The sequence below is a fragment of the Lemur catta genome, chromosome 18 (assembly GCF_020740605.2).
Source record: "Lemur catta isolate mLemCat1 chromosome 18, mLemCat1.pri, whole genome shotgun sequence".
Taxonomy (NCBI): domain Eukaryota; kingdom Metazoa; phylum Chordata; class Mammalia; order Primates; family Lemuridae; genus Lemur; species Lemur catta.
The window spans coordinates 20,559,287-20,631,375 of NC_059145.1; the positions used below are offsets into that span (position 1 = coordinate 20,559,287).

General features: G+C 42.3%; 1 protein-coding gene and 1 non-coding gene across 2 annotated transcripts; one reads left to right on the top strand and one right to left on the bottom strand.

Annotated features, from left to right (window-relative positions):
• The first annotated feature begins 11,394 nt into the window (after positions 1-11,394).
• EIF4E3 (eukaryotic translation initiation factor 4E family member 3) lies at positions 11,395-49,984 on the top strand. The gene is made up of 7 exons (XM_045529897.1): positions 11,395-11,559; positions 25,828-25,900; positions 35,922-36,016; positions 37,225-37,285; positions 39,936-40,002; positions 43,519-43,674; positions 47,966-49,984. Exons 1-7 carry the CDS (start codon positions 11,396-11,398, stop codon positions 48,010-48,012), a joined length of 663 nt encoding a protein of 220 aa, XP_045385853.1. The 5' UTR covers position 11,395; the 3' UTR covers positions 48,013-49,984.
• Positions 49,985-57,054: 7,070 nt separating this feature from the next.
• On the bottom strand, positions 57,055-57,117 carry LOC123623677. The gene has a single exon (XR_006729967.1). It is a non-coding gene; the product is annotated as a U7 small nuclear RNA (small nuclear RNA).
• Between the last annotated feature and the right edge of the window lie 14,972 nt (positions 57,118-72,089).

Genomic DNA, 72,089 nt, shown 5'->3' on the forward strand with positions numbered 1-72,089 from the left:
ATTTGGGTAAATAACAAGGAATATGATTGCTGGGTCGTATGGTAAGAGTATGTTTAGTTTTGTAAGAAACTGCCAAACTATCTTTCAAAGTCACCGTACCATTTTCCATTCTTACCAACAATGAATGAAAGTTCCTGTTGTTTCACATCCTCACCAGCATTTAGTGTTGTGAACATTCTGGGTTTTAGACATTCTAATAGGTATAGAGTTGTATCTCATTGTTCTTTTAATTTGCAGTTCCCCAATGACATATGATATTGAACATCTTTTCATATGCGTATTTACCATCTATACATCTTTGGTGAGATGTCTGTTCAGGTCTTTTGCCTATTTTTAAAATCAGGTTGTTTGTTTTCTTATTGTTGAATTTAAAGAATTCTTTGCATATATTGGAATTATTGGTCTTTTTATTTGAATTAATATTATCTTAAGTTCTTGGGCAAGGGCTTTGTTGAAACCTCAGCATTTTAGGCTACAAAACACAAAAAATCTTTCTTCTTTTTATTTGGAGAGAGGTGAAGAAATGATCTTCACCTGAAAAAAAAAAAACCATGAAAAGATGTTCCCCTACATTACTTGGATCCAGAAAAAACTCAGGCTGCTTCTTAAGCAGAGCTGACTTCATGGGCATGCCATGCTGTAAATACTCTCCCCACAAAATGAGCTAGTGACATGTGTTTCTCAGTGATTGCCTTATTAAGGACTAAGAAATCAACACAGCATTGCCTTTCTTTTGCATCTTTGTTAGGAATCTCTGGACTAATAAGGTCTCTGCTGTTATCATCAGTGTGGTGACATTACACCAGTTAGCAAGTCTCCTCAACTTCCAGAGAATTGTGGCCTGGATCATTCTGTAAATATAGCTGCTAGTGCTGTTGAAGAAAAATATGTCCCAGTGCAGGTGAAGGAGGTATTATATTATCTGTTTCCATTCCCCTACCTTTCACTATGCATCAATAGATTTATATCATGGGATTCATTTTCATTTTATGTCTTTTTATTTACGCACCAATTCTTTTGCAAGTAATTTTAATTCTTCTTTTTATGAGAGTGAGGCTCTGTGTCTGTGTATTCCTATATAAAATAAAGTGGATGATTGTTTTTAATGAAGATTTGAAAGAAATATAATGGATTTCAGCTACAATTTCTCCCCATTTAGAGAAGATGAACACCTAGTTAGATGAAGAACGTCATTCCTTGGATAATTTGAATACATCCTGTTTCCATGACAACTTGTACTTACCAGCTTCCCTGGTAAAAGTGTTTGAATTCTTTCTTTGATAAAAGATGTTCACCAAACACTGGGTCCCGGTTTTTTAATTCCAGTTTGGGGCTGTTTTTCTTTTAACATGGGATGCTTTTGAGGATTGGAAACCTAAAGACCATTTTAGAGATAAATTCACCATCAGAATAAAAGGAGAGGACTCATAGGCCACATGCTAATGAGCATAGGAAATGAAGATACTTTTGCAGGTCATAATCATATTCTGATGTCTTCCAGTTAAATTAAATCAACAGAGATGATGCAACAACTTATTAAGATGCTATTTGATTTGACAAAGAATGATTCTGTTATTCATTTCCATCTGGACATTATAATCAGTAGGCTTGTGTTTTCACCGCTAATTTATATCTTGCCTTTATGGGTGGCTTGTGCCCTTTTACTGCTGAATTTCGACTCTTGCAAGGAGTATATTTTTATTAATGATTTTCCCTCAGAATGAAAAATAGGAAATTATTTGCATCATTAACTGTGCTTTTGCAAAATATGAAAAATATGGTACTGCATTTTATTGTCAAGATTATATTTAATGTAATATAAGATACTTTAGTCCAATAAGACAAGAAAACATGACCCTTGGGCATTTTAGGAATGGTAGGGAATTAACCCAAATTTAGGATAATTCGAAGTATACTTTGAGGCATCTGGTAGGTTTTGAAAGGAGAAAAGTGATTCTTAGCTATCTCTAAGTTCTTTGTCAAAGACAGCAAATATTTGTGACATGAAATACTCAGTACAAAGTCATCAGAGAGGTACTGTGTTAATTCTAACCCCTATTTGAGCTCACATTTTATAATAAGCCTAGAATGATCAATATGTATATATTTTTAGCCTCTGGGAATAAGATACTCCTGTACCACAGACACTAAGAACTTTTAAAGAAATGCCATAAGTGCAACTTAATATTATGTGGATACTATGTAACAAATGAACAGGAAAGGAGTATCTTTCAGTATTGGGAATATGAAATTCCTGCTGATGGTAAAGTAACTGAAGAGGTTTCAGTGGCCTATACATTGTTTGAAAGCATCTTCATGATTCCTAGAGTAGCATTTTGAAAAGTAGTTATAGTTCTAAAAATTTTATGCAATTACAATTATTTTAGAAAACAAATAATGTGGCTTCATTTCAAAAATTGCTTTATTTTCCTTTACTAATTGCTCATCAGTTGATAATGGCTTCTCAAATTTTAGTGTACTCAGCTCTTAAGAAGTAAATGACTTATAAAACGTCTCAATCTACATGTTAATGATTGCTTTTTTAATCATAGAAGGATTCATTATTCAGATATTTATTGAGTATGTACTACATGAACAATACTTTGTAATTTTTGGAGGACTACAAAAGGTGAACTCCCCACCTTCAAGGAGCTTACTGTAGTACAGGTGGTCATTTTGTAGCATGACTCATCACCTCCTAATATTTTGCCAAGTAAGTTTATATTTTCTGTATCAGGATTTCTTACGTCATAATATGATTATTTCAGCTTAAACATAAAGCTTTGGAAGGCACAATGCATTTCCTCAGAGAACTGGCTTGCAAAATATTCCCCTAAATGATCTCTGAGCCATAACTGAAAGCCCAAAACAAAATCTTATCCCTTAAGCAGCTTCTTAGTTGTAAAGAAGTGACTTGCTTGCTGCTGACTTATCCCACTGTGCAAGCAGTTGTCAGCTTGCAGGGGAGATTAGAGGCCTTCAGGTTGGATGCTGAAAATCAAGCGGAACAGACAGTGCTTTACAGACCTGCTTCTAGCTGACCAAGCATTCATGTTTGCCCAGGACTAAGGGGTTTTCCGGGACTCGGGACTTTCAGTGCTCAAATTGGGACAGTCCTCGGGAAACTGGGACAGTTGTTCACTCTACATTTCTGTAAATCCCCAAAGAGTGCAAAGGAGGACACCCTTGTTCAAAGAGCAGAGGAGATGTAGGGTTATCCCCTCCAGGAATTGTGATAAGGGAACAACAACCAACACTGTGTGACGTTTTGTGCCTTATGCAGGGCCTGGCCGAATGTTCCTGATTTGATTCTTCAGACAGCAGGAATTATTTAGCACGCTCATTTTCCCATTGAGAATAAAGGAGACTCACAGAAGTTTATTGGTTTGTCCCAAATCACACGGCTGTTAAACATGGGCGTAAGCACACATTTTTGGACTTTCTTCTGATCACATTGCCTCCATACTCTCCATCTTTTCTGGTCTTTTAAAAATTGCTAAAGATGAAGTTGAGGCCTGCCGGCCTTCCCTGTCAGTCCAGTTTCTGATGTGAGCCATCTCCATGTCTCTGATTGGCTGGTTGGCCTGGGGACAGGAATGGCTCCTCTTTGTTAAGAAGGCAGTGACTGGCAGAGCATATTTATTGCAGGATTGCACATGATGGTCACAAACATTAGTAACAATCTAAATGCCCAACAGTGGGAGCTGGTTATATGAAGCATTGCACCTCCAAGCAGTGGAATACTGTACGGCCACAACCAAGGTCCTTCAGAGTTCTTAGACTGGGTACAAAACCAATATTTTTGAAATCATTGGGACCTAGTTTTAATCAGGTAAAAGCTTGGTTACTTTCTAGTGTTCCTTTTGCCAGGGTAAGGGGGTTCCTGGGGAAATTAGTTTGGGTACTGCCTAGCTATGGCTCCGGGACTGTTTGGATCTCCTGTCCCTTTCTGGAGTTTGTTTAGTGACTAATCTGCAGTGGAACTTGCCTGGCCCTTGAAGAATGGTTGGAGAATTTGGGTGATGAGAAAAGAAAGGTTTTGGGCAAAAGTGTGGAGATAGGAGTACACACAGTGTGTTTACCCAGTAGGGAGGAGACCCATCATTGATTCAGCAAAGCTGAATCTCTAATGTTGGGTTAGACCCTGTGCTAGGAACTGGGGACACAATAGTATAGGAGGAGGTCCCAGACCTGTCTTCCAGAGCTCATGTCATGGCAGAGCTGAAGACGCACTGAGGGAATAGGGATGAATTTTTGGGGAATATATATATTTCCATATAAAGGTATATTCCCAAATGTATATATTTATATATTTTCAAGTAAGTGTGTGTGTATATACATACACACACATGCATATATACGCCAAATATATTTGCAGATGCATTTGGAAAGGTAGGTTGAGGTGTGGAGGATTTCAAATGCTAGACTGGAGATTTCAGACCTCAGCCTGGAAGGTAGCCATTTAGAGCTTTCAAGCATAAGGAGTAATAGGACAAAAGTGCTTTTTAGGAAGACCAATATGCCATTCATGCAAAGATAAGTTGGCCCAAGAGAAAGACTAGAAAATGGGAGATGAAGTTAGACTCTTCCTTTCAGTCAGTATCTGCTGTGTACCCCGTTCATTAACAAATCTTGGTTGTGTGCTGTCCCTGCCACAGGCCCTGCACTGGGCACTGGGAATACAGGGGTGGACGAGAGGCCTGGCCCTGCCCTGCCCACTTGGCCTGGATATCATGGTGTGGGAGATGGGTAGTAGATCCGTGCAGCTTGTGACATGTGCCCTGAAGGAAATAGTTAGGGAGGGGAGAGGACCTGCGTTAGCGTGGAGGCCTACGGGGTGAGGAGTCAGCCGTACCGAGCAGAGGGACTGGCCATTCAGGAGAAGGAACAGCATGTGCACATGTCTCATGGCCACAGAGAAGCTTTGAGGAAGGGGGAGAGCCCAGCTGGGAGTCTGGAAAGGAATGAAGGGTCCAGAAGATGCCGAGGCCCCTTGGCCACCAGGAAGAGCTTGAGCTTTATTCTGAGAGCAGGCGGAAGCAAACCGGTGTTTGGGGACTGTTCAGGCCACGGTCTGGCAGCAGGTGGGAGAAGCAGGTGTTTGAGAGCAGGGAGACTAGTTAGAGGGGTGTTGCAGCCCCCGTGCCATGCTTGGCTGGAACTCAGGAGGTGGGGACAGGGAGTGGCTTGGACCAATAAGAATGAAGCAGGAAGACCGACACAAGGGGTATGGGCAGAACAGGACGAGGACTCTGTGGCTGATACTTGGATTGACGTAGAGGGTGGGACAACCAAACCTAATGTCACATTTTGCAGGCTCTGTGACAGCATAGACCTCAGTGTCTTCATTGCAGATGCTTAGCAAATGCTTTTCCCTTACCCCTTTCCCTTACATTTGCATCTCTGAACCAGACCTTCAGGGGCCTTTCGGAAACCAGGTAAATAATACCGGATGAGCTTTTTCTATGTGCAGCTTGCAAGGTGCATTAGAAAGTGTTTTCTTACACATACCTCAAAGTATCCCCTTGAAGGAGGTCTTTTTACCATCTTCATGTGCCAGAGCACAGCAAGGTTAATGGCTTCCCAGGGTCACACAGCTTACCCATGGCAGGATCGTGGTTAAAGTAGGGCTTAGTCTCACTCCAAAGCAATCACTCTTAAACCACACTGCAGCCTCCCCTGACACCTCCGAGTGTTCCAGAATAATTTCAAGTCTCCTCCACCTCTCCAAGCTATTGCCCTAGGACTGACCGGCTGCAACACTTGCCTTTGCTGGAGGGTTCAGTCAGGGCCTGTGCCCCAGGCCTGCGCCTTCCGTGCCCTATGTCTGCGGGGACTGAAGTCTGCCATCTAGTGGCCACTGCCTTCGTTTTTCTTTTGAGCTTTTAAAGGCAAGGAAAACGAAGTTCCCACATAGACGACAGGCCTGCATATTTATAGCATCACACCCTGTAAACAGGAAACTTCTCAGTCTTAGAGAAGGAGCCCAGCAACATAAACAGCATATTGCCAATGAGTTCCTCCGCCCATTCAACAAACACTTAAATAAATAGATATATAAATATAAATATATAAACACACATATGTATATATATATATATTTTTTCTATATTCTACTGGAATGTAAGGTCCCTGAGACAGAAATTTCTCTTTCTTTCTTTCTTTCTCCTTCTTTCTTTTCTTTCTTTCTTAGACAGGGTTTCACTCTGTCAGCTGGGCTGGGGTACAGTGGCATGATCATAGCTCACTGCTGCCTTGAACTCCTGGGCTCAAGCAATCCTTCTGCCTCAGCCTCCCGAGTAGCTGGGACTACAGACACGTTCCACCATGCCCAGCTAATGTTTTGTGGAGACAAGGTTTCTCTATGTTGCCCAGGCTGGCCTCGCACTCCTGGCCTCAAGTTAATCCTCCTGCCTCTGCCTTCCAAAGCGTTGGGATTACACTGTGCCTGGCCCAAGAATTTCTTTTGTCTGTATTGTCTGCATTGCTTACTAATAAATCTCAAGAACCTAGAACAGTAGCATTTGCATAGCAGACATGTAACAAGTATTTATTGAATGTAGAATAAATGAATGCTTAGTATTTACTGCATCTTTACTCTATACCAGGTACTTTACATGTCCATTTTCTCATTTAATCCTAATGATGACTCAAGAGGTAGAGACAGTCAGGATGTCCATTCTTTGGATGTGGAAACTGAGGCATACAGAGAATAGGACATTTGTGAGGTTTAAGGAGAACTGGCTTTTGACTCAGGTTTTCTGACTTTAGAGACCCTGTGTTTAACTACTGTGCATAGCATAGCACCTCCTGTGTGCATCCAGTATATGCCAAGTTTCGTGGGTGGCATTGCCACCATTTAGACAAGTGGTAGAAGCATCTCCTTTCAAGGGGAACATTCCCCTCCCTTGTTCTGACTTTACTGAGTGGAACGCTCCCTTTCTGCAGTGCTGTGACAGAGGCCATCAATGGAAGGAATGTCACTAGCTAGCTCTGTGGCTGTGTGACTTGCAGTATCCCTGAACCTCAGGTTCCTTGTTGGTTAAAGGAGAAGACTGAGTTAAGACCCCTGCCTTCCCTTCCAGCTCCAACATTCTACTGTTCCTGTGACTCCCAGGGAGCCGGATGTGAGTGGAAAAGAGAGGACCACTTGTTACTAGGCAACCAGCACCCACCTCACCCATGTTGCCATGGTGATGATGAAAGTTGGGCTGATGGGATTACCAGCTCCTGCTAATTGCATGTGAGAGCTCAAGGTCTCTGTCTCTTTCTTGCCTGCTCGTTCGCTCTGACTTTCTCATTCTTCTAGGAACTGTGGAGAGCTCTCCCCCTCTCCTCCATCTGTAGCCTCTCAGAGGCAGCCCTGGTGCAATGGAAAGCAACTGAGAATGGAGCCTGGCTGTGCCTCTGAGTAGCTGTGTGACCTTGGGCAGGTTACCCAGCTTCTCTGGGCCTCTATTTTCTCATTTGGAAAATGAAGGTGTTGGAATAGCAATCCCTGTCTAAGGTTCTTCCCAGCTCTCAAATCCTTTGATGCCTAGGGAGCATGTCAGGGGAGCAGACCACACTGTTACTAGGCAACCAGCAGGCACCCTGCCCAAGTTGCCTTGGTGACTGGATGCTGGAGGGGAGGGGAGTAGCTGCTGCAGCTAATTGCTTAATTATTTATGAGTGCCTCAAGTCCTTTTTGTTGTTTTTGTTGCTAGGGGCTGTGGGGTCACCTTCTCTTCCTCTCTCCTTCCTCCCCAAATCTTCTGCGTTGTGTGTGACGCAGTGGGAGAGCACGTTGGCCTGGACCTCAAGCTACCCACGTTCTAGTCCCGCCTCTGTCATTTCCTAGAGCTGTGGCCTCCGGTAAGTCACCTCACCTCTCTGGGCCTCAGTTTCCTCATTTGTAAAGTGATGGGTTTGCTTAGATGATCTCCAAGTTCCCTTTCTACATAGAATTTCTTAATTCCTGCTGACCAGTTCCCAGATAAGGGGAAATTTTCCTAATTTGTTGTCTTCTAAGAATGATTGTGAAGAGCAATAAGAATAATTGTCTCTTACTCATTTCAAACAGGAAGGGAATGAAAGTTGTTCCCATTGTTCCTTCCTTGCCTCGCACCTTAGCCATTTTGCCTGAACTCTTTTATTAATCTTAAGATCATTTAAATTTTATTTATTCATATACCACCTACTTCCAAAATAGATTTGAGGTATTCAAAGTATATATAAGGTCATTAAAATAGAAACAGGAATATATATATATAAATAATGATGCTTCCTTATTGGTTAATATCGATGTTGTGATTGAGCACCAAATGTAATATTGAGCATCCTGCAAGCCAAAGCAAAAAGAGAGAGAGGTATGTAATTGCTATTCAATACAGAAAAACTGCCAGAATATTCCTAGTTCTAAATTCTGAAAGGAATTTTTCACATGGTACACATTCTCTTTTACAGAAATTTCAGATAAAAATTTTAAAATAGCCCTTTCTTGCAGAGGGTATTTGTTAAAGGACATAAGGAAGGAGCTAAACTGGATAGTTTGACTCGTTCTAATCATTAGAAAGCAAAACTTGCTCTCTACGAATGCCTTGGAATTTTATACAGATAAATGTCACTTAGTAAATATAAATGTTCAGAATCAACCATTATTTATAAATCAGTTATATATAAATTCCTGTAACTGCTTTGCACAGCAATTTGGCAATATGTATCAGATTTTAAATGCAGCCAACAATTCTTCTTCTCCAAACTTAAGCTTGTGCAGATGAGGAAAGACATAAATATAAAAATGCTTATGGTAGCATTATTTATATAAGGAAATATCTAGAAATCACATAAATATTGAGGGCTAGTGAATTAAATTGTATTACTACTTTACAATGCATTACTTTGCAGCCCATAAGATGAAGTAAATCTCCGTGTTTTGATATAGAAAAATCTTCAAAGATATAATGTTAAGTGAAATAAGAAGGTGCAGCATTGGCATTAAATGCTTCTATTTCTGTTAAAACATATAGATATACAATTTATAAATCTAGATATATACTTATATGTGCATATTTGCATTTTTCTGGAAGGAAACTCTTACCAATGGTTTCCTCTTGGCAGGAAGATTGACAGTGTGGGGAGAGAGGGAGACCTACTATTCGTGGCTGATTTTTACTATGTGAACCTGCTAGTTTTCCATTTAGAGAGACAGTAGAGCCTGGCAGTTGAAAGCTTAGACTCTGAAGTCTGAATGCCTATGTTCAAATCCCAGCTTTACCACTTATTAGCTGTATGACTTTGGGGTTGACTTAGTTTCTCTGTTCCTCATCTGTAAAATGGGTTAATAGTACCTTCAATGTTGGCCTGTTGTAAGGATTAAATGAGTTAATAAGGGTAAAGTGCTCAAAACAGCCTAAAGTATGCCTAAATTTTCAGAATCAACCATTATTTATAAATCAGTTACATATAAATTCATGTAACTACTTTGCACAGCAATTTGCCAGTATGTATCAGATTTTTAACTGCAGCCAACAATTCTCCAAACTTAAGCTTGTGCTTAAGTGTTTTCTTGAAAACATAAAAGGAGAAATTAAGGGACCAAATAAATGCATCTAACCAAAGGACCCCCAGTTATCTCAGTGTTGCATGGACTTTATAAAATATGTCATTCCTTCCAGAATTATATGTTGTATAGAAGTTGTGTTTGAAGCAGAGATCACAAAGCAGTGGTCTTGTTTTAATTGTTGCCATTTTATCTGATCTTGATGACTTTTTTTTTTTTTTTTTTTGAGACAGAGTCTCACTCTGTTGCCTGGCTAGAGGGGCAGTGGAATCATCCTAGCTCACTGCAACCTCAAAATCCTGGCCTCAAGCCATCCTCCTGCCTCAGCCTCCTGAGTAGCTGGGACTATAGGCTCGCGCCACCATGCCTGGTGAATTTTTCTATTTTTGGTAGAGATGAGGTCTCACTCTTGCTCAGGCTGGTCTCAAACTCCTGACCTCAAGCAATCCTCCCGCCTCGGCCTCCCAGAGTGCTAGGATTACAGGCATGAGCCACCGTGCCTGCCTTAACCTTGGTTACCTTTTAAGGAGGGCATCTACCCTGGGTTTCATGATAGCCTATTATGATAGGCTTGTTTGCAGCGCCTCTTCTAGTCCCTCCCTTCTAGTATCCCAGAGACTGCTCAAGAGCAAAACGTGCTGAGCCGGGTAGGAAATCTATGAGGAGATGGAATTCTGCACATCCTTAGCTGTTAAAGGCCAGAGAGGAACTATCCGGAAATTCAAATTCAAAGTTTAAAGAGGGTGCCCATGCCCATGCTGGTTGTGACATGTGTGTTCACATGCCTCATAACTTTGCTTTTCTTTTGAAAAAAAAAAAAAAGTGAGAGAGACTTGGGGAAGGGCTATGCTAGGAAGGTCCCTCTTGCTTTAAGCTCAGGAATCTCATGGCCATAGGGACTTCCTGTGTGTTCAGAGGTGCAGGGGGCAGAGGGCTCTGTGTTCAAAACTGCCCTCTTTCCTTCACCTTCCTTACCTCTTCTCTGGGGGAGGCTTGGAGAACTTTGGCTGACTCTGGGAAGCCTCCTTTGAAGTTGGCCACACTTTAGGCCAGGCTCCAGCCCCTCACTGTGGGCACAGGTGGCTCCAGAGAGGGTGAAATGGGGGATCTGGGCCCTTCAAATCAACTGAGTTAGGAAGCATGCTCTGACCCTGGGGAATGCAAAGCTGGACTGCCACAAGCTCATGCCCCAAGTCAGTGGTTCCCCTTTCTTCCTTCTGTCTGGCCTTTTGTTTTTGCACTGTCGGGCATGGGAGTCTCTTTATCCATTTGGCCATCGGTTCCCCTCTCCGTCTATCTGTCACATCCAACTGTGCTTCCATCTGCCCTTCATCCCTCTATCTCCTTCCCTCCTCCAACCATCTGCCAGCTTTCCCGTCCATCCTTCAGACTGCTGGTATGTCTATCCATCCCTCCTTCCCTGGCACCGCGAGTCTGAGACTCCAGCCACTGGTCCGTCCATCCCTCCATCTGTCCCTAGCCTGCCTTTCCATCCCGCCGACCTCCTGCCTGGCCGAAGAGCCAGCTCCCAGACCTTTCCTCTGTCTCTCTCACCCCGTGGCCCGCTGGTCTGTCCCCGGCCGCCGCCCCCAGCCCGTCCGTCGGTCCTCCCCACGCTGGGTCCGTGCCTGTGCCGAATCGGCCCCCGACCCGGCCGGGGGCTGGGGGCAGCCTGTCCTTGCCGGGCGGCCGCGGCCCGGCAGTGCCGGGGCAGCTCCCTGCGCGGCTCCCGGGCCGGACGGGCGGCCGGCGGCGGGCCCGGGGCGGGGCGGGGCGGGCAGGGACCGGGGTGACTCAGCCGCCGCTCGCCCCGCGGTCCGCGCGTCCGCCGGCCTGGCAGGCGGGGCGGAGAAAATGGCGCTGCCCCCGGCCGCCGCGCCCCCCGCCGGGGCCCGGGAGCCGCCGGGGCCCCGCGTCGCCGCCACCGAGCCGCCGCTCGGCCTGCAGCAGCTGTCGGCGCTGCGGCCGGAGCCGGGCGGGGTCCCGCTGCACTCGCCCTGGACCTTCTGGCTCGACAGGTGAGGGGGCGCGGGGCCCGCCGCCACCGCTTTGTCTCGGCCCGGCCCCGCGCCCCGCGCCCCGCGCCGCCGTCCCGGGCCCGCTCCGCGGTGGCGCAGACCCCGGGCCCGCCGCGCGTCCGCCGGCGCGCGCTCGGGGACCCGTGCAGAGCCGGGTCGGAAGCCCAGGTTTGGGCCGCGCCGAGCGGCTGTTGGGCGGCCTCGCCTCCCGGGCCGGGAGAAGACAGCGCAGCCCCAAAAGTTTCGGCAGCACTTTCCCCCTTTACTCCCTTCGGAAGCGAACGCCCGCGCGGGCGTCCTGGCTGGGCCGGGGGAGACGGTGGGCGAGTCGGGGGGTAATCGCGTCCTCGCTGTAGAGCGACAGCTGTCCTGGTTATCCCACGGGGCTCTTAGCAAGCTCGGGACAAGACCTTAGCCGTGACAGCACTCGGGAAAGTTGACTATCCCTTGGGAGGGTGCGGTGGCGGTATTATTACTGCACAGCGTGCGCCTGCACCCCACGCCCGGCCCAAGCTGCCGAGGATACCTCTTCAAATTCTCTCTCATCCACCGGGCAGGCATTTCTGGAGCACCTGCAGCGGAGCCACACACCTGCTGTGCGCTGGGAATTCAACCTTGAGCATCCGCTCACCTTGTCAGTAAAGGGCGACAATTATAACGTTCTCAGGGGACAGCTCAGCTGCCGTCTCCTAAGAAGGGCCTTTCTGACTACCGAATCTCAAATAGATACCCTTCTCCATCATTTTGCATCCTCTCCCCCTGCCTTCTTTTCTTTATAATGCCTAACACCACCACATTCTATTATATATGACTTTGTTTATTTTCAATCCTTGAGTATTTTCAAGCCTCTGTTGAGGAATCAAAGAGCAGAGACTTTTTTTTGTTGTTGACACTTGCTAAATCCCAGTACCTAGAACTGTGCCTGGAACATAGTAGGAACACACAAACATTTTTCAGAAATGAATAGATGGAAGAAAGCAAAGCCCCTTCTTAGTGTCTACTACACTGGGTGCCCAGTGATGATACCCCAAGCTTGTCCCAGGAGCTTTTGCAAATTTTGATAAAACCAGCGCCTACTGTGGTTAAATGTTAGGAGGAAATGTATGTGAGAAATTTACTTAGTAGAAATTTAGTGAGAAATTTACTTAGTAGACACAAATCTGGTTTTACAAGGCCTTCCTTGAAATGCCTGCAAGATTTTTAAAAAGTGATACTCGTCTTTTTCAATGAAGACAAACTCATTCCTTTTTTTTCCTGTTGGAATTAGATCTATGAGAATTGTCACTTGGAACCATTTTCTTTTCCGGGGACCCAAAGAAGTTGAGGGTGGGGGAAATGGAGTGAGTCGTTTTTCAAAACATTTTCACTTTCGTTATGAGATGTTAAGAGACTCTTTTATTGTCATAACATGAGTGGTTTTGGCAAACTTTAACGGAATGAAATCATGTGTCTTTGTTTTCAAAGGTGTGCTGTAACTATGCTGTTGTTACCTGGTATCTGTTGCTAAACACGGACCTGTAGTCTGTCTAAATTGTGCATACTGTTGACCGGTGGAAACAGCATCAAGAGAGTTTCTTTTTAGAAAGGTCAAAAATTAGTCTATACATAGGAACAACACTTTTTCGGAATGGCCTAAGATTATTAATACTACAGACAACACAACCTTTTAGTAATACTTTGTATCTTTTAAGATAACAATTGTAACTTCAGTGAAGACACAAACCATATCTTACTATTGATTTCCACATTTTTGTTTTCTGAAAGTCAATAATCACATGAAATGCAGTTTTGCCACAGTGTCTAAATCTTTAATAGCTATGGCTGTATTAATTTAAAAATTATAATTAGTTCCAACATTGTATATATGAATTCATTTTGCCTGATCAATCATCTCATAATATGTATTGAACTTTTGCTACTTCCCTGGGAATCCATTACATTTATATAGGCTTCCCCCACCCACTCCAGGCTATGAACACATTGTGTTCTAGAAGTTCATTTGTAACTTTTTTCACCAGAGAAATGACATTCTAGAAACTGAGGTTCTCAGGAGAGCTCTCCAAGGCAACCTTCCTTGCACCGTAGCTAATGTCTGCCACCGATGACATCAGTTTTGAGTTCCACAGCATCCAAAGGCCTCCTGCTACTTAAAACTCCCCTTTGCCACCTATCTCCTGGCGTGTCCTTCCTTCCAGCCTACTGTCTGGTGATGAGCGAGCAACCTAGCCTCCCCAAGCCTCACTTTCATTGTCTGTAAAGTGGGGACAGTCATAGGGTATATCTTATAGGGCTGTTCTGAGGATTAACTGAGAGCCATAGATGTACAACACCTAACAGGTGCCTGGCATAAAGTGCTTAATAAATGTTAACGATTAACACTGTTATTACCATGCTCCCAAATTACCAACCCCTCCCCACACCCACACCCACACCTCCCGTCTCTGGAGCAGCTTGTCTGAATTCAGCATTAGGAAGCCAGCAACCTAAATTCATTACCCCCACTGGAGGAATTGGAGAACCCCCCTCAGTGGAGTTATTTGCATTTTTATTAATCAACTCCTATAAATCTCTATTTGGTTAAAAAAATTAGACTGGATGGTTAAAAGTTTAAGCATTGGAAGGGGCAATTTTAGTTTGGGGGTATAGGATGAAGAGTTTTCCTCCCCTTTTCTGGATATTTAAAACCCTGTCCTGCCTTGATTCTTGGAGGCCACCCTTGGGTGTCTCTGACTACTTCATTTTCATCTCCTGGTGACCCCCTTCCCTCTGAGTTTTTCCCTCAGGTCTCAGTCGTCAGGCCTCATCTCTGCTCCTCCTATCCCAGTGATCTTATCCAGTCACAGGGCTTTCAATGCCATCTGAATGCAGGTGATTCCCAGAATTTTACACTTGTACACCCAGCTCCTCCTCTCTGTCTCCACGTGGATGCCTAATGTAATATACATCCAAACTCAGCTTGTGCCAAACCACCTCCCCAGCTGCCCCCCTAAGCTTGCCTCCTTCTATCTGGTAGTTAACAGCACCTCCATCCTTCCCGTTGCCCAGCCCCAAAATCTTGTGTCATCTCCCTTACAGTAGCCCATAGGACTCTCCTGCCCTGCCCAGGACCCCTTCCTCCCCTGTCACTCTTCCTCCTGCCACCCTTCAGCTCATTGGTCCCCTTGTTCTTTCTCCGTCAACCCAAACATGGGCCTTTGCCACTAAAGTTCCCACTGCCTGGCATGCCCTTCCTCCATCAGCTGCTTGGCCTGCTCTTTCCTGTCCTTCCAGGGCTCACAGGTCGCCTTCTCAGTGAGACCTTCCCTGACCACTGATATAAAATGGCACAAACATTCTGACACACACCCAGGCTCCTGACCTTGTTTTATTTTCTCCATAGCATTCCCACCATTTGCTTGTCTTCTCTCACTAGAAGGTGAGCTTCATGGGGGCAGGGTTCTTTCCCCAGTGCTCTGTCCTCAGCTCCTAGATAAGAGCCTACCACGAGTCAACCTGCACTAAATATTTAAAATGTTGTTGTATTCTTCCCAACACTCTACCTTCTCCCGTGCTGGCTGACATTACTCTGATTATTACTTGCAAATCTCCGTCTCTAACCCTCAGTTCTGGACAAGTATTTCTGAGAGCCAGGGAAGTCTATGGGCACTTTAAGATTTCTCTCCACTCTCTTCCTTTTCTGCCTACCATGTATTGATCAACTGTCCTGCAATATCACCAGTTCTTCAAAGTTAGAATTTCCATTTGATCCTTGAACCTTTGTCTACCCCAAGTACCCTACTCCATCCAGTTCAGTACTTCATATTCTCGATCACCCTGGAAAGCTCGCTGCAAGTCTAAGCCATTCCGTCATCTCATGCCCTCTGTCTGCAGGCCCTGGCCACCTTGAGTCCCAGTTACATACTAGCCTGCTTGGCTACCTGCCTGCTCCCAGGCACTTCCCTTCTCCAGGCATCCCCACCTGCTCTTGTCATTCCAAAACTCCCTCATCCCTCTCCTCTGCTACAGCAGCAGATTTTTACTTATGTCTCTCACCATCTAAGGGTGCCTCTGTCATGACGTTGTGTGACCCACACTGGGGCCATTCTGGATCGCCACCCTTCCCTCTGCCAGAGCAGCCCTGAGTGATGGTTTTAGAAATGAGCTGCTTCGATTTGAAGAAAGGATTTCCCAGCCCTTTTTTTAAAGAAGGAAAACCATGGACTTACAGATTGTGGTACAAATTTATATATTGCTATTTTAAAAATGAAACCCACCTCCTTTTTAGCCTTATTACCTACCACTCCAAAATCCAAAATACCACTCAGTATGCCCATTCTTTCTGGTAAAGTCAGACTACCAGCCCTTTTCTTGGGTAAGCCATGACTTGCCAGCTTGTGAAATTTGTTTCCTGATGTTACTTCTATTTGGGATGCCTTTCTTCCTTTTGTCTACCTGGAAGACTGCCTTGCATCCTTTATGGCCCTATTAGGATGCCAATTCTCTGTAATTGTCCTTAAACCACCTATGCTCCAGGCAGGATTAAACCCACTGCCTTTGTGTTCCCACAGCATTTTCTATAGGCCAACATTTGTATTATGGTTAATTGATTCCTCCTCTGTCCCTCCCTCTTGCCTGTGAGCCTCTATCTGCCTCGCATCTGTGATTCCAGGGAGTGCTCATTATAGCCTGGCACACAATAGGTGCTCAGGGGGTATTTGCAGACTTCTGTCTGTGATCACAAAGAAGAGCCATCGCATGTATCTGTCACCAACCCTACCCCATCCGGGTTTAGCTCCACCAAGCCCATGTTTCTCAAAGTGTAGTCCCTCCTCCATGCACTCATCAGAACCACCTGGCTATGCTTGTTAAACTACAGGCTCCCTACCCTACCCCAGACCTACTCAATCGGACCTCTGGGTGTGGAAGACGGGTTTGTACCAAGTGCCTTAGCTATCCAAACTTGAGAATTACTGCTCTATTTATTGATCATATTATAATAATTGAGCATATTAGTTACTAGTCACTGTGGTAGGTTATGTATTGCAAAGATGTCCTCAAAGGAGGGATGTGTCACATGCCGTATGCTTCAGTGGCATCAGTGAAGAGTTCAGAGAGCTGTTGCGTTCCATAGGGTCCTGCCTTCTTACAGGGTGTGATGCTGCCAAATACATTCCCATGGTGTAGTCCATAATAACAAACCTGACACAGGGAGGTGGGGCCAGGCTTGACAAGGGGCATCCTAGGGGAGGAGGCTGTGTGGAAGGGCCACAGGTGGCAGGGAGAGAGACTGGCTAGCAGCTTGGCTTTTCCTGTGTTTTCCTCCCACTCTTGTCCTTCTGACCCCACAGACTCTAAATGGCCCAGGATTTTATATTTTGTAAGGGGCAAAGATCCTCTGGGTAGATGTGACAGGGCAAGGTCCTGAGCTCGGGAACTCTCAGCCTTTCCAGCTATGCGTTAGTGGTGACTTCTCCCAGAAAGGTCTGAGGGCCCTAAATATCCTCATTCAGAAAATTTACTAGTCCTTACCCAGGACTGGCTGCTCAAAAAATATTTTTCCTGCTTTTAGTATTACAGATGCTATTTACTTACGTCCAAACCTAAGGCAGCTGGCAAGACTTTTGTGATCTGACATGAGGACAATTCAAAACTTGGCCTTACTTAGTTCTGTTGTAAACTCTAACACTGTTATACTTCTTGTCCACCCATCCTTCATGTGCGGAAGGATTAATTATATATCAAGATGAAGAGAGCCTCGGTTACTACTGCCAAGGAGCTATGTAATAAACTAGGAGTGATTATAGAGGGAAGCAGAGAGAAATCAAAATCAAATAAACATGCAGAAATAAAACATTTAGATCATGTAGATCTTTTCAGTAGATGCATTATTAACTGTAAATAATAGGGCTTGGACCATTTTTGTATGTGACTCTTTCTTTCTCAGACAGGAAGCTGGTGTAGCCGCAAGCCACAGATCTATCTAAAAGTGATTAAAATGAAATCAGCTTTAATGGAGTGAAGGATATACGCAGGGTATACTTAATCATGTGGCTGGCCCTGTGCAGATTTTTCCTGTGACAGCTGAGCCTGATGTTGATGTAAATTCAATAGGAACACTGGCTTTTAGGAGACAAATCCCTGCTTTAAAGTCTTCCTCCTTCCAAGGTTGGTTCTCCTGGCTGAAATGAAGTTCTGTCTCCCATAAGGTGGAATATTGTCATCATTCATTGTTTTGCCCAACATTTATTGTGTGCATGTGTACTGGGCATGTGTATCTGGTAATTGGATATACTGTACTACGTAGCGTTTTTTTCTACTTTAATCTGGTAATACGGACTACAGTTTACTCTTTTGTGTTAGGTACTGGGCCAAATGCTGCACATAATTGTCCACAAAGTTTCACAATATTGAAGTAGGATGTATCAGCAACATTTTACAGATGACAAAACTGAGGCCCAGAGAAGTAACTTGCTTGAGGTCACACAGTGATATATTAATAGAATAGAAGCAGGAAGTGAATTGGGACTGTATGACTCCCAGCACTGGTGTCCCTAACCCCGCTTAATGCTGCTTTCCTATGAATATGAACAATGGAGGGGACATAATTCTCTCAAATCTCATATCCTAAAATATGGGAGCTGGACAGGATATAAGCAGTACTCTGGGCCTACCACTTAATCTCACAAACAAGGAAACTGGGGGCCAGTTCATGGGAGATAATTAATCCAAGAATCCCCTGCTTCAAAATATGCAGAGAAAAGAAGAGAGCCCTGCCTGAAAACCCATATTTAAGCAGCTTTACAGAATTATCCTTCACATTTAATGATAACCCCGTCTTGATAGTGTCTTTGGGTGATGACAAATGCCTCTGTGAGAATAGTGATTTTTTACATTTTTCTTGTGATATTGCAGTTCATTAGGTTTTCCTTTCCAAATTGTTAGCATTTCTGGTGGTGACTTGATTTAGATGACATAAGTCTGCATGCCTCAAACTTGAATGTAGGTGCCAATCACCTGGGATTTAGCAGGTGTCAAGTGGGGCCTGGAGACTGCATCTCTAACAAGCACCCAGGTGATGCTGCCCATTGACTGGTGGCACTTTGAGTGGCAAAGATGCAGGCAGGGTTTGAGGAAACCATTTCAGTGTCTTTGCTTCGTAAGAAGCATCTCCAGGTATGCAGGTGGCTGGCAGGTAGTGCTATGGCCCACTAAGAGATACCCAAGTAATGGTTATGATAATTTCCTTAGGTGTTTACAAAGCCTCTGTCCTTATGAGCTTTCTTAGTGAGCTCAGACTTCAGCAATTATGTCTTTAAAAGTGGGGGTCAGGCTGGGTACAGTGGCTCACACCTGTAATCCTAGCACTCTGGGAGGCCAAGGCGGGTGGATTGTTTGAGCTCAAGAGTTCTAGACCAGCCTGAACAAGAGTGAGACACCCCATCTCTACTAAAAATAGAAAGAAATTAGCTGGACAACTAAAAATGTATACAAAAAAATTAGTCGGGCATGGTGGTGCACACCTGTAGTCCCAGCTACTCGGGAGGCTGAGGCAGAAGGATTGCTTGAGGCCAGGAGTTTCAGGTTGCTGTGAGCTAGGCTGACGCCACAGCACTCTAGCCCAGGCAACAGAGTGAGACTCTGTCTCAAAATAAAATAAAATAAAAAGCACTGTTAATGATGCTTTAAAAAAAAAGAAAGAAAAATGGGGTTCAATGGGGAAGGCACATTTGGAAAGTCTGAATTGAGGATTGTAAGTTGCAGGACAGCTGGGACCATGTTTGGTGCAGAGTATGTTCATGGTGCCAAGCTGACTATCAGTCCTACAGGAACTATCCAGTGTAGGCTGGTGACTAAGGGCAAATCAAATAACCCTTGATTCAAGTCCCAGCTCTGCCACTAACCAACTGTGTATATGGGCAAGTTACCACCCTCAGACTTAGTTTGCCTATCTTTTTTTTTTTTTTTGAGACCCAGTCTTGCTCTGTTCCCTGGGCTAGAGTGCTGTGGCATTAGCCTAGCTCACAGCAACCTCAAACTCCTGGGCTCAAGCGATCCTCCTCCCTCAGCTTCCCAAGTACCTGGGACTACAGGCGCTCGAGACCATGCTTAGCTAATTTTTGGTTTCTATTTTTAGTTGCCTGGCTAACTTTTTCTATTTTTAGTAGAGACAGGGTCTCGCTCTTGCTCAGGCTGATCTGGAACTCCTGACCTCAAGCGATTCTCCTGCCTCGGCCTTCCAGAGTGCTAGGATTACAGGCATGACCCACTGAGCCTGGCCTACTTTGCCTATCTTTAAAGTGGGGTTACAACGTTTGCTTACCACAGGATGTTTTAATGAGAATGAAATGAGATCATGTATGCATGGATAACATGATATGCAGTCTTTTCAATTATTGGGGCTCAGTATTTCTTGAATAAGAGAGGATGAAATGCTTTCAGGCATTTTAGAATTAAGCTAAAAGAGTTTTATCTTGTGGAGATTCTCAGCAACGTACTTTAATGAGTAGGTAAGCATGATTTGTAAATAACATATTAAATTTTTGCATGTAAATAGTGCTTAGGTGCCTGGCAACCATTTAAGTAGAACAGTTGGTCCAACCTTATTGGATTTCAAATGGAAGAGAATTCTCACCAGTTTCATAAGTGAATCTTGAGATTAATTTCCTGTACAGGAGTAGAAGACTGAAGTTGGTAGTTTGGGTCTTAAGCAACATAAACAGCTCCCCTGACATCTGTGCATTCATCATCTACTTGGCAGACTTCAAAGGGTCACTTTCTACTTCTGCCTTAACCATCACAGCTTCTGAATTAGCCAAACTCAAGTGGAAACAGCCTTCACCATAGCTGTGGCCTGAAGCCTTGAGAGCCTGGTGCCTAATGGGCTTTCTTTTCTGAAGGTGGATATAGGAGGTTCTCGGCTATATATGCAACTCTCTTACTCTCTAATCCACAGATTAGGAAATGGACTTGGTGTCTCTTAGTTCTAATGGCTTTGTCATCTGTGTCCTACTCTTCTGTCCATCTCAATGATGTTAATAAAGTTTGCAGTAATTGCTTATTAGATGCAATTAGATGCACTATGTGAATGCTTTATATAGCATCAGCTCATGTAGTCTAAGTAGCAAAGCCATGGAATAGAGATCATGTTTCTAGAGAGGAAGGTGAGGGTCAGAGAGCTAAAGCAGAGGGTCAGAAAGGGTCAGGCCTGTCACACAGCTGGCAGGTGGCAAAGCTGAGACTTGAACTGAGTGAGATCCACTCATTCCAAAGACCATCCTCCTAACCCCTGTGCTTTCCTGCCTTCCTACGACAGCCCATCTGTGGCCTTTGTCTGGTATATTATCTTCCTCCCATGTCCAACCCCCCAAAATGATGACCTGTAGATGTGCTCTACCTGATTTGTGTTTTCTATATCACATTTTGGGATGTTTTTATTGCCAGGGATTCTAGTGGAATCCAGCCATCTCCTGCATGTCTGCTTTTGCCCCCTGCCAACGGTGTGGCGAGGTGCATTGTGATGGGGGAAGGGATGACAGGCAGGAGCAGTGGGTGGGCCCAAGAAGGGAATAGATAATCTAAGAGGGAGTGAGAAAGGGATTTGCCATATGATGTGCTATATGTGACCACCCACGCTGACAATGACTGTTCAGTTTTTACTGGGAGGCAACCTAGTTTAAGGGGAAGGCCATGGGCATCAGAGCCAGACAGACCAGCAGAAGAACACAGATCTGCTGCTTAAAAACATGTTTGCTGAGCCTCAGTTTCCTGATCTGTAAAGTGGAGATAATGATACCAACCTGGCAGAATTGTAGTAAGGATTAGACATAATGTATATATGCAAAACCCTTTCATATAATAATACTCAACAGAAGAAGGCCATTATTGCATCAATATATTAAATAGAGGGGGAACTCCTGGTAGAGCAATTAAAATTCTTTAGCCTGATCCATCCAGGGGGCATTTATTGTTCCATTGCTGTATTCTCATCTCTAGCTGTATACTCTATGAGAATGGCATAGAATTCAGAGAATGTGAAAATAGGTCCTATTTCCTAGGCTCTGATTTCCCACAGCTCTGGCTATATCTTCTTCTAAGAATGGTCATCATCAGGATGTGTATTCCTCTCTTAGCTTTCTTTCCCACCTCTTCCCTTCCAGGCAAAGTAAAAAGGGTCTGACCGTTGTTTCTTTCCCTTTAGGGGCCTGGGAAATTGAGGGAATAGAGGTGTTAGTTCTATAACTCACAAACTCCAAGGGGCCAGGGCTTTATCTAGAATGATCACTGCTGCACCCCAAGCAGCTAAAAGAGGTGTACAATAAATCCTTGTTGACTAAATAAGTTTAAGATCATCTAAGACTGTTTGCTGCATGTCTACAACGGAGCTTTCTTAGCCTTGATGTGATTGACATTTTGGGTTGTTTGCTCTGAGGGCTGCCCTGTGCATTGTAGGATGTTCAGCAGCATCGTTGGCTTCTACCCACTAGATACAAGTACATCCCCTCAGTTGACAACCAAAAAGTGTCTCCAGATGTTCCCAAATGACCTCTGAGGGGCAACATCACCCCAGATGAGCACCCCTCATCCACAGAGAGAGCACTTTTGATTAGGATTCTGTTGGGAGGTTGAGGTTTATAACATGAATGAAATAAAAAGATTTCTTAAAGATGAGAGACTACACTGTATATGTGATACCAGTGAAAATGTTTCCTTCACTGAAATCCATTACAAACATTCACCTTCCGGTTGCTACAATGTCTATCAGAGTGACAGGAAAGAGAGGCATGGCTTCCTGCTGCCAAGGCTGCAGCTTTGCCACCAACAGCTTGCACTGCTACTTTACGAAACAGTAACCGTCGATGGTACAGCTCCTGGTTCAGCTTTGAATCGGCAAGTCCAGTGCAGACTAACCTGTTTACAGGGCAGATCTTTTAAAAATCTTGGCTTGTTTGCCCTTTTAAAATTGGTTCTGTGGCTATAGCCCAACCTTATTGGTTAAAGAAGTCTGAGATTCAGTCCTGAATGAGTCATGTGAGTGTTTTTCAGTGACGATCAGAGTCAGATTTGGCACACAGAAGAACGCCATGCCTTCTGCTGGCTGGCCAAGCCAACCGTGCACTCCGTCAGTAGTTCTGACATCATCATTTTGTTATTGTGAAACCTGGATAATTCATAAAACAGGAAGAGATTAGGAAACTGAATTTCCCTGAAACTTGACAAGTTACCTTTCAAACCCCAACACATCAGTATCATCGAGTGTTAATCTGTCAAAATAGAGCTGTCTTTGAGTGTGATCTTGTTGGTTTTTGTGAGAATCTTCCTAACTCTGCACCATTGTGAAGACTAATTTAATATTGTTTCTTCTAAGAAAGTTATATAGATATAATCTTGTACTAAAGACAGGATTCAGCAAATATGGTCACTTTCATGAAAACATACCAAGAGTCAACTGCAAAACCCCATTAGAAAGTGTAAGTGTGGCTTGAATGGGCAGCTCAGCAATGAGGGGTGAAGAGCAGGAAACTGCAGACAGTTCACCTGTATTCAAATCACATTTCTGTGGCCTTTGGCAAGTTACCAAACCTCCATAAGCCCCAGCTTACTCACCTGTAGAATGGTGATAAATAATATTGACAGCTGCATAAGTAGGGTTGCAAGGATTCAGTTCTGCAGTGGAGGTCAATTGCTCAGCACATTAGCAAGAATTCAGCACATACGTATTGGCTATTGACATGTTTGTCTTATATGAATAAGCATTGCCTAGTTGTTTTGTTCTAGAGCCCTTTTGGGGGCTTTGGCAACTCAATTTCTTCCAAAAAAAACTTGGATATTGAAACTGAGAGAACCTAAATGACTCTGTATAATTATCTCCTGCACTGGAATACAAGTAAGAGATCAGACTATGAAGGCAGGCATTTAAAAAGGCATAGAAAGCAAATGTTCATCAGTGATTTTTTTTTCTAGGTTAAATGTTATTATCCTTACATTGTCTTTGCTTAAGTTGATGTAATGCTGTCTGTATGAGGTGAACATTCAAATTATACTCATTCTAAACCATCCTAAGTTGAAGTTCAACTTTAAAAATTAGTAAGAAATTTTTTTAATATACAGTTTTTAAAATGAAAAAAATAAAAAGTACATTTCCTCCCTTTGTACCCTACTACCCCATCTTCCCCCAACACACACACAGTTAGGGAAGGAGCCCCGCATATACTCTTCTGTGTGCTTTGGGGCATCCAGGAATATATTTGCTGGGCATATTTGGTAGAGCAGTCAGCTAAACTTTTCAAAGGAAGAAGTCAGCATTGGAAAAAATGTCAGTAGATTTTAATATAAAAGTAATAGATTTTTCCTTGTTAATAGTCTAGTCAGAAAAAAATTGAGGCTTTAAAAGTTTTTATCTCTAATCTTTTTATAATTTAAGCTGAAAAAGGCATAAGAACCTGCATTAAATAGCAAATTAATACTTATCCAAGTTGATGCTTTAGTAACCACAGCCCTGGCAGTCCATACAGACTGATGCATTTCATCAGGGGCCCAGGCACGAACTGTCATTAATAAATTATTGATTAAGTACTTCACCCTTCACCACACCTTTCATCGTAGTTATTTTAGGCTTAAAGCCTGGCAACAAAATGCAATCATGATGGTTATTGTGGATTTGCTTTTTTTTTTTTTTTTTTTTTAAACACAAGGTCTCCCTCTGTTGCCTGGGCTAGAGTGCAGTGGCATCATCATAGCTCAGGGCAACTTCAAACTCCTGGGCTTAAGTATGGATTTGCTGTTGTTAAAACCATGTCCATCAAATTTATTTTGCTGGACAAAATAGAGTTGTGAACTCAGTGCTTTAGGGTAGATTTCTTTATGAGACTTCACTTGCCAGTGGGGGTCCCTTGTTTGTTCCCAAGCTAGTCTATAATTGTGCTTCCTTAGTGACCTTCTGATGAGGCAACTATATTGAGAAGTGCATTTTTGATATTTAGGTTCCACACCTAGGGAGCCTTCACTGGTTCATAGTTCATGGAGTATAGTCTGTAGAGCTTGCTGTGCTTACCCTCCCCCGGCATGGGCCTTTGCTATCTCCTCTACCCCTGAGCTAGTAGGAATTTTGTGCACATCTCTAGTGTGTAGCGGTCTAGCACCTGTCCAAAAAGCACAACATGGTGAGGGTCCTTGGGGAATAGTAGCTTTTATAGGCTTTAGATCCTCGTGGGTCGGTTGTGATGGGGTAGTGTCTCTTTTCAGCAAGCCTCTTATTTCTCACTAACAACCATAAGTGGAGCTTTTGAGCATTATTTGTATGGCGAAATATCTTTGGAGATATTTTGGGGTTTCACTCTGTTACCCAGGCTGGTCTTGACCTCCTGGGCTCAAGCAGTCCTCCTGCCTCAGATTCCTGAGTAGCTGCAAATATAGGCGTGTGCCACTGCACTGGGCTGAAATAGCATCTTAGGCTTGATATGACTGGACCTCAGCATTCTTGAGCACAAACTGCTAATTCATTACAGGGAGAAAGGAAAGGTGACAGGAATTGAGAGTCTTAATTCCTAAGGTTTGATGAGACCATGTCATTTTACCGCCAGTCCCAGTAAATGGTGCTTGGTAGTCAGTTAAATTGCATTTCTGGTGAATAAACCTGTAGTATGTTGCCATCTAGTGGAACATATAGCAAACTAAAGATTAATGCATTCCGACCATAAAGTTCAGCAGAGCTAATTAAATCAGAACTTTAGAAAAATAACAAAGTACTTTCTAAAGGCAAGTCTTTTGGAAACACATGCAAATTCAGATGAAATCAGAATTGACTTTTAGTGATGTTTTCTTAAAGTAGGCAAATGGTCACTTTGTTTCTCAAGAGTACATAGTTACCACTAGGGTACCAACAAGTTTTCATACGTATCACCAGGTCAGGACAGTGCATCTGTATTGCCATCTGTACTATAGGCAATTATCTAAAATCCTAGGCAAAATGCTTGGTTATTACTAGGTTATTAAAGTATTTTTTAAAATGTGATTATAAAGTTTCCAATACCTTTTTTTACATACTTTAACTTTTTTTTATTAAGTTTCCACAGAATAAATATGCTGATTTTTTAGGGGAAGCAAACACATGACTTCATAAAGTAGGAATTTCACATTTTAAATTCTAACTAGCATCCCAGAAATTTGCAGTTCTGTGCTTTGAGACCTGATTTTTTTATTAAGCTCGGTAGAATTATATTATGGAATATTTCGTGAACACTGACTGCTTGTTTGGTTTGTGTCTTTGTTCTTTTGCTTACGTTTGCTTAGATCCCTCCCTGGTGCCACGGCAGCTGAGTGTGCATCAAATCTGAAGAAAATCTACACAGTACAAACAGTACAGGTAAGCTCAAGAGAGGGGTGAACCAGATTAACATGGTATTAAATATATGTTGGACACTTAAACATCCAACTTGAAAATTGCCACCGTGCTAGTGGCCCCTGCCCAGGGTTCTGCTCAGGAGTTAGCTCTCCTGGTCCATTTTGGTGCAGCTGCCCTTGACCAAGTCCCCCCCAGAGGCCAGCCAAGCACACACTTACGTGGCCTGCTCTTGTCTTGGCAACCTGTTAAAACTTTATCTACTGCCTAAACCTTGCATAGACCTGCATGAGGAGAAGACTGTTACGAGTGAAAGTTTTCAAGACATTATCTGTGTCCCTGTTCAAACTCCAGCCCTGCCATTCTCTCTCTGTGCCTCTGTTCCCATCTGTGACAGGCAGTAGCACAGCCCTGCAGTTATTGAGGGTTTAGAAGTCACCTAGGGAGAGCAGGACAGTGTTGAGCATGAAAGTGGAGAGTCTCAGCCAGGTTTCCTACTTTACCTTCCAATTCCATCCTCCTAAACTAGGCACATATCAACCCCTTCAGTTTCTATAAAATTGGTATAATGATAGCACCTATCTGCATGGGTTACTGTGAGGACTGAATAAGTATAATAAATGTTTATGCCATGCTTAGTAGAATACCTAATAGATATAGCAGGTTCTCAACAAATGTAAGCTCTTAGTTCTATTAGTTCTTTCTCTATCCAACTCTGAGGGTGAACATTCGAAAGAAAAACTGATTGATTTGGTTGATCACATTTCTATTTTCTTCAAAAGCAAAAACTATCAACTTTCTCCCTTCTTCTATTTTAATACACTGTTACAGTTAGAACAAGGCTTTTAAGGCTACTTCAGGGTTGCATTGACCATATGTCCATGAATTTTCTAGAAGGAATAGATTTCAAATAGTTTTCCTATTGCATGCCCCTAAATCTTTTAACTGTCTCGTGGGCAGCCTCTCACGTGCAGAAGTAGCACAAAGATCCGTGTTTTCAAACCCTGCTCCCAGTATCTGGTTCAAAAAATTTGGCATTCATGTTTACACAGTCCCAGAAATCTGATCGTAAGGTACTGCTTGCAGCCACAGAGAGCAGTAACTGGTATAAAGGCACAGTCCTGACCACAGGCCATTCTGAGCTAGTTGGGAATACAACATAAGCATGTGGGAAGCAGAGTAACAGTGCCCCTGTTAATAACCATTCAGTGCCAAGTACAGGCAGCGCCAAAAGGCAGCACGTGAGCCACCGTCCAGGGAAATAAATGCTCTCAGAGTCTGGGAGTCCCCTCCCTTCTTCCCTTCTGTGAGTTTGTGGACTTTTGTCACCTCTCCCCAGCAGCCATCTTATAATCCTCAGAGCACTTGATTTTAAGGTCTGTCCTCACGTGAAGGCTTTTAGATCCTCCCTAGACTTTTTCCACTCCGCCATGACATTGGATCACCAGAGCTACAGGTGGGATTCCAGGGCAGACGTTGGTGAAGCCAGATGAAGGGACTGGCTTGGTTTTCCTGACCCTACACAGTCACACCGAGCATTTGGATCCGGCAGTGTGTTGGGGTCTTCAGGAACCCACTTAAAGCACATGGACAGGCACACACTGGGAAATACTTCTTTAAAACTATGCTTTATTCCCTTAGGTGGATGCTATTTGCCTCAGACTGTAATCACCATGAACTGAGTCCAAATACAATGAATGGAAATCAACTATTTTTATGACAGGAAAAAATGAATATAGTAAAAAAAAATTCAAACAGTTAAAAAAACCTGTACGTTATTGGAATATAATTTATATACAGTAAATGCAGATTTCTTAAGCATAAATTTTGACAAAGATATACACTCATGTAACCATCACCCAGATCATGATAAAAAACTTTCCCTCACACCAGAAGGTTTCTTCATGCCCCTTTCAGTCAACCTCACACCCACCCCAGAGAAACCACTGTTCTGATTTCTGTCACCATATATTTTTGTCTATTATTGAACTTCATATTAATGGAGTCACACAACACTGTATTGTGTCTAGTCTCTTTCACTCAATAAATTGAGGAATTGAATGAATAAATAAGAAATGAATAAATGAACCACTTTCCTGGGTCACAATAGACTGCTCATTAAGGATTCATTAAGCTATAGTGCAAAAATTGATTGTTGGGAGAGGGTCGGTGAACACATCTTACTCTTTTTATGTACAAAGCATAGACGTACATGCAGCCCATGAACAGATACACAGTCTCTCTGTGGCATTAAATCATCTTGAGTGATTAGGAAAAGGGCTCCTTCAGGGTGGGGTGGGGAGAACGATGAATAAAAGGTTGAGAAACACTGCTCGGAGTGGTCAGGAAGTTCCTGTCTCTGATGTCTCTGTTCTCCTCGGTTTCCTCATCTATAAAACTGAGGTTATAATAGCACTTGCTCCCTAAGGTTGAGTGAGGGTTAAACGAGATTGTACCTGGATCTTAGTAGTGCTGGGCACTTAGTAAGCCCTCAAATGTTGGCAGCTTATACTAAAGTGTTACTGGATTCTACTCCTCAGCTCCATCAGTTGACTAGCTAAGGTATAGGGTAGTCACACTGCCTGGGTTTGTATATCTGGCGCTTACTAGCTCAGACGAGTTACTTAACCTCTCTGTATCTCAGTTTACTCATTTATAAAATGAGAAGAATTGTGATGGTGATTTTATCATGCTGTCATGAGAATAAAATGGTACAGTGAAGTAAAACACACATAGTGATTATCCAATAATAATGATAGCTATTCTGCCATCATTTGCCTCCTTCTATTGGGACATCTTTTTATACTTTCCTCAGTCATATTTTATATCAGAAAACTATATACCTCTGTTTCTAGATTATTTATTTCAAGCAGTTATACCCTGGATTATGCCACTGCTGACACCCCTGCTTATGAAAACATATTTAACTTACCAATAACTTTTGGGACTTCAGCCTGTGAGTGTCCTTAGTATTTAAGAACTAGCCGGGGTGCTGACTTTAAAGTCATTTGAGAACGTGCTTTTGTCCCACTGTCTCTTTCTTCTGTGACTGTATGTTGATTTTTTTCTCACTCTAACAGCACTGAAAAACTGCCTCCCTAATCATGTCTATGTTCTTCCTCCATACATGTTTGGGTGAAAAGAATTATGTGTTTTTAATGATTACCTTACATAAAGACATAATGTGTCTTTTTATACCGAGGCCCTTTAGCAAATAGAAGTTGATGGACATGGGGGAGGAGTTGTTATTCCCATGTATTAGGTAGGGAGACTGAGGCTGGGGGTAAGTGGCCCAAACAGCCAATCATGCCGTGTCTGTGGGACTGGAACTTCCTCCACTTGTAGTTCAGCCCTCTTTCTTTTACCCGCAACTGAGGAGTGGAGGAGGCACAGCCTCCAGGGGACCCAGTGACCACTGCTGAGAACACTCTCATCACAGCCAACAATAATTCTCTCTGTCCGGAATTAAGTTTATCTCCGACTTTCATGCTTTTCTTGGAAAATTCCATCTTTCATCTAGGTGTGCTTTCCAGATGCTTACTGCCTCCTTTTACTCTTTTGTAAACATGTTCAAATTTTCCACACTTCTCTTGTGTTTTTGCATCCTCAGTGGTTGCAGTACAGAATAGAACATGGCTTTGGAACAAGCACTATCTTACCTGCTGGAGAATGAAGAGCTACCTGCCAGATGTGATTGGCGAGGGAGGCTGCCTTGTCCCCAGTTTCTTTCAGCCTTACCTGCTCCAAGACTAAAAATTGCACCCCTAAAAACTCATTCCTGTACAGCACTCTATCCCAAACCTCAATAATTTGATTTATCACCTTCAAGACTTTGCCACACTTGTCCAACTGTGTTCTACCCAGTATTTCCCATCAGTTGACTTTTTACTTAAATTTACAGAAGACAGAAACTTCATATTTCTTCTTCTTTTTTTTTTTTTTTTTTTGAGCCAGGGTCTCGCTCTGTTGCCTGGGCTAGAGTGCCATGGCGTCAGCCTAGCTCACAGCAACTTCAAACTCCCGGGCTTAAGCGATCCTTCTGCCTCAGCCTCCCGAGTAGCTGGGACTACAGGCATGCTCTGCCATGCCCGGCTAATTTTTTCTATATATATTTTTAGTTGGCCAGATAATTTCTTTCTATTTTTTAATAGAGATGGAGTCTCACTCTTGCTCAGGCTGGTTTCAAACTCCTGACCTCGAGCAATCCTGCCGCCTCAGCCTCCCAGAGTGCTAGGATTACAGGTGTGAGCCACCACGCCCGGCCCATATTTCTTCTATAAATGGAAATTCAGCATCATTTATTATAAACAGAAAGTCTTCATAAACAATATATATAATCTATTAGAGTTAAGAGAATGTTCTTCCCGCATGTGCCAAAGTCATTTAGGTACTGTCACTAATATCAAGACTTCATCCCATAAAAGGTCAAGCTGCCTGACTGTGGAGTTGGTGGTCCTTATGGGTCATTAAGTTAGGGCAACAGATTGCTTTCCAAACCGTTGAGAAATGAGGGCTGTTCCTTCATAAGGAGAAGTTTTATAGGTCAGTACTGATAATGCAGGACGATGGAAAGATGAATCCAACATACTCACTACTGTGGGCACAGCAGGGCAGCCCACGGTGGGTGCCGTCCTGCAATGGAATGACCTGGAACCACTCGGGTGAAGGGAGAGGCCTGAGGGAAGAGAGAGAGAAACACAACACTGAAAACAAAGACAGAAAAGGAGCTGAAGCCAGGTCTGCTTCATAGCTCCGTCTAGCACTGACTTAATTTCAAGTATAACAGGATTCTTTATCCATCATTTAATTTATTCATTATACATATAACGGGATCAGCATCTATAGTCACAACACAGTTATGCAGAACCATAACTGAAGTCAAATTGCTCGTGACCCTCCATGTTTGTTCATGGCAGTGGAGGCCATTGTGTATGTGTGTGTGTGTTTATTGAGGTGGGGTGAGGTTTAATCTTATCAATTAAATCATGGTCTCTTCTAATTTAAGGGTCTCTTGGGGAAAATGTCCTCGTCCCCTTCTGTGCATGAACTGGCATATGCAGAAACACACCTGATCCCATCTGATCTTTGGGCTGTGCCCACCATCTGTGGCCCTGCCATAACCTCATATCATAAGACCCCTGCGTGTACACGCATATCATCCAGACCCTAGGCTTTACTGTCCATAGGCTTTCTAGCAATTTCATGCTCCAAATTGTGGATTGGGCAATGTTGGCTGCCTTCCCCACATCCCACCAGAACAAGGGGGACTTTGTAAGGCTGTGACAGTCCTGTCCAGCAAGAATAACCCCTCCCGCCTCCCCAGCTGTTCTCAGACCAGGCTGCATGTTGCTCAGCACTGCAGGAGTGAGGGCCTTCTATAGGAGTCTTGCAGTATACAGGAGGTGGCTACACACTGTGCTAGGTGTCCCCCAACTTTTGCAGGGCTCTCTCCCATCCTGTCAAGGTTTCAACCCCACTCTCCTCTGCTCTCCAAGCTTTTAGCTCCCCACCTCAGAGTTTGTATTATATTAACTGACATCCTGTGTGGTGGAAAGTTGCCCTCACGTCCTAACAAGCATCTCATCTACTTTATGATCAGAACTCCAAACTTTAGCTCTTTCTTTTAGTCGAGCTCTTTCTTTGAGTCAAGCCCTTTTGGAATTCAAAGCAAAACCCATTTCTCTCCCAAGTGTCTAGCTCTTATAAATCAGAAGCACTTTGTTTTCAGCCTTTGTGTCCACTGTGAGTTAAAAGCATCCATTAAGCTCTTCAGTTGCCTACTCTGTTCTGATCACTATCTGTCCTGCACATAAATGCCATTGATTTAGTTGGTGGCAAGCCCTAGGCAACTAGAAATACCTAATGAGCGAAAATATTTGTTTACTATTTCAGAAATACTCTCCTACTACATATGCCACAACCCTTGGAAGAAGTCTTGGATTTTTTTTTTTTTTTTCTTTTGAGGTATATCTGCTGGGTGGCTTTGTTTTTGAGTTGTTTTACAAAACAGATGCATCACTTTGTTGTCTGTCAACACATGGCATCTTTTCTTCTCAAGAACTTTCAAGTAGGTTCTTTTCTATTTTTTTTTCTTTAGAGCATTCCAGTAGGAAATTGAGGAGGAAATTTGCCAGTTTTCCTGGTAATGAATGATTATCTGTTTGGCAAAGACTGTCAGGTGGGGCATAATTGCTCCAGTCAGAACTCGTAGATGGGGATTTATTGGTCACCATAGTTAACAAGTCTAATCACACTTGGCTTTCTTACTTCAGGCTGACCAAGTGCTTCCACTTTGCATTTGATCATTAAATTTTCAAATAAAATAGCTATATCCTACTCCTTCTGCAGAGGAGGCAATTTGGGTGTCAAGAGCTACTTGGCCTGTGAAGATTATCCTGCAGACCTAGGTCTTAAATCTGGTTGTTAGACTCCATTGGACAAGTGTCTGCCCTGCCTCAGTTCCTCAAGGAGAGGGGCCAGACCGATGCTTGAGAACTTACCAACCAAGGAGTGGGTGCCTGTGGTCAAAGGCTGACCCTCCCACATTCAGCTCAGTTCCCCAAAGACTTGTCACAGTGCCCTGCACCCAGCGGTCACAAATGTTGACTGAATGAATGATGCCCAACTTTTATATAATACCTCTCCTCGCCATTGGGTGGTGGTTAGGCTTTTGAAAAGAGCACTTAACCATCATTAATGAACATTGTGCTTTGTTTTACTTTTATTGCAATCCTCTATTTGCAGGCTAGATTGAATTAATTATAAGCCTAATGGCTTTTCAAATCTAGTTGCAAGTTTTTATCTGTAGTAAAATTTAGGTGTTTCAATGATAAAAAATATGTGAGAGAGAGTATGATCGTGAATTATCAAGCTTCTACTGTAACACCCTTTCACTTCCATAGGAGAGGAGGAGGGTCTAGGGAGCTGAGTGATGCTAGATCCCTTCCACCAGCTATTTCATGATCAGACATACTTAACAAATATACTATGTATTGGATGAGGTTTGCAACAAGGAAATGGACTGATTTAATGCCCTATACTTTTTAAATGGGACTCTTTTCAATGATGTCACTGGATATTTTGCTGCCATTTTGTGTTCATGCACAAATGTGCAAATATATGCTTTAATAAATACGTTAAGTCAGAGTTAATCTATCATTTTATCTTCTTGGACCATAGTCTCTTCTTGTCAGATTTGCAAGACAAACAAAATCAGTTGTCTGTTTTTGCTTTCAAGAGAATCTTCTAAAGCTACAATCCTAAGAGTGTTTTTCTTCTCTTTGGAATGGAAGAAGCATTTTGTATTTTTTTTCAAGGTGCTTCAAGTACTAGGTAAAAAGTCAGGATTTGGGAACTTTAGCAGGGGTATGGAGGCAGAAACTTTGGTTTGGGATGCCTTTTAGGAGACTTGAAGTTTGCCAGAACTGACATCCTATTGGTTTTACCTGTGTCAGGGGTCTTCATTTGGGCATCATTTTCTCCATAAATTCTACAGAGGTCATTGTCACATCATAGCAGGGGTTTCAAGCTGGAGTTAAGACAACCACCAGACTCATTGGAGCTCAGGGCATCTTACTGGTGGGAAGACATCTTCAACAGGTGTCCCTCTTTCTGTGGCTTCTTGCCAATGGCTTCCAAGATTGGAGAAATATATGCCTAAAACATGTAGCAATAGCATCAAAGAAAATAGATGAGTGGTTAAGAACAGGGATTTTATAATGCATTTGCCTGGGTTCAAATTCCAGCTATATGTATCCACACTCACACCTCAAACAGAAACAAGAATATTGGCATAATATTATTTGCACAAAGAGCAAAGCATTTGTAAGATAGGTGCCTTCATAAGGACAGATATCTTGTTGGAGGAGCTACTATTATTACAAATCTACTTTCAGCTGCTACCTGCACTAGCACCATTTTAGTAGAAGGGAGGCAAGGTGGATTCTCAATTAATAAATCTACCATCAGGGAGTTTGTTACCTTCAGTTTTATCTTACAGTTCATCACTGCCACCTTTGCAATTAATTCAGCTTTATTTTATTTTTTTACACAAAACAGTTTTGAACAACCCATCAGGAGTGTCATTAACATGGATAAAATTCCATTCCACCTGTGCAACTCAATTCATGAGGCCCCAGGATTCATTTTTCTAATTGTTCTGTTACTTTTTCTTTAGACCCACTAGGAGACCCAGATAATCACCCTTTACTTACCTCACCACACAGAATGATATTTTTTGTTTGCATAATAATTCTATGCCTAGAATTCATAGCATAGTCATTCTATAACCCATTCCAAACAAACCAGGGTGTGTTTTCTTCTTCATAGCCTCCATCTTCATCCTGATCCTAATGGTCATACCAAACAGTGATTCTCACGCTGGTTAATGTCTGCCTTGGTTTCCTTATCCATAAAACAAGGATAGTAATCATTTCTCCTCATAAGGTTGTCATTAGGATAAATTACATAAACATGTAAAAGTTCACAGAACAAAGCCTAGAACGCAGAATAGCTCAATATCACTTGATGGTACCATTACTGTTTTTATTACTATTACTTTATTATTTTTTATATAATCTGTTTCTGTTTACTAGTTACCCTGTGTCTTAGTTCTACTACTGTAGCAGAATACCATAAACTGGGCAGCTTATACAGCAACCCTTTGCTTCTCACAGTTCTGGACACTGGAAGTCCAAGACCAGGGAGCCAGCATGAGCAGGTTCTGGTGAAGGCTCTCTTCCTGGCTAACAGATGCCTGCCTTCTCCTTATATCCTGATGTGATGAAGAGAGGGTTAGCTTTCTCCCTCTTCTTATGAGGACACTAATCCTGTCATGGTGGCCCTACCTCCATGACCTAATTATCTCCCAAATGCCTCACCTGCTAATCTCATCCCAGTAGGGGTTAGGGTTTCAACATATGAATTTTAGGAAGACACAAATATGCAGATACACCCTGAATCATGGGCAGCTCATTGTTTCAATAGCTGAGCTGTCCCCTGATCCTTCTAGGAGAGGAAAGGAAGGAAGACAGAGTGCCTAAGGTGGTTCCTCTTTGCCCCTTCCTTTACCCCTGCCCACAAGCCAGAGCATCCCAGACTCCTTCCAGGCTTCGAGACAAGACAGAGTCTGTTATAAGGAAATATGGTTCAGGTCAGGCACCATGGCTCACACCTGTAATCCTAGCACTCTGGGAGGCCGGGGCAGGCAGATCGTTTGAGCTCAGGAGTTCAAGACCAGCCTGAGCAAGAGTGAGACCCTGTCTCTACTAAAAAAGTAGAAAGAAATTATCTGGACAACTAAAAATATATAGAAAAAATTAGCTGAGCATGGTGGCACATGCCTGTAGTCCCAGCTACTTGGGAGGCTGAGGCAGGAGGATCGCTTGAGCCCAGGAGTTTGAGGTTGCTGTGAGCCAGGCTGACGCCACGGCACTCACTCTAGCCCAGGCAACAGAGCAAGACTCTGTCTCAAACAAAAAAAAAAAAAGGAAATATGGTTCAATGCATATATTCAGTCCTGAAGGCTTTATTAAATACCATCTACCTGTCAGAATAGCAAGATCCTTTCCAGCTTTCTGTATACACATGTTACATAAGAAGGTTTGCTTAATAACCATAGCTTCCTGAAACAAAGAACTTGGCTAACACCAAGGAACTTTTTTCTTTTTCTTTCTTTCTTTCTTTCTTTTTTTTTTTTTGTAGAGACAGGGGCTCACTATGTTGCCCAGGCTGAAGTGCAGTGGCTATTCACAGGTACAACCATTGTGCATTAAACCTTGAACTCCTGGGCTCAGGCAATCCTGCTGCCTCAGCCTCCGAAGTAGCTGGGACTACAGGCACACACCCAGCTCAGCAACAGACATTCTTTAATGTCATATTACATTTTCTAGCAAAAAGTTAAAAGTGATACTGAGAAAAAAAATCTATTTTGAGTGGCTAAAACTTAATGAGCATCAAATTTTTTCTTTAATGCATTAATTTTATAATCTAGCAACATAGTAAATCAATACTGGCTGTATTAAACAAAGTGTTTTTCTTTTTAAAGATATTCTGGAGTGTGTACAATAATATCCCTCCGGTGACCAGCCTGCCTTTGAGATGTAGTTATCATTTAATGAGAGGAGAGAGGCGACCACTTTGGTAAGTGTCTAATGTGTACCTTGAGGTCAAGGTGGGAGGGAAATTGTTGTGAACCTCATAAAAGATCGTATCCCCTGAGACATGTCTGACACATGGACCCCATGGAAAGTCTGTGATACTGATCATGGCCCGGGGCTAAAGGGGACTGTTCTAGTGTTCTCCTTCTTTAATAGCTTGGTGTAGTGAGGAGAGTGGTGGACAGTACGTTGGTTTGCCCAGACTGGAGTCCTAAGTAGTAATAAATCCTTATGTCATTCAACCTTTCTGAGTTACTTACTCATTAATAAAATGGTAATGTATCTCAGCTCATTCACTAGCAAATGACAGAAACCTAATTTGAGCAAGAAACGGATTTTTTTTGAACCTGAGACATTCACTGGGATTTCCAGCAGATCTGGGTGTTCAGATGTTGTCAGGAGTCTGGCGCTTTCCATCAGATGTGCTTTGTTTCCTTCTGCATTAGTTTAATTTTCAGGACTAATTTTAGGTTTAATTTCATGTTTAATTCTCTCCCTTTTATGGTAGCAAAATGGCCTTCATCAGCTCTGGTCTTACCCGTTGCAAGTTTATCGATGTCAGCATTCACTAGCCCTCACTGGGGTCCCAGAGACAAGGAAGGGGCAATATTCTCATAGCAGGCCTGGGTTGTAAGCTCATCTCTGCAGCTGGGCGGTGGAATCGACCCTATCTGAGTGGGTCTGACATAAGAGTAGGGGACAGGTGGTTCCTCAAGGGCCAGCTGAGGTGCTCCTACCAGAGAGAGAGCAGATATTAAAGAGGGGAACACAGCAGATGTCCACCAAGGGACACTTATTACGCCTATGACACAAGATTGCTATGAGAATCAAACGAGACCTTGTCATGAACGTGATACTGCAATGTAAAGGCCTTTTCACACGTGAAACAGTTGTATCAATTGTCCATCCCCAGAGAGCCGAGGGACCCTGTCAACACCCCCTCCTTGAGGATGAGGACTTGTGCCTCATCCCCCACCGTGCCCGGGTAGCTGCTGAATTCCACTTTCTTCCCTCCCTGGCCCTAACCGTTTCCTTTTCTTTCATCTGCTTCTGTTTCCAATAAAAGGACTGGGGGAGAGTTTATTGAAAAATGCCTAATCGTTTCGGTTTTTATGTTGAAATACTGAATCTAAACATCCGTAGAACCTCTTAATCCTTGAGTATAACCTTAAACGTTGGTCTTTGATCCAGGGAAGAGGAGAGTAATGCAAAGGGTGGCGTATGGAAGATGAAAGTTCCCAAGGACAGCACGGTAGGTTTCTTCTGACCCTTTTCTAGACCTGGCTAAGCGTGGGATTGCTGTGGACTGCCTGTGCTGGGCATTTGGCGCTTTCCATACAGCCTGCCTGCCTGGCGGTCCCCAGACACGCCTGGGGGTGAGAAATTGTGTTCAGACTTGGTGATTTTCTGCCCTACACTGTCACCTTGAAAATGTAGAATTGCACTTCCCTATAGAAATGGTGTAATCGTGTGATTGCATCATGCAGTGTGTAAAAGTCAACGCCTGCAAACTTTACAGAAAGGCTGATTGATTATCTTTATGGCAATCATTGCCTTGCCAGCCATGACTAACACATGGAAGTTGGTTTTACCCAGTAGCAGGTGGGATCCTTCCCAGCAAAGTCTCATCCCTCCTCCTCTGGGGAACAAAGGCAATTCTGAGAATGACCATGGTGTGGGGAAGGGGGAGGTTTGCACCTCACCATTCTTTAGGGTTTCATGAGCCGTGATGCCCAGCCTCCTTCTGGAGCTGGTGAGAACCTGGTTGGTGTGATGACCTGGTGGGATGCTGTTATGCAGTGGCCAAGCCTCAGAAATGCAGATTTCCCAGGAGTGGGCTTTAATTCATCATAGTGACTGCAAAGAAACATGAATATTAAAATCATTTAAGCCCTGGGAAACCAAAAATCTTCTTTGAAAATGGATGAAGGGGAAACGCTACCCATTCTCACCTCTTCATGGTTTCTTTCATGTGGATAAGCTCAAAGAATTGAAATGTCTCCAGGGACCCATATGTTTGAGCTGGAGTCATTTCCCTATAAGCACATACCTAAAGATATGACCAGATTTATTTGTCAAAGGTGCAAACTATTGGTCAAGATGTGTAGCTCTAAGATTTGACTGTTATTTGGCATACACAATAAAAAATACCAGGGGAGCAAATAACAAACCGAGCAAGGCATATGAAGTCTCTCTGCTCACCCGCTCTAAAAAAGAGAGAGAGCAGAGAATATCAGAGAATGAGAAAATGTAGGGGTTTTGTTTTTTTTTTAATTTCACTAAGAATGCTTTTTGCCTTTTCATGTTCTTTGTTTACTCACACTAGACTTTGAACTCGAGTAGAAGCAATCATGATGTCAACATTCATTGAAAAGTGGCAGAAAGGCAGCTTTGTCCTTTCTCTCCTTGTTAACTCACTTGGCCACATTCGGTCACAAATAGTCATGCTTTGAAGTCCATACAAGTGCCCTCATCCCAAGCAGTTCAGCCTATTCTTAATCATCAACCAGAGGGAGCCTTGTGGGTCAACCTTGTCTGAATTCAAAGAAGGAGAGTTAGGTCTCCTTACCCGTAACTTCCTCCCACTCTTAACTTCATCATTAACAGCATAAAGAACTGTGGTTGGACAGATGGAAAATGGAAACGATGATTTCTAGATAGAAGGCTAGTAGACCTGGAGGCCAGAAGGGAGGGTCTAAGAAATAGAAGAGAAAAACCTCCATGAAGGTGAGAGGTCACATTTCAGTTCCCTACTTAACTGCCCTGGCCTTGGTTAAAAATTCAGCTAGGCTGCTTAAGCTCAGGAGAACATAACAATAAACACTATTACTATATTAATAGTTAATGTGTTTTGAGCACCTGACATACAGCAAACACATAGCTATTTATGGGGTGGATCTTAAATGTTGAGCCCTTTCATTGAGCACTTTGAACGTGTTCATTGACTAATTTCACAGTCATGGCAACCCAGGGAGGTCAGCCCTGTTACCATTTATTGTTCGCCTAAAGAAACTGAAGCTCAGAGAGGCTGATAACGTACTTGAGTCACAGATAATCAGCAGCCTCTCAGGGTTCCAACCCACTTCTGGGAGACCTTGGAACCTGTGGACCATGGCAAGGAGAATAAATGGGACCAAGAACTTTTCAAAGGGAATAACTGGAGGACCTTTTAGGCCTCCAGTAACCTGTGAGTGGATTCTGGCTGTCTATTGGATGGCTTTAGTAGATCTTGAGTAGAAGGCACTCCAGCGTTGGTAGGAGGTAGCCCAGAACATGTACTGATTCTTCCAGGGAAACTGCATACATTCATGCACAAAGTTCTGTCACCCAGCATAAACAATCTTCCTAGGTCAATGGAATTTTCCAAGTCTCTAGTATTAATTAAGTAAACAAGAAATTTCCTCAAGTGTTCTTCACTTGTGTGACGTTTGAAGTACTTTATAAGCTATTAAAAAAAAAAAAAGAAAGAAAAGAAAAAAGAAAAAGAAGGGTTTTGAAGAGAAGGATTTTGCTAATAGCATTCACTTTATATATAAATATATATAATCAATTTATACACTTTGAATTGGTGAGAGGCAAAAAAGTTGAAAAATTTTAAGTCCTTTGAATGCATTTTTCCCAGCTCTTCTGAATTTCACCAGCGGTTTTACTAAAGGCTAGCTTTCATAAGACTTTGGATCCCTCGTATCTGTGTAAGTTTATTTGTAAACCAATGCAATATATGCCAGCCTTGTAAACGTTTACACCCGTGATTTGGAGATGTCTGTAGGCTCCAAGTATGGGCACAGAAAGTGCATGTGAAGTTGAAGAAGATGTAACTTGTCTAGCTCCTGAAGATAATTGTCTAAAAATATATATGTGTTTTGTTTTGTTTTTGTTTTTTTATTCTTTCCCCACATCAGTCCACAGTTTGGAAAGAGTTGTTGTTAGCAACTATCGGGGAACAGTTCACAGATTGTGCCGCAGCAGGTAAAGAAGCCCACAGCTCCGGTCGTCATGCCTCATGTGTGCTTGGCTCCTGCTTGTTTCTTGCAGAAGTTTGTTTGTTTTGTAACTATGAAGCTGCTCAGATGTTTTGTTTTTTTTTTGATGTGTTCGTGGTGTTTAGTGTTAGATACATGTGTCTATGTACATATGTAAATTTACACATGTGTATATTATATTTGTGTCTATGTATATTACATATGTGTATATTACATATGTGTATATTACATATGTGTATATTACATAACATATTGTGTCTATGTACATATGTAAATTTACATATGTGTATATTACATTTGTATGTATATATACATATATATTTTTCCCCCTCATAGCTCAACTTAATAGTATCTGCAACCATCTGTCCAAAATAAATAGGCAGAAAGAAAAGAAAAATTTGACATCAGTTGGGCTCTTGACACAACTTGTAGTAGGTTTCCTTTATCTGTTCCAACACTTCCAAAGGCAGAGAGTGCCTTTGGTGTCTAGTGAAGCTGGGAGCTGGGCAGGCACGATCCCTTCGTCCCTCCTGTCCCTCTCAGTCCCTTCCTTCTGCCTTTGTTCTTCGCTCGGTCCCCTGCTCAAAGAGGACCATGGCAGGTAGTCAGGGCTGCTCAGTGTCCTTACCTGTGATCCCACAGTGGAGGAAGGTCTTCAGGACTTTCCTTTGGAGACCATTTTCAGATGCTGAGTGCATTTCCGAGAGCCTCTGTGAGTACTTTTTGGTTTGCTTTGTGCTTACGATGAAACCTCTCAAAGAGGAGAATGTAATTGCCTGTTTAAAGTCTTATTTTCTTCTCAGGCAGTTCCTTCTGAATGCTTCTGAGGTAACATTAGGATAATATTTTTCCTCTTCAGCTTTCAGTTAAGTTTTGTTTATTTTTTTGGGTTTTTTTGGGGTTTTTTTTTTTGTTTTTTAGTTAATGATATTGATCAATTGGCTTTCAGACTCCTTAGACGGTGCTGTCTTTGAGAGCCCCTGTAGGCCTTCCCAGTCCCATGGCGAGTGTCAAATCCGTCTCGCTAGCAGTTTCAATAATCCTATTTTTATTCTGCTTACTCCTTACACCACTTTCTAGTCACTTAAGACAAAGCCTGTGTGAAGATAAAATTGTCTCAAAAATACATATTTCTTCTGTTTTAATAGGGAGTAGTTAGCAACTTGATAATATACAGCCAAAAATGCATCTTGTATATAATTATAAATACATAAACCCTTGGGAGAAGAAATCTTCTGTATGAATTATTCCTGTTTCCAGAGCCAGGGAAAATAGTCTAAGTAATAATAAATAGCCAATGTTGAGTAAAGAAGACAAGTTGTTCTGTGGTTGAATTAGGAAACGAGACCACCTTTAACTATTAACCATAAGCTCTTCTGTTAACTAGCTCTGCCACTTTAAGCGAGTCAGCTGATCTCTCTGGGCCTCACTTCCATCATCTTTAGACAGCGGCTCCTCCTAACTCTAATGTCTTATGCTGCCAGTAACCTAAAATAATCGAGGTTTTGCTGGTTGATTCCACTTATGAATATTGCATATTTGCTGATGGATTTGCCTTTGCATACAGGTGCAGCCTTTTACCATGCCGTGGAAAGTGCTGTGCTAGTAACTATGCCTCAGTTACCGAAAGGCAAGCCAAACTGAGATATTGACAGTTCAGCGTATTCAGCATCCGTCAATTACATCAGCCCCTGACCAATAGCGTAGAAACGGGCAATACCCAAAGACTGGGAAATGCGTCTATTTCCCCAAAAGACCGATCTAGTGACTTCGTGGCCATTCTTGAAAGTGATAAACAGCAAAGCTTCCCTCTTTATTTGATGATTTTATTTTCACATGGAATAAACCATTGAGCTCTAGCAAGACTATTTATTCTCAAAGTATAAATTTAAAAATAAGTAACTTGTACCTAAAAACTGTTCTTGATGGGATAGTAAGTTTCTGTAGATAGCCATAATTAGGTACTGTTTTTGGGGGGGACTTTTTGTTTGAATGTGACATATATACAGAAAAGTACACACTTTGATAAATGCTCTCAAAGTAAGCATACCCCTGTAGCTAGCATGCAGATAGAGGAACAGGACATTACCAGCCCCCCAGAATCCCCCCTCATCTTCCCTTCATTCAAAGGTGGCCACCAAGCTAACTTTTGACACCATAGGCTAATTTTGCCTGGTTTTGAACATTTATATAAATGGAGTCATTTAGTGTCAAGTCATACACATTTAGCCAGGGCCAAATTCATTGAAAAAGCAAAGAAGGCAGAGAGGAAAAAGGGAAGGGAAGAATGGAGGAGGAAAGAAAGGAATTATTGTACTGAATATGACTTCTTTTAGTAAATTGGGTGTGTTCTCATTTAAACGATATCCTAATACTAAAATGTTTTAACCTCCAGAAGACAATCAGAAAAACTGATGACATGCATATTTAGATTTACAGAAGTTAGCAAATTAAGCGAAGAATATTAATTAAAGCAAAAGTTCCTAATTCTGATAATGCTTATCTTTTGAGTATGACTTATTGCTGCTAAGTGTGCAAGTGCAAAAAGCTGGCCTTATTTCATTACTGTGTCAGGAGCACAGAAAACCAGGTGTGTGTACTACCATCAATTGGCTACAAAGTACCGTAAACAAAGTGGCTGCAAGGGAGTATATAACAGTGTACTTACTATCCAGCCACTATGCTCAACTTTCTACAAGGCAGCCCCGAATATAGAATTTCATTTTTTTAAAGGCCTACATTAATCAATGTAGGTAAATGAATGTCCATTCACTGAAGTATAGTACTTAGAATCACAGAGGCATACTCAGAAGATATTTACTTACACTCTATACGGCGCTGACAGATAGTCTTTGGTTCTCTAGCCCACGGAATAATGCCCAGAACCAGAAGGGGATTGCTACAGGGAAGCATCAGAGAGCAGGAAAGATTTGTAGGCAAGGAGCAGACAGACAAACCACAAAAAGCAGATGAGCAACGTAGGCTGCACAGTCTGGGTCCAGTCAGTGCTGGGGCAGATAGCACTAACCACCTCAAGGTCTCTGAAAGCCTGGCAGGAAGTCAGGAGAAATTCTTGCTCTTCTTTAACAAAGACAGCAAGGCATCGAGGAAAAGTTCATTTCAGTTCACTTGGCTTTCAGAGGGCAGGGAATTATGCAACCCATTTAAAAAAGAAATCTCATCAAAACAGAGTAAGAAATAGTCAGAAAGCTTTGGTAACTTTAAAAAGGGTAAATTACTTATCTGGAAAACACATTTGGCTGGAACATCTTGTTTATCTAAGTCCCTGGGTAAATGTGATGTGACTGCTACAGCTTTTGTACACTAACTTGCATTTTTCCAGTGATTCCCGTAGAAACAATTATTTCTTACAAATTCTCTTGTGCCACCTTCTTTTTCCCATCCTATCTATAACTTTCAGATAAAATGATTAGATTCTTAGGATCAATCAGACTGAGTTGAAAAATATCACTCATTTCTTTTTTTCCGTCTTCTCCCCCAGATGACGAAGTAATAGGAGTTAGTGTCAGTGTTCGGGACCGAGAAGATGTCGTCCAGGTCTGGAATGTAAATGCCTCCTTAGTCGGTGAAGCGACTGTTTTAGAAAAGATCTATGAACTTCTGCCCCACATAACATTTAAAGCAGTATTTTATAAACGTAAGTGCTTCATTTCCAGTTACTACTTTCTAGCTTATTCTATGATATTTTTAAAGGTAGAAACTGTGTTGCAAATGAGGTGAAGGCAGAATCACTTGAAATTCAATAATTCAAAAGAATTCAATAAAATACATTGAAACGTTTAAAAAAAAAACAAGTTTAGTCTCAGGAATTAAAATGAGATTTTATTCTTGCCTGACTGCATGGATCAGAAAAGGGAAATACATATTATATTTGTTATTTCAAAAATTTAAACCTGGACTTAAATTCATAATCCTCAGAAAAAATTACTTTCTATTGGAAAGAACAATAACAAAAATGTCATTATATGAGCTGGTAGGTAGATATTCAATCATCCCTTCATAAACAGGAATTTATAATGTATAACATCTGTATTTGTAGAAGAAATGCATTCTGAGCACAGGCATGATTGAATGTTCTACTGAAATGCTAATATTTCCTCATTACGGTTGACTGTGACATAGGACTGAAAGAATTCACCCACAGTGGCAAAATGTTAACAGCATGAATAGGTGTGTGGACCCATTGTTTCCATCATGATTCATGTTCATTGCTTTTGTGTGCTCTTTTGAAAAAGTCATCTTTTTCATAATGAAAACATCTTAGTGCTATTAAACCAATGTTTGGTAGATCAAACTGCAGGTTACACTTTTTAACAGTGAGTTAGAGAAAAGGATTGACAGCCCTACAAATATCTGATAAATTTCCTATATCCCAAACTCTTCCTAGAGTCGATAACCCATTTTTTAAACTTCACTGAATCTGAGATGCCCTTGATGATAAGGCACTCCATTATTTAGTATCATTAAGAAAGAAATACAACACTCCCAATTAAACTACGACACATTATTGATACCAGAGGACTTCAAATCAGTGTGTGGTGGTGGTGAGGAGTGCATCTTAGAATTGCTGAAATACATTTCTTTATTGTTTCATTTTTTCCAACTCCTTGCCAAAAAGGATTTTTAAAAAATCACATCTCATTTTGCAATTGTTCTCCTATGACAGAGAATATTAAAACTAAAGCCTCCCTGTAAGGAATCATACAATTACAGACCAAATGATTTTAAGTTTTAAGCAGTGGAATTGATCTGGCCCTGCAGATATCCAGAAGTTTTGCAGATATTCTGAATTTTATATGAAAGTTTAAATAAAAGAGGCAGAAAGACGCCACTGCAGAAGTTGCCTGTTGGCTGTGCAGTGTGAAAATCACATTTTTTGATGCTAGTTTTTATCCTTTAAGAATACATTAATTATATTTTCACCCCAGATATTTAATTGAAAGGTCACCGGGGTTTTCTCTTTTTTCTGCTCCACAAGAATAACTAGCAGAAACACTGCAGAAGGAAGTGTGTTTCGCTGCCATTTATGAATGAGGCTAAAACATTCTTCACCACTTTTGAACCAGCTCCATACTTGACTCAAAAGAGGAGAAAAGCAATTTGGAATCATTAAGTCAGGCACTTTGGATTTTGACCCACTTCGAGAGTGTGACCTTCATGAACAAGTCACAACTTCCCATCCTTTTGCTTTCTCAAACGAGTATCGAGGAGGTTGGTCTTAGATGATCTCCAAGGTTCCTTCTACTTCAAAATTCTATGATTAGATCTCCACATACCCTATTGGTTAGCAGCAGACTCACCACAATATAAGAGTATTATTAGATAATGAGGCCACAGAGTGGCCAGGCTAGTTCTTAGGGCCGTGGTGATAATCACTGACTAGGGGCAGGACGATTCGCTGCTTAGCTGTTGTGATGGCTGTGGAAGGAAACAGCCCAACTAGGGGAAACAAAGTTGCACCTTGGCCCCTTGAATCCAGCTGAACAGACACCCGAAAGGGAGAGGCCATTGTAAAGCTTGTGAGTAATAGAGAACTGGCTATGAGTCTCAGCAAAAGTCCATATTTTAATGGCATAAATCAACATTTTGAAACTCAAAGCTTATTCAAATAAAAATGTGAATTTGAAAAAAAAACCAAGCAATTCTCTTTATTTTCTATAAAGCAGGCAGTCCTTTACTCAGCAGGGTTATACACCACTTGCTGCAAAAGTGATTTGGAAAACTGAGGTTTGGGCAGAAATCTTATTTGCAGCATGATGAGCAGGCGCAGGTGAGCTAAGTTAGAAATGGCCAATTCATGCTCTTACTCTGTCTTGTCAATAGGTGGAAGTAGGCACAGCTAGGTGACTGTAGATTCTCCACGTAGAATGAACCCAAGCATATTCAGTTACAGCCTCCAGACGGGGCATGAGGATTAGACTGTGGGTAATTTACATATGATCTGGATACAGATTGTTCCTTTGGGAAACTCACGATGTACAGAGACACCCTGCCCCCCTCCCCATTTATGTAAAGTTCTTTAAAGCAGCTGAATGACGAAGGTCTTTTCCGACGTGAGGCTTGTTTAGAGCAGGGGTTGGCAAACCAAAACCTGGGGGCAAATCTGCCCTGTCCTTGCCCCACCCCACCCCACCCACGCATCTGAGAATGGTTTTGCCACTTTTCAATGGTTGGAAAAAAGCAAAAGAATTGTATTTTGTGACCCACGAAGATTATATGAATATCAAATTTCAGTGTCCATAAATAAAGTTTTATTGGCATATAGCAATGCCCATTTGTGTCCCTAGTGTCCACACCTGCTTTAGTCCTACAACAGCAGAATTAAGACTCGGGACAGAGACTGTCAGGCCTGCAAAAACTAAGATATTTATTCTCTTCACCTTTCTAGAAAACGTTTGCCAACTCCTGGCTTAGAGCAGTTCTATTCCCTTTCCACCGGGGCTAGCTGCCCCGAGGCTGACAGCGTGCCCTCTGCTCTCTGGATGCTCCGAGCTGCCCGTGTTCTGTTTTGCTGTCTCCTTAACCCACCAACATCGCAGTGTTTCAACAATGACCACCCCAGACTGTCTCTCACACTCTAGAAGTAATAAAAATCTCTGGATGGTCCATATCTCTGGATTTACAATTTGGACACCAATATCACAGTGGGTCTGCAGCTCCTCCACTTGACCCTGAAGCACAGTGTATTTAACTGCAGACCAAACTATGTTTTCTTCGGTGTCTGCCCTAAACATCTTTCTTAAAAAGAACACACACACATACACACACACACACACACACACACACACACGAAAAAATATATGAAATTATAGCTGTCAGAAATGTTCCATTAAATGAGTTCAGATTTCTGGCCACCCTTAGGAATTTGGCCAACTGGAGGTAACCCTGGGAGCTGTAAAGTGTGTCTCCCGTGTGTTTCACACAGGCCATGAGCAGGTTGGGGTGAGCATCCAAGGTGATCTTGGAGGGAAAATAGTCCCACCCCACCCCTGGGATTAATTTAGTCCATATTAAAAACAGAGAATTGGGAGGGGATCAAAAGGTGAAATAGGCCAGCCCATCTGTGCCTTCCTAGGACACCTTTCACCGCTGGTGGGGGTAGGGTGCAGGGTGGCAAAGTACCCAGGGATCCTGCATTGCCCCTGCCTTTATCAGACACTGCATCATGGTTATGGTTAACCAAGTCCAGCAAGTGGATTCTCAGCCTTGGCCTTTTGCCTTGGAGGAAATGCTGTGTATTTCATAGGTCTCCCATTTCCACCTTCCACTTTAAAAAAATATGAAGTCTTTAAAAATATTTTTGGTAGCATAATTTATTTTCAGTTCTAGAGTTCCTAATTAGTAATTTTGTGAGCCAGACAATAGGACTGAAAATCCACTGGGGGGCGGAGGGAAACATGATTGGGAAAAATAAAAGACTCATCAATTTTATGAAACTCCATTTCCCACAGAGAGTGTTGAGAGGTGGGGAGGGAAAGTAATATAATTGCTATCACCCTGGTGTGGTTCTTTGCTTTGCTTTATTTTTGTTTTATTTTATTTTTAAAGATAGGCTCATGAGTGGCTCTGTCTTGGGTAATGTCAGGCGTCCCCGCTCTCCGTGCATTTTGTGGGGCACAGTCTCCCCTGCAGCACTTGCTTGCAGCCCAACATACTCTCTTCATCAGCTTGTCGGGATGACTCATCCTCTCAGGCACAGCAAGAAGAAACAGGCAGCATGCCCATTGCTTGTTTATTCCTTGTTTTAATTTTCATTATTACGTTTCTCAGGAAATGCACGCCTTAGCTAACAGTTACTGGCAAAAAAGGTATTTGAGTTCTTGCCAACATTTGGGGAAGCTGAATGAGATGCCTAGAGGAGGGTTGGCCCATCCTTTGCTTAAAGTTTTCTTTCCTTTTTTTCTTTTTTGTTTTTTTCTGTCCTTTAGCCCATGAAGAGCATCATGCTTTTGAAGGTGGACGTGGAAAACACTAATTGCACTCTGTAAAGAATTCTTTGTCCTTTGCTGATTGGTTTTGGAAACGGTCTTAACAGGAGGGAGAGTGAAGAGAAGACATGCCGAAGCCCGATGCTGGTCAATTTAGAGTGGGTTTCTGTCCTTGCAGATTGGGCAATTAGGACTCAAAGTGGCAGGTGGGGTGGGGGGGAGATTGTGTGGGTTTCTACCGTCACATTATTTGCTTTAAAAAAAAAATTTTTTTTTGGCTTTCTAAATTCTCCGTTCTTTTCAGTCTGAATTTTTTTTTTTTTTTGCCCTTTAAAATTCCTTATTCAGTCTAATTATTGTTTTCTACACTCCCCTTTCATTGAGGCACAAGAAATTGGTTTCCCTTTAAGTAGCTCTGCTGTACCTAGTTAATGAGAATATGCATAATCATGACAATACTGGTTTTGAAAACCACACTGTACGAGGAGGAATACTAGCTTGGTGAAACCTGTCTTCTGATTATTTGTTGTGACACATTCCTACGTACCATGAGCTGGGCATTGTTTTTTTCTGTCCCACGGAAAAGAAAAACCATACTTAATCTGATTTTGCACTGACAGCACACACATCTTTTATTTTTCCTTTTTAAAACTTTTTTTTTTTTGTTAGTGATAAAGAGAAAAAAAAATAGTTGGGTTGCCTAACATGAACACCGTAATCGCACAGTTCAGTATCAGGATATAAATCAAACTCTAGGTCTTTGGATCCTCTGTGGAAATATTTCTAACCAGAATTTCAATTTGGCCTTTTCAATGAAAGGCTTAGAGCGGTAGCAAGGGATTTCTCTCAGTAGGAAACCTGATATCTCTGATTCAAAGAGGAGGTGATATTTTAATTGTTTGAATTAAGCTTCTTCCAAAGTTTGGGTGTGTTTACCCACTTAGGGCTTTCCAAATCAATTCTAACACGTTTTGTTACATGATCCCCTTTTCCTGCTCACGTTGTATGTCATTTCTAATAATCGACCGTCCTCCAACCTGGGCAGCTTTCTCTGCCACTGTTCATTTAGGAGCAGGAAGTTAAATCTCATTTCCAGGATGAATATGAACATTCACAACGTTGAACTTTGAGTGCATTCTGTTCATATTCATCATTGGAATTGTTGCTACGTATTGTATTATACTACCAAAGAAATACTGATTTTAGTAAAAAGACAGGGCCACCCTCTGGAACATTGAGACTCCCTCAGAATGTGCCAATTTCCCTCTCTTGCCTTTGCCAAGCCTCTGGCTGTTTTTGCCTGCTAAAAGGGCAGGGCCATTTGCAGAGGCCTCCTTAGGATGGCTTGTTTTTGGAGTCACGGGAGCTTGTGCGTGCTTATACATTTTTCAAAAGGGCGGTGCACCCAGAATTTTCATTGCACCCAGGATTTTTAATTCCTCTTGCAGTGCTGACCAGCAGAAGGTGGTGGGGCTACTTTTAGCCTCCAACATGTGTTTGTAAATAAAATTCTCCACTGAAACATTTTAAAGAACTTTCACCAATATCTTTTTATCAAAGTTGTGCCCTTCACTTGCTTTACTAGCCATATCAACTATAATCATCATCATCATAGTTTTAAAAAAAATGCTCTTTTCTAAACTTGAGTTTTTTCAGTGATTTCAAAATGAGGTATAAAGATATCAGACTCATTTAGCAAAAGCCTGGGACTTGTTTCTCTAAACATTGTACTAACATTCATCTTGTTTTAAAATTATTCCTGAAGGATTTTTTAAAAAAAACTCTGGACATGAATTAAAATTCTTTTTTATAAGATAGGTATTTTTCTGATAGATTAGAAAAAAAGGATATAATTGACTTCACTATAATTGTCATATATATTTCCATAAGTAAATGGATTTTGAGGTATTTTTATTTTTTGAATCTTATTTAAAGCATTTGTGATGACATGTTCAACTTTTGCATGTATGTAGCCATTGAAGTAAAAATAAAATAAAATAAATAGGAATGTTAGGCTCACATTAATGCTTTCTAGTTTCTATTGTTTATGATCACGGAACATGACTACCACACAAAGTAGATTTTTGTCCCAGTGAACTTCTGCAACTATTTCTGACCCTTTGGAAAATACCAACTGTGAGAAGGATTTAATTTGCCTAATGTTAAAAACCTATCATCTAAATTACTGTAAGAGAGGATTTTGTCAGATTTTGCTTTGGAAATTGTTTTAATTGAATATTTAGTCATAATAGACTTTGTATGAACTAAGCTGATTTAATCAGTTTAAAAACCTCTCATTACCTTCTTAGATTAAAGAAGCTAATACTCTTTTGAGATAGAAGGAAATATTTTGTGGGGCATGTGACTTCGGTGTTAGGGCCATTTACCCATCGTGGCCCGTGCTGGGGGAAAGAGTGAGCTTCCAGCAGAATTCTGGTCTTTTCGGCCAAGTCCTTGCAGGTGCAGCCTTGTGGTCGCCGCAAAGAGCCCCACGGAAACCAAAAAGAGCTCGCTTTCTCGTCTGTGTAATTCCTTAGGGTGTGTGATACGGAGCCAGGAAATCTGATTGAAACTAATATGCTGCTCCTCCTCCCATTATTCCCTAGATTGTCATATCACAGGCCCTTGCTCACACTGGGAAAGTTGTGCCCATTAAATAAGGATGAATAATACCCACTTAACGTACCTTGTCTATATTTCAATCGTCTTTCGTAAGCCCTTGCTGAAGTGCTGACTTACTCAGTTTTAAGATTTCCTCTTTTGCCCCAACTTTTCCATATTTCTAACATGAGGGTATAGTTTACAGCAAACATGTACGTTTAATATAGCGTTGCTAGTAGATTGACGGTACGCTCGATGCAAAAAAAAAAAAACATGAAAAGGAAAACACAACTCTAGTAACCTTTGAAGATGAAGTTGACTCTAACCTTCTCACTCCTCTTCTTGGATTTAGCTCATGTTTACACCATACACAGTCACAAGATTTTATAGCTGATAGAAACTTTAGATATAATTAGGTCCAGCAGACATAACATACAACTCACCAACTGAGCCTCGACCGAACTTGTCCCTGGTGAAAGACATAGGGCTGGCAAGCCACAGGGCTGGGCACTGAAGTGTGCAAGCCACATCCCTGTGTGGGCTTCCTGAGATGGAGAACACCCAAAGTCTGCCAGCCTCACCTCCCCAACAAGTTACCCTGATCAAGCACTAAAATCTGACCCGTTCTGGCTACTAACATGACTACATAATCAGACGTCCTCTTTGTAAACAGTTCCTTATTCTCTCCTGCGAACTCTGAGTGACTGAAGTGGCCTTAGGGTTTGGGGTTTGAAAACAACCTTACTGTGACAGGTGGGCCTTTGCTGTCAATGCCCAACTCTTAGAGGATCGCAACTTTCGCGCTCACACAGCACTGGCAGCACTTGGAACGATCGCATGGTGGCGCTGCCTTCCAGCCGACGGTTCTGGCTCAGCAGCAGGATTTATCCAGCTATGTTTGTGGAATTATTTTCAGCCCCTACTGCATTTTGCTCTTATGCTTTTATCAAAACTTGACTAGAAAATGTAAAAATGATACTTAGCGATATACATTTAGTTTTGTGCACCTCATAAAAATTTGTCAAAGATAGAATCTTCCAGATAAGCTTAAAAAAAAAAATCTCAAATCTCAGTCTCTCACTGGCCCTATAAGCAGTTGTGAAGAAGAGAAAGAATAAAATAACTAACACGCAGGAAATACGGGAAATAGTTCATCAAATATTGTGCCCACAGAGAGAAAATTAGGGTTTGATTTCCTTTTTTTTTTTTAGCTTTCTGAATGTGGAATTTCCCTTTAAAAATGTGAGTCTACCATGCCCTTCCCCATATTGTATGTTTCTATAAGATTTCACTTATTACAAATGAAAGTAGAGGACTGCCTGTATATTGTTTCTTAAAAAGAATACAATGAGATCAATTAAAATTACTCAAGAGTTTGAAAGCCTGTGTAATTGTTTAACAGCTGGGAGGAGCCAGAGGGTGAAAGGGAAGAAGATAGGGACTGAGGTGCTATGAAAGGTCCATTTGAACTTGTGCTGCTGTATAACAATTGGAGTGGATTCCCCCTCGACTTCTCCTAAGAAGGAAACCAATCCCAAATAGATTCCTACACATCTGACTCTGCTGTTCCGGTTTTGTTTTCTGTCATTTTTACATATGCATCAAAAGCTAAGAACACTTCTTACTTAGGTTAACCCATTGAGGCCAAAAGTCACCATCTGGTGTTCTAGAGACATGACTCCATTGTTAAAAGAAAACGCAGGGACTGTTAGAATTTTAGAGTGGAAGGGACCTTTGAGATCATCTACCAGTGCAGAAGAATCACTCAGTTGCTTACTTACTATGCAGATTTCTCAACCCCAGCCCTGGAGGTCTGGGATGACTAGATATCTGCATTTTTAGCAAGAGCCCCAGTGATTCTCATGCTGCTGGTCCTCAGACCTCGCTTTGAGAACCCCTGATTTTATCCAATCCCCACATATGACAAATGAGGAAAGCCCCCATCCCTAAGCTCTCTCAGGTGACCTGATTCGAATGTCTAATACCAACAATCTTATGAAGGGTAGATGGAGAAAGCCATTATTACCAAGACTTGACCAGATAATGCTCGTAAATAAGAACATTATGGCTGGGACCACAGCACTCACAGGAGCCCATCTCTGGAAGTTCATAACATAAAGCCTTTAATACAGAGTGGTAGCTTTTCTCTTTTCTAAATACGATTTCAGCCTGTTAAGAGAAAAGAAATTAATGTTCAGAAAAAGTAGTTACTCCATATGTGCAGTAACTACTTTTCTATAATGTCTTATGGCATCTGGGGTTCAGCATCATTGAACAAGATTAAATGAACGTTATAGAGCTATAAAATTGCATGTAAAATAACACAAAACTGTTCAAATGACTATCAAAGTAGACTGGGAATGAATTTCCACTAAAATTAATTGTCACTTTCTAAACGTAGCTTAGCAAAGCTGTTACTAAACTGGAGGGATTCTTGAATGCTAGAAGTGTCAAAAAAAAAATCCAATAAGTATTCCCCAAACCATATGAATGATAAGCAAAAGTCATTGTGAAGTCAATATATTTTTGTTCATCATTGCTACTGAAATTTAGAGTCTCATTGTATATGTGTGTGTCAAATGTACCTTATTAGAATATCCAATAAAATAGCCTTTGGATATTCTATGCTCTTGTGTCCTTTAGGAATCATGAGGTTGAAGGAATCTGTGTTAAATGTTTTTGTTTTAGTTGCTGCCTGAAACAGTTATTGACTCGTTCGATGAAGTGCAAGATTTCTTTATGAAAATTTTAACTTCTAATATTGAAGTCAGAGAGTTTTTCTTGAACTTTCATTTTGGAACAAGTGTTTATTTGGGATTTGTTAAACTGTCAACTTTGCGTTATAGAAGTAAGCATGAAGTGAATAGGAATGTTTCTGAGTTTTCGGGTAGAAAATCAATGATACCTCTCATCTTTTTACATACAAAGGAACAACTTTTAATGAAGGCTTAAAAATGTGAACATTTTAGTTTTAGCGCTTTGCATTACATGATTAATGGAAAATATTAAAGGACTTTGAACATTTTAATAAACTTACAGGGTTTCTGTTTTCAAATAGAGCCATTACCTTTCTAGGCACACACTAAATTCTCCCCAACGTTCTCAGACCTTAATCAGGTAATGTGGCTTACAATCATTGTATGTTTTCTTAAAAAAAAGTTTTGACACTATCTTCTCAGTATTTGTTTAATAACAAGTTATCACTTTGAATGTATCTTCATGGAGAATTTAATTGCATTTAAATTATTACACAAAAGAATTTTAAAATTTTAACTAGTGAGCACACTTTAGCTTGAGACATCTAGCACCATTTGTCCCAAATTTAAAATCTTATCAGTTGCATTGAAAGTTATTCATTTTTTTAGACCGGTCTTACCTGTGTAAGTTGAACCAGGTTTATTTGCCTTATGTTTTGGATCTGTTTGTGCCCCCCACCCCCCTATTTTATACCATCTGTGCCCCTGTGCAGTTGGGGACCCTTTCACATCTGGCTACAAGCTGGTGTAATGCCCTGCCTTTTGATCTGGCTTCATCTAGTGATTTGCTCAGTATTTTTAAGGTCAGACTGAAAACTTTTCTGTTCTAGTTATTTTTGATTTTATATTGTGTGTTGTGTTTGATGTTCAGATACATGTGAAAGTTGCTTCTATAAGTCCGTAATTTTTATTCCAGCCTTTTGCAGCAATAAGGTAAGACTAGACTGTACTTTTCTTACTTGAAAATGCAGCGATTTGTGTGTTCAGTGCAAGTGTTTAGACTATCCGTGCAAAAGTTCTTGCAATTGTCTAATTTGGGATTATATTGCTATGAATTTGTGCTTCTTCCTTTTTCAAGTTATAAATTCACGGGATTTGTTTAAGTGTTATTAGTTTGTAGAACTTTATTTTGAGATCTTTTCTCATCTGTTGCCACTAATTCTCACTCTGTATTTGGGTTCTTATGGTATAGAAACATCATTTTCTTCCCCTAAGTTTAAAATTTTATGCAATTTTACCAACCACATTGCTTAATCTTAATTAGGTTCCAAGAGTGTTTATGGTGATTAACACAACCCTGTTTATTCCAGCACATATTGGAAATGTCTGTCCAACAGCTTTAATGTGTGCAAAGCTCCTAGCATGGTGCCTGACACTTAGTAGGTTGTCTGTGATACTCTGATGGGAAGCAACTATTTCTATTTTTACGCTTTCCTATTGAACACATTTGGTAATAGGGTTCATTTTGATTTCTCAGAAAACACATTTTTCTTATTTTAATTCTTTCTCTTTACCCTCCATGAAGAATGATTTCATTTTAAAATAAGTCAATTACTCTTGTTTGTCTTTTGTGCTGCAATTTGCCCGTGAGATTCACTTGTTCCCCATTTAGCCAAGTAAAGTGAATTTACTCTTCCTTTCTGGCTATTAGATCCCTTTAAAAACAAACAAAAAATACCAACACCCTCTTATTTCTTCCATTCATTTGCAGACTTTCCTATCTCTCACTGTAGGAGCAAGCAATTCAAGATTCTGTGTGTGATGCCTGATTAATTTAACACAGCGCGTTTAATGAAATCGTTGAGGGGCAGGGCAAAAACACTTTGAAGGCTTTAGAATTTCATAATATCTCCTTCTCATAGTTGAGTCTGATTACTGCCACCATGCATTCTAAGTATACTTTATCATCTGGTAGTTGTTCATGCACTTTCTGGAATGTGTTCTTGGTTGTTTTATTAGCATAGGTTCCTCTCTGCCTTCTCACCTAACACAGTTTTTTGGAGGCCAAGACCATGCATGCCTTTTCTTTCCAAGTGATTCCTTTCATGCAATAACTGCTATTAAAGAACTTTTAACTGCTTTTCACTAATGAATGTGTTAGAAATCTCTGGAATCCTACAGCATGATAGGTCTTTTGTTATAGGAAGAAAAGAAAACAGTAGCATGTACAAGGCTCAGCAAGTTAAAATATATATCACTGAAATATGTTTCTATTTCCCATCATCTGGCTAGGCTATGGTGCTGACTAGCTTATTTCTTGCCAGAGAAAATAAGTTTAAATCATAAGCATATTTAACCAGCAAGCATAAATCATAAGTCCTTATAATCATAAGCATGTTGAACTCCCATACCATTTGTACAGATGGCAGGGCTAAATGTGTGTGCTCCTCTCAGCATTAAAGATGTGGACAAGCTCTTACTCCCCAATTTCCTCTTTAACTCAGGAAACTTAAATCATTTGTTTTTTGCACATGTAAGATTCCATAAAGCATGGAGCTAGAGGAAGGTTTCAGGTCTTTGGAAACATTTGGGTTTTGTGATGATTCACTCTTACTGAAGAAGGATGATGGAAATGAAGGTTAAACACTAAAGCCATGTTCCATTTTTAGGGCAAAATAATTGGTGTTTCATGAAGATAGTCTAGTTATAAAGGACAAGACTTTGGTTTTCAGAATGTATCTTTTTTAAAAACAAACATCATGGAATCAAATAAAATTTTACCAGAGGTCCATCAGCTTTCAAAGAGCATTCCCTAGGAGACTGGTTCTACAGAAATACTTTTAGAGACTGCAAACAAAGTTCTCATGGTAAAATATATTTTTGAAAGTATTTTAAAATGTGTAATAAAACAGCACTCTGGGAGGCCGAGGCAAAAGGATTGCATGAGCTTAGGAGTTTGAGACCAGCCTGAGCAAGACGGAGACCCCATCTCTACTAAGAATAGAAAAATGAGCTGGGTGTCACTGTGCACCTGTAGTCCCAGCTACTCGGGAGGCTGAGGCAGGAGGATCACTTGAGCCCAGGAGTTGGAGGTTGCAGTGAGCTGTGATGATGCCACGGCACTCTACTTCGGGTGACATAGTGAAACTCTGTTTCCAAAAAAAAAAAAGTGTAATAGAACAACACACCCATGCTGATATGCATTGCATGGCAAAATTTTAACATTTCAGCAGCTAGTAAACATAATATGTGTACTCATTGATTTTGTTGTATGAAACATCACTTTCTTAAAACCTTTTATTTGTAAAATAAAAGGTACAGAAAACAAACGTGTAACTTAGTGTTGTTATAATGAGAACACTCATAATAGCAGGTCAAGAAATAGATCTTTTCCAGCCAGCCCAGTATCCCCCTTTTGTGTCCCCTCCCTCCCCAGGATAATAAAATAACCATTATCCTGAGCTACAGGAGGCACTTTCTTGCATTCTCTCTGGTTTTATCACAAGTGATAAACATCATTTTACATAAAGCATCTCTATTTATGAACGTTGGTTCAGAAAAGTTATAAGTTCTTTAAAATGGTAAATGCAAAATGACATAGTGATTAGGCAGAGTTTGACATGCCTTTGCTGTAGTGTGTGGCTCTGTTCGTAGCAATAATAGCAATAATAATAATGGCTAACATGTTTGGAATTCCATGCCATCTAAGCATATATATTAATTAGTTTACTTCTTCCCAAAATCCTATGAGGCAGATACTATCATTGTCACCATTTTCTTTCCCCACCCCAAGGGGGTCTTCCAATGAAAACCAGAAAAACCTGCTAGACAAATTCTAAAAGAGTTGTAACACTTGTTCCCATTTTCTGTATGTGGATGTTTAGAGAGGTGAAATAATTTGCCCATGGTCACGCAATTTGTCAACTGGAGAGCCAAAATACATCTAAGATCCTGCCACTCCAGCCTGTTCTACTGCTAGGCTGCCTTGATGGAAGTTGGAGATTCCAGTGTACAAGAATGTTGAGATTCCTTATGGGAGTTCATTTATAAAGAAGAGGATTTAAAGCTTTAAGAAAAAGATGGGAAAATTGCTGGCCTAGTTCAAACTTTTCATTTTACAGATGAAGAAATGACCCAGAAAGTGTAATGAATTCACTTAAGGTCAATGATCTTTCCTTCATTCCATACCTTGTGTGGAAAAAAATACATATTTTCTAAACTGCCTCTTTGCATCAGCTCCATGTGAGCAGATTTGTCTTGAAACCAGGGTACAGCTAGGACCATCCACATGCCTATTTTCTCAAGGTTTTAACAGGGAATTAAAAAATTTATATTTGAAGCTTGCTTTTCTGTCTCACTTATTGAGTGCCCAATCTGCAGATACACATGACTAACACTCTTCTCCAAAGAATGTACAAGAATAACACATTTAAGTGGTGTGGATGGCAGGTGAAAAAGAATTACTAGTGTAGTGTGTAGGCCCTTAAATATATTCACGGCCAATTCCGGATTATCCCAGCACAGATGGATCATGCAAAATCCCTCTTCTACTTCTTACTGGTGACCTTTCACTATTTGTGTTTGCAAATGCTTCTACCAGAAATTGGAAAGGAGGAGAGGAGAGAAGATGGAATTTGGTTTCTTGACCAGAGTATGTTAGGTGTCTTGGTAAAAGTTTTGGTGGTTTTGCTATTTCAAGCTACAGGAAGACTGTGGAATTCTTTCTGGATTGGACCTATCTGGGATGCCCAACTTCTGATAGTTCTGAATGTGAACAATCAAAAAGAAAGCAAACTGGCATAATGTAAAGAGCTTAGTTTGGAATTTATTGGTTGAAATCCTAGGGGCTTGTTACTTGGGCAAGTTACTTAACTTTGGGCAAGTTACTTAACTTCTCTGAGTCCCAGTTTCCTTCTCTTTGGAAAGGGAAGGTAGAACTTCTTCAGAGCAAATTATTTATGAAGCACACAGCTCAGAACTTTGCACATGGTGGAGAGTTAGTGAGTGGTACTTCCATTGGCTGACTGTATCCATTCATCCATACAGTAAAGAGAATGAACTGATCCAAGGAAACATTCTCACTTTATTCTTGAAGTATTGGTCCAGCTCAACTTGTTTGAGGTCGTGCAAGTCTTTGGTGGCAGGCAACACTCTGGCCAAACTCACTAGCCTCCTACTTGCTTGTTTACCGTCTTTGTACTTTACCATCCCATATTGGGAAAAACAAATCTGCCCTCTTTACTTGAGTTCTGTGTGCTTGACTTCTGAGTCCATTTGCCATGAACGAACTTACAACCCGAGTGAATTTTCCAAATAATTATTTTCTAAGAACATTATTGCCATGATTACCCAGGAATAAAAAAAGTAAGTTCAGTTGATGAAAACGTTTTCCAGGCTGAACAAATGCTTACTGAAGTATAAGTCTCATATTGTCCATGGTGTGGGTTGCAGACCCTCCAACTTGCCACTGAAAGACAATTGTGAGAAGCTCCCAGGAGTTCCCTGCATTACATGGGTATTATTTTAATCCTGGATACCTTAAAGGAAAGTTGATAGGCATTAGTGGAGCTAAGACATAGACCGTATACAATATTGACTCATTCCCACGGCAAGTATTTATTGAACAACTGTGATGTGTTAGGCACTAGGGATACAAAAACAAGTTACCATCCCTACTTCATGGAGCTTACAATTTAGTGGATTGACAAATATCATTAAACCTGAACTACTAAACCTGAGAAAGACAGGAAGTATATCTTATACATCTTTGAGTTGCCCATACTTGGCACGTAGTACAAACTCAGTGCACATTTGAATGAAGGAATGTTTGGATGTTGTCATAAGCAGGTTTTTTTTTTTTAAGTCAAAATATCCTTAATTTCTAAAGCTGTTTTCACTAATCTCCTTATTGTTTTAAAATTCTCTAATAATAGTTTAGACACTGAATTCAGTAACCACAGAGGCTGTTTATAATTTGTTGGTGCTTTTTAAACATCTTTGAAAGCCAAACGGGCCCTTGACTTTTGCTCAACAATTCACTGTGTCTTTATGTATATACCTGAGGGGTAACGATCATAAAAAGGCCCGTACACCAGCATGTTAAATATGGGGATTCCTACACTGTGGAATGTATAAAGATTGCTTACTCTGTAATTTTTAAAAGCCCTGTAACTCCTTATAAAGCATATATAGCATCTGAACAAGAAATATGACACTAAGTCTAGGATTAAATAATATCTTGGGGCCACTACCTTATGCATTTTCAGCAGTTTGGGAACTCCACTAAGTGCAGGTTAACAAGACCAGAGCATCATAAATGAGCATCTGTCCCGTGACCCAGCTGGAGACCCCTTCCGATTATTCATTCCAGAAGCGCGTGCTGACACCGAGTTCAGCCCTCTTGGCTCTCCCACTCACAGCGGTCTTTTAAGATTGGCGAGAGGTCAAGTCCTCCCACCCCCCATGCCTTGTGGAGTGGCTAAATGTTTTCTGGGTCTCACTTGCTTTGTAGCCCTGATGACTCTATTTTAAAAATTAAAGTAAACAAAAGGGGGCCCTAGACAGGGAGCAATTCCACTCGCTCTGCGGAAAAGGTTTTTTTTTTTATTTTAAAAAAAAAAGTGTTTTAAACGAGAACAGGCAGCGCTGCAGAGAACTTGTTCAATTCGGCACCACTGCTGCTTCGCCTGCTGACCTGGACTTTGCAGCCCAAGTTCATCCTTCCACTTCAAAGGCCTGGCTCTGAGCGGATCACACATTTTCCTTGATGACAAATTAATCAAACTTGATTTCTTGGATGAGATGGATACAAAAGAACTACAACTCCCCAAGGCCCGAAAGTCAATACAGCCCTTCTGGCTCTGATTAGGGTAACAAAAGGATATCTGAGAGCCATCTTCCTCCCCGCTCTGGGCTGTGGGATGGCGCTAAAAGCAAGCCGGGCTTGTAAAGGAGAGAGGCCTTATTAAAACACATTTCAGCTGCAACCAAGTGCACGGCGAGCCCTCCTGACAGAGAAAATTACTTTTTAGGAGATGCTCACCTTTTCTCAAGAAAGAGCAAAGTTTCCACTCAGAAGAACCTGGAGGAAGTAGTATTTTATGAATCTGAAATGTTTATAGATCTCCCCTTTTATGTCTCTGCTGTGAAGATGAGGTTAAAAAAAGAAGAGAAATCGGCCTGTGATATCTGGCAAATGTTAGAGATAGCCCGCGTTTGGATGAGGAAATTTACTTGCACTGGGTTAAAAATGCAATCCCCCCGAGTGCGGGGAAGGTATGTACCCGTTAAGGCAGGTCCAGGACAAGGTGAAGGAATGGGCTTCAAAATGCAACTGCTGTGGGTCCGCTCCCGCAACCCACTCATGTGAGAGAGCGAAATAAGCCTCCTGCTAAATCGGGGAGCGCAGGATTTCAATGCAAAACCCTCCTAGCAGCTTTGTCATCCGCCTGTTCTGTGGAGCATCCAAGGACATCGCTTGCATCCTTCTTGTGATTGCTGTGCGTTCTATATTTAGAAGAATTGCTGCCGCACAAAATATGGTCCCCTGACTGTTCTGGGGGTGCTTTATGCCCTTCCCAAAAAGGTTTCCAAAAAAAAAAAATGGAGGGTTTATACCTGATGGGTGTTTCCTTTCATATGTGGGCAGAATGCACAAATCTAAGTACCGTGGGTTCCTATTTTATAAGTTTTTGTAGGTTCTGCCTCCACCGCAGCTGCCCCGCCGCCACCCGGTGAGCAGGGAATGCGTCGATGGGCGGATGATAGGCCTGTGAAGTTCGGTCACAGGGGCCCATCTCTCATTTCTGACACTTGGCTTGAAGATCCTTCCTCCAAGTATCTTTCTGATCCTGATAGGCAGTTTTCAAAATGTTGGTGGCATTCCAGGAAGCTTAATAATTTAAAGCTGTGGTTCAGATTCCAGCACTGAACAACATACACCGAGAGTTATGCCTCCCCCTGTGAGCTGGCTCCAGCGCTGTCTCCTACCCCTCTCCGACACGTGCGCTCCGAGCCCCGCCAACCAGGCAGCTCGTCTCTCTGCAGCCTTCTCCCTGGACCCATCCCTGCTCGCCCCTTAGCGATGCTCTGAGAGTGCGCGAAGGTCCCTCCTCCCGAAAGCCTGTCCTGAGCTCTCCAGCAGACAGGAGCCCTCCTTTCTTGCAATACAGGGGGCACGTGAAGTTTCTTTCAGCGTCCCCTTTGGTCCTGGATTCATGTGTGTGGCCATGTGTAAGTGTGGCACTAAACTGAGATTTCCCAGGCCTTTTCTTTTCCCACCCCTACCCGTGGAATGGAGGAGGGACACTTCCACAAGCTCATCAGAGATCTCATCTTAAGAAACCCTTTCTCCACTCTTGGAGGAGTGCTCTTGTGGTTAGAAAAAACACCACCTTCTGAGAAAGGTGATGTTACACCGCAGCTTGCTAGTTTGGTGACCTTGAGTGAGACACCTGACTTGTCTGAGCTTCAGTTTGATCATCTGGGTAACAGGAATAATGAATGTCCCCATCACTGAGTGCAAAGCTTAAGTGAGAAAATACGCATGAAGTCCTTTTATAACACAAGCTGCTTAGGGCTATTCATGGGTGGGTTGTGACACTAATGCTTCACTAGACCGCAGTGGTCTGGTCAAGGTAGGCCTGGTTTTTTTACATACTTGGCCGGCTGTTTCAAAATCACATTCTAAAGTAGAGTCCAGAAACCTTTTTATTTTCATGCAAATCCTCTTCTTAGGGTAAGAGTGATACATTGCTCATTTTAACAAAAGCAAACGATAGCAATAGCTAGCTCTCCCTGCCCCCAAAAACCTTTTTTTTTAAGTCCTAAATGATACCTGTAGGAAATGACAGTGTTTGTGGGTATATAAAGACACAGAATAAGGTTGGGCTGCTTGTGGGAGTGCAACGGAGGAGATTTAGGAAGGAAAGGACTGCACGTTAGGAAAGGGGACAAAAGATATAGGGTGAGCCTTGTGCAGAGGCACCGGCCTTACCTCAGGTGGTCCTACAGAAATAGCTTATTCGCAACACCTGTCTCCTCCCGCATGTGTAGGAAAGTCTTTAAAGGCGATGCAGCCATTATGTTTCCTTTGCGTGGGTGTCCCCAACACCTGCAGGACTTCCCTAGCTCTGTACGTGGAGGTGGGACTGGAGGACAGGTAAAATTCACAAGAATCCCCTGACATTCCCGAGTTTAGGAACCTCCCTCTTGGTAATTAAGTCACCACTCACCTTGATCAACAAATTTTCTTATCTTCACACCGAGAGGCAGAAATTTTGAGCCCTGCAGAAACTTCAGTGAAGGTCTGTGGTCTGAAATCCAATTATTATTCTTGTCCATATTGTGTCTTGGCCTTAAGGATGCTTTATGCTCCTGGTGTTTATGTAGCAAAATCACAGCCACCAGGACAAGAGTTGTATACTGCTAGTAGTTTCTAAGGGACTGCAGTTCGCTAGAATTTGAGCATTGTGTCAAATTCCAAGAGTATACAAACAGGAGTGAATTACTTTGATCTTCCCCGTTTCTGTTCTGCCGAATAGTCTCGTCTTTTTGCCGCCGTGGAGGCCCAGACAGAGCCGCAGCCTAGAATGTCATTTGGAATGAAATGGCACAGGCTGAAATCGTGTTAGGACGTTCCCAGGACCCAGAGTAAGTGAGAGTGTTCCCTGGTGTTATTGGAGGCTGGGGGTCGATTTCTGCTTGTGGAAAGACATCAGTGACTTCTGATTACGACATGCCCTCATTCTAACAAATCTCAATAATCGTTTCGTGTACCTATTTATATATTTCATTTTAAACACAATTTAAAATCTCATACATTGCAGATAACACCTAATTAGTGCAAAGATAGAGCCGCTGGAAAACAACACGAGTTTTAAAAGCAGATCCTGTTAAAAGTCTGTCACAGTGACAGACTTCAGATCTCCGATTCTTGTCCTTTCTTCATTGCAAGAAGTTGAAAATAGGTGCAAAGTGTCCATTTTAAAAAAGTTGTAGAAATTCTCAGGCTAATTTTTGGCAGGACAGGTAAATAAAGCATTCGGCCCATTAGATTCTTTTAAAGTCACTACACATGTGCAACCTGTCAGTGTCAACATTTATAAACTTACCCCTGTGGTTTTCATGGGATCACTGTGGGCTGCCTTCCAGCTCACGGGCTGGAGTCATCAGGAGAAAACCAAGACCAGCTGGGCCTTGGGCACGGGTACTGAGGGTGGCTACAGAGCGGTGCTGTGATGGTTAAGAGCACACCTGGGGAACGTCCTCCCTCTCCATTGACTAGGTGGTGGAGTGTTGACTCTCGAGCATAGAGGGGTCAAGCCAGGCTGGAGAGGCCTCCGTCCCTGGCTGCCACCCTCTCCCAGGCTGCCACTGAGACTTCCAAGATCCAGTACAAGTCAGGTCCTCTGGAGTTTGTCAGTTACGTAATCCCACTTTGTGGGGCACAAGCCCAATGGTGAGCATTTCTCAGCAGCACCTACCAGATACAATTGGGTGTGGACTTTCTTAGAAGGAAGATAACCCCCCATTTACCTTTGGATATGAAAGGACTTTCTAATCTCTATTAGCCAACTTTTGATTATTCAAAAGCAGCCTACACAGAAGTCATGGACCCTGAGTCAGGGTCCCATCTAGTGACACTTCATTATTTTACAGTTAAGGGCATTGGGGCTTAGGGAAGAAAGGTCCTTTGCCCGAGGTCACAGAGCTAGTGAGCCCCAGAGTGGAAGCTGCACCTCAGCCCCTTTGCCCCACATCTGGTTTCCTTTTTCCTACCCAACTGTAATTTTACCATTGTTTAAGTAACGCTTCCCTGTGTTCTGTGCTCTCCTTTTATCTTCAGTGCTCAATTTATTCTGTGATTGAAATTTTCACTGGGATAATGTTTTTAATGTAAGAATATAACAAAACAAATCAATTTCAATAGCTTGTAACATTAGGGGTAAAGTAGGAGAGGGTTACCACGAGCACCATTGCACTAGAGCTAATGCAATAGGGCTAAGTGGCAGAAAAGCCAGCAAAGGTAAGGGAATAAAAACTATGTATGATGTAACTGAAGAGTTGTGGAGTGGTGGCTTCAGGCACAGTTTGATCCAGGAGACCTACCTAATATCTTGGTTTTTCTCTTTTGTGTTGTCTTCATTCTCTCATAAAATCTATATCCTCCCACTGTTAAGTCCAAAATAGACAGAATGGGTCTCTCTCTCTCTCTCTCTCAATAGCCCCAGTAAAGCCCAAGGTTGTGTGCTGTTAGTTCTAACAGACCCTCAGGACTCACATACTTATTCCTGAGCCAATCACTGTGGCCAGAGGATGGAATGTTGTGCTAGTGCAGGCTTAAGCCGTCACCCATCCCTCAGCTGGGGTGAAATCATGCAGATGATTCTAAAAAAAAAAAGGAGGCGTTGACACTGAGTGACAAAACCCAAAAAGATCCACTATAGCATCAAGTCCCAGTCACTAGGTGACATTAGGCACATTACCTAACTCCAAAGCCTCAGTTTTTTCAGCTGTGGAATGAAGGTGATCCTGGTACTGCCCTCATGTTATGTAGTATCCTAAGCTTTGTATGTGGTCAGCCTCAATAAACTTTAGCAATTAGCATAAGCTAAGAAGCCAAAGGGCTGGGCCTCGTGATGCCCTGGCGCCAGTTGCCCTGTGGATGAAGTCCTGACTCCTTACTTAGCCTGCAAGGAGCTAAGTCTGCAGCCTTTTCTTGATCCACAAACATTACCCCTCCCCCTGCTCCACCCTGGGGGTCAGTGGCCAACCCGGCGTGCTGTAGCTCAGGCTGCCTCCCTCTGCCCACCCACTCACCCGCCTTTCTCAGGAAAGCCTGTCCCCACCTCAGTGGGTGCCCCTTCTCTGTTGTCACTTAGAGCCTGCACCTCTTCAAGTGTAACTAACATGTAGCATACTGTTTGTCTGTCCCTCCCACTCGACTGGGCGAGTGCAGAGACCATGATGTGCTCTCAGGTGGCTACCGTGCCTGGCTCACAGTAAGTGTTCAGAGGAAGTTTGTTGCATAAAATGAGAGTCGAACTGTAGGCAGACAGGCAGGGAGTCTCCCAGGTAAAGGCCTGGTTGGCCCTGAGGGTTTGGTGACCCAGAGGATGGAGAAGCTTCACTCTGTCCTGTAGCTGGGGTCATCACCCAAAAATCTAGGCCACTGCCTTACAAAGCATCCTGACATCCAGGGAGAGAGAGCTGGGCACGGAGCAGCCTCCCCAGGTACCATCCTCACCATTGGAAACCCCCCCAGGCCCTTCCTTATAAGCGCGGGAGCATTTGTTTTGCCGACTGCATGGACTCTTAACGCTCCTTGTCTGTAGGTTTGTAGAAATATTGTAGTTTTATAATAAATTCTTATTTTGAAAGGATGAACTGGTTCTGGATTCAAAAAAGCAGATTTTTAATCTACAAACGAACTTTCCTGAAAGCAAATATTTACTTCCTGGGTTAGAGCTTTAGAGAAGCTCAAGGTAAAAATTTCCCTGACTACATGTTTAAGGAAATTGGCTTTGGGAGGAGAATCAAAAATGTAAAGGAAACACAAATTTGGAAATAACACAACAGGCTATGAGACCCATCCTTTGCCCTGCGCCCCAATCCCCATCCCGTCCCCCGCCCCGAGTAGGAGCAGGCAGGCTCCTGTTCTCTTCTGATAGGGGCGGCAGCCTGCAGGGAGGGTCTTGGCAATGGTGAAGTATTAAACATAATTCTAGTCAAGTTCAGTTTTGACTATTCATGGGCTAGAACCCAAGAAATGCTTCCTTGCTGTAAATGCTGGAGGTGAGCTGCAGAATTAGACCCCAGCTGCAAATGTGTGCTGAGCATCTGAGGAATGAAGATCAGGCTACCACGCTCCTCGGGCTCAGCTTGCAAACTATCTTCCCTCTATTTCTGCCCCCAAATCTTCTTTCATGGAGCTGATTTCTCTCCTATTGGAGCATTTCCCACGTGTTTGCTAAAGGGAAATCACCACCGAGACATCTGCAAATTCTCCGGGCTTTGAAGTATTCACAGGAAACTCAGCAAAGAGAAACCCAGAGTTACTTTGAGTGACTTTGGGTGGGTGGATATATTGTTTGTTTGGTTTGGTTTTACAGCACCTGGTGGTGAAGCCCAAACCCCACGTGCTGGCACCACCGGAAATTAAAATGCCTTCCTCCTTCTCCTACCTGAGACGAGAGCTTTCAAAATTTTATTTTGTCATTCAAAGGAGCAAAAGATAGAAGCACACATAGGAAAAAAAAGTATTGAGTTTTTCTCTTGTTCAAATGAAAATTCAGTTCTTTGTATGCTTTGAAAGTATAACTGTATGTTTCTAAATTTGTAATGCTTTCAATACGTGTAGCATTTAAGAGTTTACAAAGTGTGTTTGTTACATTAGCTCATGTAATCTTTCTAACAAATCCAGGCAGTTAGCCGGTTACCATTGCTTTGCAGGTAAGTTGGCAGAGAGAAAGGTGAAGGGACTTGCCCAGCGTCACTTAGCCCGTGAGTGGCAGACCACAGGCCTCTCTTTCCAGCTAAGAGAATCTTCTCTGTTTACTGTGGGAAGTGGCCCTATACTGAGCTATATTCCCCTCCACATTCCCCTTACACTGTGGAGTAATCTCCTTCCTCCCTTGTGGGTGGAGGTCAGTGTTTATGGTTCTACGAGACAAAGTAGAAACAAGAAATTAAGCAATACTTATAATATGATTAATGATAACATTTATCAAGTGTGGACCGTGTGCCAGACTCTAAGTTACATGCATTAACGTGCTTAATCCTCATAGGAACATTCCTTAGCCAGTGAGGTGAAGTGACTTGTCCAAGGTGATTTAGCAAGAAAGTAGTGATTCAAATACAGTCTGACCCCAGGCTCTTCCTCTTAACCATTCTCTATGTATTTATTGAGCATCTACTCAATGCCAGATCCTTTTTATGCACTATCCCATCGATTCATCACCATCCCCATTTTACAGATGATGAAACAGAGGCTCAGAGTGGTTAAGTGACCTGCCCAAAGTCATAGAATATAGAAAGTGTTGGAGTCAAGATCTGAGCCAGGTTGTCTGTTCCTCAAGTCTGTTCTTGGACCCTCTTGCTCCAGGTCATACCAAAATATGCCCTTTACACTGCCATGCATAAAACTTGCAAAAGGGCCTATTAGGGGTTGGATTCCAGAGACTTTGCTACCCAGTAGGGGAGGGCTGGGGAAAGAGGGTCCAAGCAACTGCTTAGAGCTTTGCCCTGAGCAGCCGGGCAGTCCTTTCTATACCACACCTCATTGAGGTATCTTCCGCCTGTGACAGATGGGAAACTGAGGCCCAGGGAGGCTAAATGACTTACACAAAGTAATATGTCTTCCTGAGAGATGACACCAAGGTCTGAATACTGGTGCTTTGTACTTAGAGTACTGGCCTAAGGAGTTATGTACTTTGGATGATAATAAACTTGGAAATTGGGGACCCTTTGGGGAACAGGGGTCCCCAGTTTCCATTTCTGGGCCACCCCATGTTACTACAGTCCCTTTAAACCTCACTCTGTTTCCTCCCTCTCCTCCAGAAACTGAGAGAAACTGCCACCCACCTTCTTCACAGGAATTTTGCAAAGATTAATTGGATAATTTCAGAATAGTTCTTTGAGCTGCTTGAAGGAAAAGTGCCATCTAGAAGAACAAAGTAAAATAATAATTATTATTATTATATTTAAATGTATTTAGGAGAATCTCTGTGGGGGCAATTAAGAGAAGACCAGCTTGTACTTGTGGAGAATTCGCAAGTCGATGAAATGCCCGTATCCCTGCCGGTCCCCCGCGATTGCGCTGGGTTGCTGGTGGCGTGACAGCGCAGGGTAGTGGCACTGAGGCGCGGGCATGAGAGGTGCAGGCTTCAGAGCCGGAGCCTCCCCTTCTGCATAAAAATAACCTGCCCTGTGTCAGGCCTGCAGGAGATGGCACCTGTCACACCCCAGACTGGTTCCCAGGAAGTGCTCACACAGCTCTTTCCAGAAACGACATCTCCTTGTCATCCGTAAAAGAGAACTTACTTTTTGGGCTTCAGTGTCTGTCCTATAATTAATTACTGCCCATTTGCCACGGGGACAGAATATTCCTACCACCTCCGCTGGGGGCCTGGAAGGGCTTCTTTCACATCTGCTGATAGAACCTGTGTTTGTATTTAGCGGTGGGCCTGGCAGATCCTGAGGTTTTGATGCCACAGAGCTATTTAGGCGAGTTTATTCTAGGCTCTGAGGATCCCTCGGCCGCTAACATCTGGTCTATTCAGATGTTGCCCTCTCTCCGTTCAGAGGGCCCGGGTTTGGTGGGCAAGATGTTCTCTTTTACAATTGACTTGCCTTTGATCTTCAAGACGGGCTTTCCCGCTTAAACACCTGGCTGCGCTTAGCCTCTGTAGCGATTCCACACTCCTGCACAGTGTTTCTTTTCTTTGCTTGCTTGCTTTTTTTTTCAACTTCACTTTTTATACACAGATGGCCATCACGCTGTGTGCACCTGCAACCGCAGCCTGCTCATCATCTGAGAACAGATTTTTTTTTTTCCCCTCCAGCCGATGCAGACAGGATAACCTCTTAGGCAAACACTTGGGTACCTTCCCATTTCTTACAACTTCATTTTCTGCTCACACCACCCCCACTAACTCCTACCCACGGAGTGCGAGCAGGGGCTGGGCCCCCTAGAGCACAGCTTCTCCAACAGCAGTGTGCATACAAATTGCCTGGGCATCTGATTAAAACACAGATTCTGATCCTCAGGACAGGTGGGCCTCAGAGTCTGACTTCCGACAGGCTCCCAGGCGATGCCAAAGCTGTTGGTCTATGAACCCCATGGCAAATTCCAGATTACTTCTGGAATAGCCTACACTCTGGCCTCCTCCCAGTAACACTCCTACCTCTTCCCCATTCCCTTAAAAAAAACTTAACTGCCTTATGTTCTATTCTCATAGACGCATCCTCACGGCCCGAGGACTATTTCACGTTCAAGTGCTAATAGCTGGTAGAGAAGTAGGACATGGAATCAGAAGACTGTGTCTCAGACAGAGGGATCTATATGTTGTGACCACATAAACCACATGAGAATCACATTTCTAAGTGGTGAGGTTTTATCGCTTTTAATATATCCTGGCAGTATTCTACCTTCATAAAAGTTTTTAAACAAATAACGTTATTGACAGTATGAAATTAGGTATTAAATCTTTTCACACGTTTTCTCCCCCACCCCCTCCCCGAGTTCAGAGAGCCACAGAGGCACAAATCACTGCCCATTCAGAGGACCCAGCGTAAGAATAGCACCATGTCAACTTACAGTCAAGATTAGCTGTGCCCTTGTCAAACTCGACTCCACAGCTGAGACTAGTCTGTTCCATTCAGACTCAAGAAAAGTAATTTCCATGTAATAAGTCTGATGATAAAATTAAAACATCAACTGGGCCCATGCTTACCTTTTAATGAATCCTCAAGGGTGACATTCAAGATGAGCGTGGACATCTGAAGTCTGTTTGATGCTTTGGGTTTCTCTAGGAGGGAAGCTCCTGTATGACATCATTAAATGGATGCTTATGACTCTCCACTGATACACATCAGGGTCGACACATGTGCACTTGGGAGTCCAACTCACCTAGATTCACATCCTGGTTCCATAACACAGCTTTAACACTGTTGTTTAACCTTATTTCGCCTGGCTTTCCCCATATATATGTAATGGGCATAACCATGATTATCACTTATTTGGGGCCTATCATGTGATAGACCTTGTAGACTCCACCTCTGTGCCTATGACAGCCCTACAAAGCTAGCTAGCATAGCAGCTGGTACGACATGGGTGCCCGTCAGTGTGAGCCCACCAGCCCGTGCCACGGGACAGGTCCTAGAGGCTTCTGTGTTTGAGTCTTCCTCATGCTCCTGGATTATGGGGTGGTTCCCAGGGAGAGGGCTGGTTCAGCCAGGGCAGTGGGAAGGTGTGTGCCTTCAGGACTCGAGATAACTGACCCTGCCCTTGTGGTATGAAAGGATTTCAGTGTTTTAACTGGTCTATCCCCATTTGGCTGATGAAAATACTGAGAATTAGGTTAAGCAAATTCCCCAAGACTGCCCAGCTCGTGAGTGGTGGGGCATGCATGAGCCTTACCCTTGACCCCATGGCCTTGACCACTGAGCAGCCCTACTCAGTACGACGTGACCAAACGCATGGGAAAGCACTTAACGCAGTACCGGGCATGTGCTTGGCAGGTCTTCAGTAAACGTTAGACGTCTTCACCCTTCCTCTACACTGGATTCCTGCAAGTGTCTCCACTAAGTTCAGTGCCGTCCTCATTTTGGGGGCTGGGGTGGGGTGGATGAAGCTTAAACGTTTGACCTCCTCGTTACCCAGCAGGGCCTTGTTGGTGCTGTGACTCATGGTTTCCAGTCCTCCCAGCTGCACCGTTGTACATGAGAGTTTTCTAGCTACAGGTTGGTGAAGTATTCCAGGGCAGGATGTTTACATCCCCTAGAGGAACGGGCACGGAATCAAGCCAGCCCTTGCTTGGCAACCCCTGGCTGTTCTTTCCAGCCTAAGGCGCCCTGCCAAGCCAGCCCAGGAGAGGAAAACATAACAAGTGCTGATGTGCTTCCATTTTACATAGAACATAATAAAAGTTTTCAGGATGATTTATTTTCCTAAACAAGAAGATACAATGGGCCCCATCCATTATTCAACATGCTAATGATAACCTTTACTCTTTTGTCAAGGATGAGCTAAGGTGGTGTTCAGCTGAAGTCCACAGAATAAGCAGAGAAAACACACACACACACACACACACACACACTCACAGTCCCACAACACTACATGCCACAACAGTGGGACAATAGATTGTGGCGCAAGGGGATTTCAAACTCAGGGGAAAGATGTGTTTGCACATCTGCAACTTTCTGGGCATCCTAAAAACAGAGCTTTTTAATTTTAGGTGATTAACTTGAAAAGGACCCCGTAGAAAGTGAATATTGATAACTCAATGAATGCTTGATTGTAATTTTTACGAAATTTATTTATTTCAACATTATTCAAACCACATGGAACACAGGGCCTATAATTGTGTCAATTCTTAAGAGCTTTGTATCTGGCCCAGTTAACACCTTACTTGAACAGGGGCAGGGGGTCCCTGGAATACCAATGTTCCTGTTTCACGTGGGAAACGGTGAATTTCCTGAGAGTTACACTTAACCAGGAAAATGTAAAAGTTTGTTTGGATTCCAAGGGAGTTTGATAGCATGGCAAAATACTCACTTTCCGATGAGTGAAGATTTTTTCCCCAAGTAGAGTAAATGATAGTTAAATTTATTAATTTCCCCCATGTTTGGGGATGTTCTACGTGTTCAAATGGACATCAATAAAAATTAAATCAGTGTAAATAACTTACTTTAGAATCAGCATCATAACTCAGGTATTGATGTCACCAAATACAAGTGCATTTCTAAATTTTCCTTTTAAGCATTTTTAGGTAGCTTGAGGACGAAATGAACGAGTGTGCTAATAGAGAGGACAGCCGTGGACAGCAGGTTAGAGCTGGGCAGCCCACCCTTGTCCGTGCCTCCAGGAGTCTGTTCGTTAAAGAAATTTTTAAAAATATTTAAAGGCAAAAGTTTTTTTTTCTAATTCCTTTAAATATTTTTTTATCTATGAAAATGTAAACATCCCTGAAAAAATTTTAATGACCTCAGCCATTCTCAAAATATTGCCTTTATCTTGATTTTTAAATTGATGAGTAGTAACAGAATGCAGCATTTCTCAATTCTGAATCAGAACCGAACAGGCAGTGTTTGGGAGCAGCTGGGAT

Bases quoted from the DNA above. Each gene is read 5' to 3' on its own strand.
- EIF4E3 (XM_045529897.1), top strand. From the start codon at position 11,396: ATGGCGCTGCCCCCGGCCGCCGCGCCCCCCGCCGGGGCCCGGGAGCCG. The intron at 36,017-37,224 runs GTAAGTGTCTAA...TCTTTGATCCAG, and splicing joins GGAGAGAGGCGACCACTTTG to GGAAGAGGAGAGTAATGCAA. The intron at 37,286-39,935 runs GTAGGTTTCTTC...TCCCCACATCAG, and splicing joins AAGTTCCCAAGGACAGCACG to TCCACAGTTTGGAAAGAGTT.